General features: G+C 33.9%; 2 protein-coding genes across 2 annotated transcripts; both read left to right on the forward strand.

The window, feature by feature from the left end:
• Nucleotides 1–22,775: 22,775 nt before the first annotated feature.
• On the forward strand, nucleotides 22,776–27,374 carry LOC131054175 (uncharacterized). Its single transcript, XM_057988637.2, has one exon. The coding sequence runs from the start codon at nucleotides 22,776–22,778 to the stop codon at nucleotides 27,372–27,374; it is 4,599 nt and encodes a 1,532-aa protein (XP_057844620.2).
• A 27,229-nt stretch (nucleotides 27,375–54,603) lies between these two features.
• On the forward strand, nucleotides 54,604–59,202 carry LOC131052225 (uncharacterized). Its single transcript, XM_057986841.2, has one exon. The coding sequence runs from the start codon at nucleotides 54,604–54,606 to the stop codon at nucleotides 59,200–59,202; it is 4,599 nt and encodes a 1,532-aa protein (XP_057842824.2).
• The last annotated feature ends 8,456 nt before the right edge of the window (nucleotides 59,203–67,658 follow it).

A 67,658-nucleotide genomic window follows, 5' to 3' on the forward strand; every position in this document is an offset into this window, starting at 1 on the left:
CATGGATTCAACTGAATTCAACACATTAATAATACCATTTAGCTATCATAATTGGAAACTAAAAGTACAACTTGTGCTAAAGAATAAAGTGTTGTATAGGATTACAATGGGCATTGAGAAAGAACATACTAGTGGGGAAGAGAAATAAAACAAATTTAATAAATGTGACCAAGCCTTTGGATTCGTGTGTCTTATTATATCTCATAAACTCCTCTTTCAAGTAGAATCCTTGATTCAACCCAATGAAGTGCATATTATTTTAGAGAAATTCTTCTAGAAAGAGAATGAAATGAAAGGTTACAAGTTATAGAATAATCTCATAGGTTTTCTCTCTAATTCCTTTGACACCATAGAGGACTTCACCAAATTTAAGTAATGAAGGTTACTATTAAAATAATATGGAATAAGGAAAAATGAGAATTAGTTAGTTCTTTCTATACTATACCATGTTTGCTTTTGCCTTCTACTCCATCTAAAGGGCTCTGGGGAAAGTTTGAAAGATACATTCTCTAGATAAATTAATTGTAATCTTGAATACAGAGTAATATAACTTAATACAAATGACCACATTGAATTCTAGGAAACTATAAGTACTCATTACTAGGAATGTGACATAACAAGATTCATATAACAAATAGGAGAAGCAAAAACAAATTAAAGGATTAAGAGATCAAGAAAGAATAAAAAATTATGATACTACAAAAAAAAATCAAAACTTCTTCTCAACAAGGGAAACATAAGAAAGAAAAAGTGGAATTTTTTTATTAGAAGAAAATTTTGCATGAAGAGCACAAACATTTGAAGAAGTAGATTGATCACCCCAAACACCTTCTTAAGAAGAATAGTATAAGGGTCCCTAAATATATCAAATAATCCTCATCAACTCAAAAATATACCAAGACAAAGAAACTATATAAAGATAAAACTAAGAAAAAGGCTCTAGTTAATACTGAATCATCATCAAATTCATCTTGGATCGTTGAATTAGGTTCCTAACATCACATGGGAACTTCCCATGTTGTGTTTTCTTCCTAAGAGACTCATACTATGTATGTCATCACTTTTGGTAATGAAACTTCAATACTAGTTATAGGGAGAGGGATTGTTATAGATAAAGGTAGAATATACACTTTTTTTTTTCGTGTTCTTTTTTAAAGGAAAGCATATAAAGATGGGAGATGAAAAAATTCCTATACAAATTTATTATCCAATATAATACATAAAATGGGGGAATTATAAAATCCTTATATTATGGGTTAGAAGTGGTTGAGCCTAGAGTTAAAATACTGAACTAGAATAAGGCCATGTTATAACAAACTCTTACTTCTAAGAAGAAAAGAAATCTCTCTCTCTCTCTCTCTCTCTCTCTCTCTCTCTCTCTCTCTCTCTCTCTCTCTCTCTATCAACCTACTTATATAACTTACTCTTCCTCATCCTCGCATTAAATACATAAACTAAACATTTGAGTACACGTGGTATTTACATATATACATTTACATATACTTAATTATATTTTATGCGGGTAAGTGCACAAAGATCAAGGACCAAAAAAGTGACAAAATTTCTTTTGGCCTCCATCAAACATTATGGCGCACACAAAATAAGGCACATGCCAAATACAGCGTATGCCTTATTTGGCATGCACCAAATAGCTATAACAATTTTTTTTTTTTTTAAATGGACATTCAACCTTCATTTTTCTATAAACCCCACATTTTGAGCTCTGATTTTGGCTTTCCAGACTATGCACGCAAAATAGAAATATTGTTTTTGCTTCTAGAGTTGTTAGATCTTCATCAACATGATTATATGTTTGCGGTAAGTAATTGTTCTATTATATGTCATTCTACAATTCATTTTTTATATATATTATACATTGATGTCTATACTTATGATTGTATCAGTTGGAGCTACAAAGAATTCTAGATAGGAGGTCTAGTGAACACATTCGAAAGAGGCCATCATCACATACATATCCATCCCCGTGATAGTCGAAGGTAGCTTGTGATCTATTTCCTCATGATAGTGGGAAATCAGTAGACTAGAGGCCTTTGTTGTATGCCTATGTGGAATTTTTGAGGATATATTTTGTATTTTGTATATGTGACATATATGTCCATATGGTTACTTGTTCCCTTGCATCATTGTATTGGATATATATGTTATACTCTTATTGAAATTGACCATTGTATGACGTTATAAACTTTTCTAGTTGATGCAAATCATATTGCAACTATTATACATAATCACAAAAATATATTTGATTGCTGAAATGAATATTCTGTAATTATATCAACATTTTTCTGTGAGAGATATTATATATTCAATCAGTTTTGTCTACAATTGTTATTACATTCCTAATTGAACTCAATTTTTTTTCACAATTCAACTTCATAATTTGGTAGCTAGTAAATATTTATAGTTTAATGCCTAGAATTTCAATTTTGTCATAGTTCATGGAGACAAATAGTAGTACCATTATCATAGTTACATTTTTTGTTTCCCTATCTAGTCTTTTCAATGTACTTGCAGTTAGTTTATTAGGGTTAGACTAAGTTATAATGTTTGATTTTGCAGTATTTAACAAATATGCTTAAGAAACAAATAACTCTTTTAATTGAAAAAAAATTCTTTCTTTCTAGTACAAGCAAGATTTCAACTCTTACATTAAATTTGGACCCTCTAAACTACATTCAAAATTAAAATTACTTTTATTTTATACCCATTTACTCAAAAAACATGTCACCACTTTCACCTTATATTATTAAAAAATATCACTAATTTCACCTTATATTACTAAAATGTATCATCACTTTCACATTACCATCCCAGAAATAAAGATTGAAAACACAGTTCAAGAAGGTGCCTTTCATTTGAACAATACAATATAAATTTTGTTTCATTCCAACATGACACGAAATACCTGACAAAATTCCTCCTAAAGTAATTAAAAAGCAGACTAATTGTTGATGCTTATAGGGTTACAAAGAAGAATGTCAGGTCTCATACTCATCCCACACATGTAGATTGTGTTTTTATGAACTCAAGTGGTTGAATGAGCTATTTATATTAGAAGAGTGTTTAGAAATGTCATATTTGTCTATTTCCACTTTCATTATCAAACTTGTGGTTTGATCACTCCATTTGATATCTATTGTCCTAAAATGAAGACTAATTTGTTTACAAACAACATTTTTTTATATATTTCATAAAAATTAACTCTATTTGATTGTCACATATGTTTAATAAGGGGCATGACACAAACGCGTAGGTTCAGATGGATCGTATGCATGTTCCATGGACTCCAAGATATGCAACGTGAAAGTTTGACAATTTTTTATACTTTGAGCACTAAAGGGAAAGCATTTCTAGGGCGTGGCTCGTAAGGATCGAGCAAGTTGTCGTGCTAAAAAGGGGCATAAGTAGCATTAAATATACCACTAGGATGCGCTTGTGCTAACGGTTTGTTCCCGGGATGAGTGGATCAAAACTCAGGGTATCTTGTCGCCTTTCATTGAATGCATCTGACACTTTTTGTTGCAAGCGAAAAAGAGGCGGCATAGGCAAATGGAATTGAGTGATCCAAAATTAAGATAGGTGATTTTAGGAGGTGATGACATATCCCGATAGATTCAAAGGACTCATTCACACATGTCACGGGCTTCGAGAGATGCAACGTCAGAGTTTGATAGGTTTTCGCACTTTGATGACCACTCAAAGGAAAGTGTTACTAGGGTGTGTCTCGGAAGGATCGGTTGAGTTGATGAGAAGAAAGGGGCATGGCCAGCATAAATGCAGCCACTGAGACAAGTTTGAGCTGACAGTTCATGCCAAAGAAGAGCGGACTAAAAGTTAGGGTTTGTTGTCACCTTTCATTGAATGCATCTGAAACTTTTTGTTGCAAGCAAAAAAGAGGCGGCATAGGAAAATGGAATTGAGTAATAGAAAAATGAGATAGGTTTTTGTAGTCAACCATGACACAACCCTATAGGTTGAGATGACTCATTTGCATGTGTCAAGAGCTCCAAGAGACGAAACATCAAAGTTTGATAGTTTTGCACATTTTGAGCACTCAACAAAAAGGGTCACTACGGTGTGTCTTGCAATGATTAAGTGACTTGGCGAAAAAAATAGGGGCATGGGTACCATAACCTCGGCCATCAATAGAAGTTGTATTTGATTGTTCATGCCCAAGATGAGTGGATAAAAAATTAGGGTATGTTGTCGTCTTTCATTGATTGCATTTGACACTTTTTGTTGCAAACAAAAAAGTGGTGGCATAGACAAATATAATTGAGTAATCCAAAATTGAGATAGGTTTTTTTAAGTGGTCATGACATGACCTCATAGGTTTAGAGGACTCATTGAAAGGTGCCACAGGCTCCAAGATATGCAACGCCAAACTTTGACAGTTTTTTAAACTTTGAGCACTCAGGGGAAAGCGTCGCTACCGTGTGGCTTGAAAGGATGGAGCAAGTTGGCAAGTGAAACCAGGGAATGGCTAGCATAAACCTGACCACCCAGATGCTCTCGCGCTAATGGTTCATACCCAAGATGAGTGTATCAAAAGTTAGGGTATATTATTGCCTTTCATTGAATGCATTTTACACTTTTTGTTGCAGGTGAAAAAGTGACGCCATAGGAGAATGGAATTGAGTGAGCCAAAACAAAGAGAGGGTTTTGTAAGTGGTCATGACACAACCCCGTGATTTCAGATGACCCATTCGTAGGTTCCACAGGCTCTAAGATATGCAATGTCAAACTTTGATAATTTTGCACACTTTGAGCACTCAAGGGAAATTATCGCTACAGTGTGGCTCAAAAGGATCACCGAGTTGGCGAGCCAAACAAGGGCATGTATAGCATAAAACAAGACACTTGGATGCATTCACACCAAACGTTTGTTCTCAAGAATTGCATTTCGAAAGTTAGGGTATATTGTATCCTTTACTTGAATGCATTTTACACTTTTTGTTGCAAGCGAAAAAGTGATGCCATAGAAAAATGGAATAGTGAGCCAAAAATGTCAAAGGTTTTTGTAAATGGTTGTGACACAATTTTGTGGGTTCAGGCGGCTTGTTTTCAAGTTATAAGGGCTCAAAGATACGAAACGTCAAAGTTTGACAGTTTTGCATACTTTGAGCACTCAAGGGGAAGCGTCGCTACGGTGTGGCTCTGAAGGATCGGGCAAGTTGGTGAGTTAAACAAGGGCATGGCTATAGTAAACCCAGCCACCTGGATGTTCTCCTTCTGACAGTTTGTGCACAGGGTGACCAGATTGAAAGTTAGGGTATGTTAGCGCCTTTCATTGAAAGTTAGGGTATATTGTCACCTTTCATTTAATCCATTTTACACTTTTTTTTGCAAGGAAAAAAGTGATGCCATAGGAAAATGGAATTGAGTGAACCAAAACTGAGATAGTTTTTTGTAAGTGGCTATGTCATGACCTCGTGGCTTCATATGTCTCATTCGTAGGTGTCGTGGGCTTTGATATACGCAACGTCAAAGTTTCACAGTTTTGCCTACCCAATCAGCATCAGTATAAACTTTTAAATCAAAATCATTTCTCTTTTGATATACTAAGCCATAATCTCCACTGCCTCTCAGGTATCTGAAAATTCTCTTGATTGTTGTCATATGGGTTTCCTTGGGATCTGCAGAGAATCTTGCAACAATACCTACTGCATGTGCTATATCCGGTCTACTGTGCACAAAATATTGTAACTTTCCAATCATGGATCGGTAAAGTGTCTCATCAACAGATGCAAATTCATCATTCTTTGATAGCTTACAGCTAGTAGTCATAGGAGTATTTACTGGTTTTGAATCCTCCATTCCAAATTTCTTCAAGATTTCTTTTATGTATCAGAGCACCCATTGGCCCTTTATACATAATTGTGAAGGTTAAGGATATCCCTTGCCGTGGTGCCCTAATTGATCCCTCTTGCATGGTTAATGTCATAACTGAAGAGTATCTTTTCACTTTAGGATTGCATAAACCACTATATATGATGTTTCTAATGTGGTTGTCAAGTTATTTGATTGCTTATCTTGTCCTACCATTGGCTCTATTACCCTTCATGTTGAAGTTTATACTAAATACATACATGTTGACTTTGTTACCATACCTTCTTCTGAGAAGTTCCGTTTGAAGATGGGTTATCCTTGGCTATCTTACATGAAGGATATTGCTTCTCCAATCCACAAGTTTCTAAAATTTCCTCACAATGGAGAAATCATAATCATGAACCATAGCTTATTTCGTCCATCTAAAAGAAGCCTCATTTTTCCTATTGATTTCTTTTGGCCTGAAGATTTTCAATCTCTTCCATCAAGGAGGGATGCTCTTTTTCAACCTTATCAAAAATGAAAGAACGATATGATTTTATCCTTAAGTCAACCTAGATCCCCAACACTTGACATTCCTATTACTCTTCAAGATAAGGTTCTTCCCCTCACAGATAGAACTAATCTCCCTCCTAAGGAAGATTGTCCACCTATACCTATGGATGTGACTTTACCTTCTCTTAAGGAGAACAACAATATTCTTCCTAAGGTTAGACCTATACCTCCTCCTCTTGATGGACCTGGTCTCCTTCCTACACCTAATATTCCTCCTTTCTATGGCTTTGTTCCACCTCCTTCCTCTTATCGAGAGATGAGGCTTGCTTCTCCCATTGTGAAACCAAAAAAACCTCAACCTCAACCTTCCACTTTCAAGGAGAAAAACATTCCTACGTTTTCAAGTGTTCCTCCTTGTCCTCAGTATTCCAATAAGACTTGACGGAATCGTTGTGTGAGAGAATGCAAACAAAGACGTCGTGTTTGATCTCGTGAAGCTATCCCTCAAAATACTCAATCTCCTTAGACTCCATCAGCTGACTTGATTCCCTTTTCTCCTAAGAAAGATGTTCAACCTACATCTCCTAATCATAAGTAGCACAAACCATGTGATGGTTTTACACCTATTTGTGTTCTAGCTCCTCTTTCTCTACACTTTGATGAAGAAATGGGTGAAAATTTTATTTATAATGGAAATACAAATCCCAATACTTCAGATAGTGAGTAGGAGTATGTTGATGTGGACAAGTATTTATCAGATGAATTTTCACAAACCCTAATCCTAGCTCCTAGAATCAAACAAATTGACTTACCACTTGAGCATAGTCCTTGTTTGGATCTTGTGATCTAGCTCCATCTGTTGTGCTCGATGTCGTTCCTCTGGCATGTTTCTCGCCTTCCTGAAATAGTGATTTACAAGATTGGGTGGCAGATGTTGTGCTAGATTAGCAATATTGGCACTGCAAATATTCCCCCTATCCTTTCTTTCTCTATTGTAACCATTCTTATTTATGTATCCATGTTCTTCTATTCTTCCCTTAATGTCTACTTGGAGACGATGCAAAGCATTGAGATCTTTTCTTTGTCTCTTTCATGTTGACTCAAAAGATATCCTCTCTTCCCTTTCTTCTAAGGCAGTGTCCTTCTTTGGGGAATGATGATTATTATATGCATATACATACATGATATAGATGAGTTATCATATAGCACACTGACCCTGAGGAAAGCGACAATACCTCATGTTTTGTGTTCATTATCCTTGAGTTTATTCCTCGATCGGGGGCTAAATCCTTGCGATAATGTGCTCCCTCCTTCTCTCTCTCTTGGGTGTATCCCGACTTAAAGAAATCGTTCCCGATAAGGCATGCGCGATCGCTTTAACGTCGGGGCATACACTCCCCTCATATTTTCCTTCTTGTGATACTTAGAATTAATGAGTGAACCTTTTCTTTCTTTCTAATCTTTGGTATCCTTGCTTTCATGACTCATAGTGAAGTGAACTTTTCTACTTGCAGTCATGGTTCTCCCCTTCTCAATATTCCCTTTTACTTTGTCAATCAAAGTCGTAACATCCTAAGTCCACTAGGGGCTTGGTGCATCTTGCCTCCTTGACATGGAAAAAGTTTTTCAATCTTGTTTCCTTGAACTTTACCGCTAGCATTGGTGTCCGCTTATACTCCTACTAAAGTGGGGGCTAAATGTAGTGTCATAAACTTGTGACCCTACAAATTTTTGATTGCATTAGGGTCCTCATGAACGCAAGATTGAATCCATTAGCCTGATCCGAGAGGGGAGATTGCTCAGCCCTCATAATAGCTTCTTTCTCAGCTCATTTTGGTTTTATTTAGATTATTGATTAGTCATCCCAAACATGTGTCCTTTCTTTATTGGACTTGTTTTTATTTTGAAAGGTTGTGTTTGTTAATGCAATATTATTTTATGGATTATGCAAATAGATATAAACATAAATTTTAGCTTAGTTAGGTGTCCCACTTATGGATATTTAACTCACCATCCCTTAAAATTTTGGGGGAAGATAACTAACCTCCACTCCCTATTAGTGGGAGGGGAGTCGACTTCTGAGTGTATTTTCATCATTCTGGCTAGATTTTCTTTCCTTCTTCCTATATGTGCATCTCATTCTTGAATTGATTCAAATGTTTATTTATCCAATTTTATGTTCTCTTTTACATTGAATTATTTATTTTCAATATGGTAGGTAGGACATGCATTTCTTTACCTTATGTAGCTCAATTTGATACTAGCATATAAGTGGAGTTTCTAACAAATTCTACATGGTATCTAAGGTAGATCTATAATTAATTTTTTATTATTATTTTTATGGGTTATCTTTTTTGAAAATATTGGTGAATGTGTATTAGTAGAGGTTGTGGATCTTCTAGTGAGGGAAAAGAGGTTGCAAATTTTTTTGGTGTATTTGCATGTATGTAATATCTAAGAGGTTGATCTTTTAATGGTACCATCTTTCACTAAAATATTTGAAGACCATGATTTAGATCTTTATTTATAGGGTGAACTCACAATGTTGGTTTCCACTTTTTCGTACATCTCGAGTTTTGGTGAAATGATACATTTTTAAAAAAATATAACGATTTAAGCTTTAAGAGGTCCTGTTTGAAGTAATTAATTGAAGAGAGTTAGATCAAAGTCTCTTAGATCAAAATTTCTTGGATAGAACCTCTCTACTTCTAAATCATACTTGCAATAGAGGCTCCTTTCCATCTGTAAAATGCTGATAAAAAACCAATTTTACATTACCTTTTTGGGGGCTCAAATGAATTCCTTTGGAAGTTTATTTTTTAAGTATTTAGCCATTATTATAATCTTTCCAAATAGTATAATTTTTAATATATTTAATTTCATTAATATAGTTTTATTTTATTTCATTAATATCAATTGGATATATGTCAAAATTACAGTTAACTCGACTTCAAATCTTAATAAAATATGAAATATTGAAGATAATGTTACAAAACCAATTGTAAACACAAGATATGGGTGTTTAAAAAACCAAATTCAAAAGAATCACGTTCATATCTTTTATAGGAAAAAAGTTGCACTATACAAAGTGAGTGTCACTCTTTAAAAATATTGTTTTTTGAAAAAAAGGTTAGTTTTCGAGGGAGATAGAATAATGGAAGAAAATGGATTTCAAATATTATTAAAAAGTAATTTCTACAATCTGCATACTAAATCACACAAATCACTAGTTCACATCATCTACAAATTCCTTACGTTTTAGAAGTAATAGGTGTTTGAATCTAAAGTTTTTTTCTAAAAATGAATATTGTAGTGTCAAAGTTGGCAAAATAGTGTAACCCACTATTGTGGGTTCACCATTTATAAACATTCCTTTTATTCTTATTAAGCCATGTAATATCTATTTTAGGTGGCATTTTTTTCATCTCTATTTGCTAATGTAATCCTTTTTTGATATTTAGAACCTAGTGTATAGATCTCTCTTGAATACTAGAGAAAAACAACATCAAAGGTGTGAAAATCTTTGTTCAATCATTTATTGTAGACCCATGGACCAATACTTTTTGTTCAAAGGTATAGAAATCAATAGTAGGGCACATGAATCAAAAATAGTCATAAAAAATCAATATATTATGAGAATCAATATCCTTAATAATTTTAAGAATAGCACATTGTCAAATTAAAACCAATATTTTAATCATTGGTCTCATGGTAGGGTCACATGAGGGAGAAAACCTTTTGATCTTATTAATTAGGGATTAAATTCACCCCACTTTTTGTTTGGCTATAAAATTTATTTTTGAAGGTATGTAAATTACTGTTTTCAAAAATATTAAGTATAATTTAGGCAACATAGGGAAATTTTTTAAATTGTCATAACTTTTGATTGGCAACTTGAAATTGAGCGCCATTTTTTTGAAAGTTGATTTTCTCGTATGCTTGATCTATTAGGAACATTACCTCTCTAAAATTAAAAAGTCAATTTTTTTGTTCCTTAGGATTTATCTAAGCAATAAACATATAAATTGCAAAATTTTGGGGTGATCCAATATTGAATATGGGGGACATTGTATGTTATCTTGAACACTTCCTACTTTCCTTCCATTTAATAATTTTTTATTTTTCTTGTAATAATTTAATTTCTAGCATGGATTCAACTGAATTCAACACATTAATAATACCATTTAGCTATCATAATTGGAAACTAAAAGTACAACTTGTGCTAAAGAAAAAAGTGTTGTATAGGATTACAATGGGCACTGAGAAAGAACATACTTGTGGGGAAGAGAAATAAAAAAAATTTAGTAAATGTGACCAAGCCTTTGGATTCGTGTGTCTTATTATATCTCATAAACTCCTCTTTCAAGTAGAATCCTTGATTCAACCCAATGAAGTGCATATTATTCTAGAGAAATTCTTCTAGAAAGAGAATGAAATGAAAGGTTACAAGTTATAGAATAATCTCATAGGTTTTCTCTCTAATTCCTTTGACACCATAGAGGACTTCACCAAATTTAAGTAATGAAGGTTACTATTAAAATAATATGGAATAAAGAAAAATGAGAATTAGTCAGTTCTTTCTATTCTATACCATGTTTTCTTTTGGCTTCAACTCCATCTAAAGGGCTCTGGGGAAAGTTTGAAAGATACATTCTCTAGATAAATTAATTGTAATCTTGAATACAGAGTAATATAACTTAATACAAATGACCACATTGAATTCTAGGAAACTATAAGTACTCATTACTAGGAATGTGACATAACAAGATTCATATAACAAATAGGAGAAGCAAAAACAAATTAAAGGATGAAGAGATCAAGAAAGAATAAAAAATTATGATACTACAAAAAAAAATCAAAACTTCTTCTCAACAAGGGAAACATAAGAAAGAAAAAGTGGAATTTTTTTATTAGAAGAAAATTTTGCATGAAGAGCACAAACATTTGAAGAAGTAGATTGATCACCCCAAACACCTTCTTAAGAAGAATAGTATAAGGGTCCCTAAATATATCAAATAATCCTCATCAACTCAAGAATATACCAAGACAAAGAAACTATATAAAGCTAAAACTAAGAAAAAGGCTCTAGTTAATACTGAATCGTCATCAAATTCATCTTGGATCATTGAATTAGGTTCCTAACATCACATGGGAACTTCCCATGTTGTGTTTACTTCCTAAGAGACTCATACTATGTATGTCATCACTTTTGGTAATGAAACTTCAATACTAGTTATAGGGAGAGGGTTTGTTATAGATAAAGGTAGAATATACACTTTTTTTTTTCATGTTCTTTTTTAATGGAAAGCATATAAAGATGGGAGATGAAAAAATTCCTATACAAATTTATTATCCCATATAATACGTGAAATGGGGGAACTATAAAATCCTTATATTATGGGTGAGAAGTGGTTGAGCCTAGAGTTAAAATACTGAACTAGAATAAGGCCATGTTATAACAAACTCTTACTTGTAAGAAGAAAAGAAATCTCTCTCTCTCTCTCTCTCTCTCTCTCTCTCTCTCTCTCTCTCTCTCTCTCAACCTACTTATATAACTTACTCTTCCTCATCCTCACATTAAATACATAAACTAAACATTTGAGTAGACATGGTATTTACATATATACATTTACATACACTTAATTATATTTTATGCGGGTAAGTGCACAAAGGTCGGGGACCAAAAAAGTGACAAAATTTCTTTTGGCCTCCATCAAACATTATGGTGCACACAAAATAAGGCACATGCCAAATATGGCACACGCCTTATTTGGCATGCACCAAATAGCTATAACAATATTATTTTATTTTAAATGGACATTCAAACTTCATTTTTCTATAAACCCCACATTTTGAGCTCTGATTTTGTCTTTCTAGGCTGTGCATGCAAAATAAAAATATTGTTTTCACTTCTAGATTTGTTAGATCTTCATCAACATGATTAAATGTTTGCGGTAAGTAATTGTTCTATTATATGTCATTCTACAATTCATTTGTTATATTTATTATACATTGATGTCTATACTTATGATTGTATCAGTTGGAGCTACAAAGAATTCTATATAGGAGGTCTAGTGAACACATTCGAAAGAGGCCATCATCACATACATATCCATCCTCGTGATAGTCGAAGGTAGCTTGTGATCTATTTCCTTATGATAGTGGGAAATCAGTAGACTAGAGGCCTTTGTTGTATGCCTATGTGTAATTTTTGAGGATATATTTTGTATTTTGTATATGTGACATATATGTCCATATGGTTACTTGTTCCCTTGCATCATTGTATTGGATATATATGTTATACTCTTATTGAAGTTGACCATTGTGTGACTTTATGACCTTTTTTAGTTGATGCAAATCATATTGCAACTATTATACATAATCACAAAAATATATTTGATTGTTGAAATGAATATTCTCTAATTATATCAACATTTTTCTATGTGAGATATTATATATTCAATCGGTTTTGTCTACAATTGTTATTACATTCCTAATTGAACTCAATTTTTTTTCACAATTCAACTTCATAATTTGGTAGCTAGTAAATATTTATAGTTTAATGCCTAAAATTTCAATTTTGTCATAGTTCATGGAGACAAATAGTAGTACCATTATCATAGTTACTTTTTTTGTTTCCCTATCTAGTCTTTTGAATGTACTTGCAGTTAGTTTATTAGTGTTAGACTAAGTTATAAAGTTTGATTTTGCAGTATTTAACAGATATGCTTAAGAAACAAATGACTCTTTTAATTGAAAAAAAATTCTTTCTTTCTAGTACAAGCAGGATTTCAACTCTTACATTAAATTTGGACCCTCTAAACTACATTCAAAATTAAAATTACTTTTATTTTATACCCACTTACTCAAAAAACATGTCACCACTTTCACCTTATATTATTAAAAAATATCACTAATTTCACCTTATATTACTAAAATGTATCATCACTTTCACATTACCATCCCAGAAATAAAGATTGAAAACACAGTTCAAGAAGGTGCCTTTCATTTGAACAATACAATATAAATTTTGTTTCATTCCAACATGACACGAAATACCTTACAAAATTTCTCCTAAAGTAATTAAAAAGCAGACTAATTGTTGATGCTTATAGGGTTACAAAGAAGAATGTCAGGTCTCATACTTATCCCACACATGTAGATTGTGTTTTTATGAACTCGAGTGGTTGAATGAGCTATTTATATTAGAAGAGTGTTTAGAAATGTCATATTTGTCTATTTCCACTTTCATTATCAAACTTGTGGTTTGATCACTCCATTTGATATCTATTGTCCTAAAATGAAGACTAATTTGTTTACAAACAACATTTTTTTATATATTTCATAAAAATTAACTCTATTTGATTGTCACATATGTTTAATAAGGGGCATGACACAAATGCGTAGGTTCAGATGGATCGTATGCACATTCCATGGACTCCAAGATATGCAACGTGAAAGTTTGACAATTTTTTATACTTTGAGCACTCAAGGGAAAGCGTTTCTACGGCGTGGCTCGTAAGGATCGAGCATGTTGTCGTGCTAAAAAAGGGGCATAAGTAGCGTAAAATATACCACTAGGATGCACTTGTCAAAGTTTGATAGTTTTTCGCACTTTGATGAGCACTCAAGGGAAAGTGTTACTAGGGTGTGTCTCGGAAGGATCGGTTGACTTGATGAGAAAAAAAGGGGCATGGCCAGCATAAATGGAGCCACTGAGACAAGTTTGAGCTAACAGTTCATGTTGAAGATGAGCAGACTGAAAGTTAGGGTTTGTTGTCACATTTTAATGAATGCGTATGAAACTTTTTACTGCAAGCGAAAAAGAGGCGGCATAGGAAAATGGAATTGAGTAATAGAAAAATGAGATAGGTTTTTGTAGTCAACCATGACACAACCCTATAGGTTTAGATGACTCATTTGCATGTGTCAGGAGCTCCAAGAGACGAAACATCAAATTTTGATAGTTTTGCACATTTTGAGCACTCAACGGAAAGGGTCACTACGGTGTGTCTTGCAATGATTAAGTGACTTGGCAAAAAAAATAGGGGCATGGATACCATCACCTCGGCCATCAATAGAAGTTGGATTTGATTGTTCATGCCCAAGATGAGTGGATAAAAAGTTAGGGTATGTGGTCGTCTTTCATTGAATGCATTTGACACTTTTTGTTGCAAACAAAAAAGTGGTGGCATAGAAAAATATAATTGAGTAATCCAAAATTGAGATAGGTTTTTTTAAGTGGTCACGACATGACCTCATAGGTTTAGAGGACTCATTGAAAGGTGCCACAGGCTCCAAGATATGCAACGCCAAACTTTGACAATTATTTAAACTTTGAGCACTCAGGGGAAAGCGTCGCTACGGTGTGGCTTGAAAGGATGGAGCAAGTTGGCAAGTGAAACCAGGGAATGGCTAGCATAAACCCGACCACCCAGATGCTCTCGCGCTAATGGTTCATACCCAAGATGAGTGTATCAAAAGTTAGGGTATATTATCGCCTTTCATTGAATGCATTTTACACTTTTTGTTGCAGGTGAAAAAGTGACGCCATAGGAGAATGGAATTGAGTGAGCCAAAACAAAGAGAGGGTTTTTTAACTGGTCATGACATAACCCCGTGATTTCAGATGACCCATTCGTAGGTTCCACAGGCTCTAAGATATGCAATGTCAAACTTTGATAATTTTGCACACTTTTAGCACTAAAGGGAAATTATCACTACAGTGTGGCTCAAAAGGATCGTCGAGTTGGCGAGCCAAACAAGGGCATGTATAGCATAAAACAAGACACTTGGATGCGTTCACACCAATGATTTGTTCTCAAGAATTGCATTTCGAAAGTTAGGGTATATTGTATCCTTTACTTGAATGCATTTTACACTTTTTGTTGCAAGCGAAAAAGTGATGCCATAGAAAAATGGAATAGTGAGCCAAAAATGTCAAAGGTTTTTGTACATGGTTGTGACACAATTTTGTGGGTTCAGGCGGCTTGTTTTCAAGTTATAAGGGCTCAAAGATACGAAATTTCAAAGTTTGACAGTTTTGCATACTTTGAGCACTCAAGGGGAAGCGTTGCTACGGTGTGGCTCTGAAGGATCGGGCAAGTTGGCGAGTGAAACAAGGGCATGGCTATAGTAAACCCAGCCACCTGGACGTTCTCTTTCTGATGGTTTGTGCCCAGGATGACCAGATTGAAAGTTAGGGTATGTTAGCACCTTTCATTGAAAGTTAGGGTGTATTGTCACCTTTCATTTAATTCATTTTACACTTTTTGTTGCAGGGAATAAAGTGATGCCATAGGAAAATGGAATTGAGTGAACTAAAACTCAGATATTTTTTTGTAAGTGGCTATGTCATGACCTCGTGGGTTCATATGTCTCATTCGTAGGTGTCATGGGCTTTGATATACACAACGTCAAAGTTTCACAGTTTTGCCTACCCAATCAGCATCAGTATAAACTTTTAGATCAAAATCATTTCTCTTTTGATATACTAAGCCATAATCTCCACTGCCTCTCAGGTATCTGAAAATTCTCTTGATTGTTGTCATATGGGTTTCTTTGGGATCTGCAAAGAATCTTGCAACAATACCTACTGCATGTGCTAAATCCGGTCTACTGTGCACAAAATATTGTAACTTTCCAATCATGGATCGGTAAAGTGTCTCATCAACAGATGCAGATTCATCATTCTTTGATAGCTTACAGCTAGTAGTCATAGGAGTATTTACTGGTTTTGAATCCTCCATTCCAAATTTCTTCAAGATTTCTTTTATGTATCAAAGTACCCATTGGCCCTTTATACATAATTGTGAAGGTTAAGGATATCCCTTGCCATGGTGCCCTAATTGATCCCTCTTGCATGGTTAATGTCATAACTAAAGAGTATCTTTTCACTTTACGATTGCATAAACCACTATATATGATGTTTCTAATGTGGTTGTGAAGTTATTTGATTGCTTATCTTGTCCTACCATTGGCTCTATTACCCTTCATGTTGAAGTTTATACTAAATACATACATGTTAACTTTGTTACCATACCTTCTTCTGAGAAGTTCCGTTTGAAGATGGGTTATCCTTGGCTATCTTACATGAAGGATATTGCTTCTCCAATCCACAAGTTTCTAAAATTTCCTCACAATGCAGAAATCATAATCATGAACCATAGCTTATTTCGTTCATCTGAAAGAAGCCTCGTTGTTCCTATTGATTTCTTTTGGCCTGAACAATTTCAATCTCTTCCATCAAGGAGGGATGCTCTTTTTCAACCTTATCAAAAATGGAAGAACGATATGATTTTATCCTTAAGTCAACCTAGATCCCCAACACTTGACATTCCTATTACTCTTCAAGATAAGGTTCTTCCCCTCACAGACAGAACTAATCTCCCTCCTAAGGAAGATTGTCCACCTATACCTATGGATGTGACTTTACCTTCTCTTAAGGAGAACAACAATATTCTTCCTAAGGTTAGACCTATACCTCCTCCTCTTGATGGACCTGGTCTCCTTCCTACACCTAATATTCCTCCTTTCTATGGCTTTGTTCCACCTCCTTCCTCTTATCGAGAGATGAGGCTTGCTTCTCCCATTATGAAACCAAAAAAACCTCAACCTCAACCTTCCACTTTCAAGGAGAGAAACGTTCCTACTTTTACAAGTGTTCCTCCTCCTCCTCAGTATTCCAATAAGACTTGACGGAATCGTTGTGCGAGAGAATGCAAACAAAGACGTCGTGTTTGATCTCGTGAAGCTATCCCTCAAAATACTCAATCTCCTTAGACTCCATTAGCTGATTTGATTCCCTTTTCTCCTAAGAAAGATGTTCAACCTACATCTCCTAATCATAAGTAGCACAAACCATGTGATGGTTTTACACCTATTTGTGTTCTAGCTCCTCTTTCTCTACACTTTGATGAAGAAATGGGTGAGAATTTTATTTATAATGGAAATACAAATCCTAATACTTCAGATAGTGAGTAGGAGTATGTTGATGTGGACAAGCATTTATCAGATGAATTTTCACAAACCCTAATCCTAGCTCCTCGAATCAAACAAAGTGACTTACCACTTGAGCATAGTCCTTGTTTGGATCTTGTGATCTAGCTCCATCTGTTGTGCTCGATGTCGTTCCTCTGGCATGTTTCTCGCCTTCCCGAAATAGTGATCAACAAGATTGGGTGGCAGATGTTGTGCTAGATTAGCAATATTGGCACTACAAATATTCCCCCTGTCCTTTCTTTCTCTATTGTAACCATTCTTATTTATGTACCCATGTTCTTCTATTATTCCCTTAATGTCTACTTGGAGACAATGCAAAGCATTGAGATCTTTTCTTTGTCTCTTTCATGTTGACTCAAAAGATATCCTCTCTTCCCTTTTTTCTAAGGTAGTGTCCTTCTTTGGGGAATGACGATTATTATATGCATATACATACATGATATAAATGAGTTATCATACAACACACTGACCCCGAGGAAAGCGACAATACCTCATGTTTTGTGTTCATTATCCTTGAGTTTATTCCTTGATTGGGGGCTAAATCCTTGCGATAATGTGCTCCCTCCTTCTCTCTCTCTTGGGTGTATCTCAACTTTAAGAAATCGTTCCCGATAAGGTACACGCGATCGCTTTAATGTGGGGGCATACACTCCGCTCATATTTTCCTTCTTGTGATACTTAGAATTAATTAGTGAACTTTTTCTTTCTTTCTAATCTTTGGTATCCTTGCTTTCATGACTCATAGTGAAGTGAACTTTTCTACTTGCAGTCATGGTTCTCCCCTTCTCGATATTCCCTTTTACTTTTTCAATCAAAGTCGTAACATCCTAAGTCCACTAGGGGCTTGGTGCATCTTGCCTCCTTGACATGGAAAAAGTTTTTCAATCTTGTTTCCTTGAACTTTACCGCTAGCATTGGTGTACGCTTATACTCCTACTAAAGTGGGGGCTAAATGTAGTGTCATAAACTTGTGACCCTACAAATTTTTGATTGCATTAGGGTCCTCATGCACACAAGATTGAATCCTTTAGCCTGATCGGAGAGGGGAGATCGCTCAGCCCTCATAACAGCTTCTTTCTTGGCCTCTTCATCACCCCGTCCACACTCTTCCCTGGAGGAAGGGGTAGGATAGGGGTGTGGCGCCACTCTCCCCCCTTGGATAGGGATGTGGCACCCTTGTCCTTGCCCTATTTTGGGGAAGGACCCTTCCTAGGGTTGCATTGTTGGTTGTGCATTGGGCGGGAAACTACCCCGATGTCGGCCTGTGACAAAAATCAAATCCACTAACATGTATTTAAGGGGCACTCGTCCTCTCATTTTCATAAGTTGGATAGGTCGAAGCTGGATAGATTCAAGGTGCACAAGCGATCAAGCATTCTTTTCTATTATTGAGCATTCTAAAGTCTCCCTTCAAGGCTAGGTGTTGCATTCAAGTCAAGGATTCAACCATTGAAGAGGATATTGATTCCAACATTCAATTTCCACACAAGAATTTATATCAGCATTTCTATCACAACCTCCCTTGAGGTGATTTACAATTCAGTCTTTCATTTACAGCTACTTGCAATTACTTTCTTTCATTACCTCGTTAATTTCAAAACTGGGGTTTTACCTAAAGGCAAACCCCCAATCCAAACCCGTTTCCCTCTCTTTTATGCATGTAGGTTGTAGGGGTTTGATTTCTTTTATCTTGTACAAATGAACGTGGTGGGAGGATGAGAGCGTTGTGATGAAAATGGTGGTCATTTTGTGAATGTTGTCGACGTTTAGTTGAACTTATGAACATTTGAATTAGTCTTGATGGTTAGTTATATATCAATGTCAAAGTAGGAAAATATTAAATAGATGAATTGTTCGTAGAGATGACAAGACAATTGTAATATTCAGTTATTTATTCATTGATTTGACCATGGCTCTTACTCACCGTGTCACACAAGGATTTAAGAGCTGCCTTAGTTTATATAGGAGGCTATATAATTTTCAACTTGTATTTGATTAGGTCACTATATAGTCCATCTGGAATGTCCAATAGAAACCTGAAGAGTGGGTGTGTGTGAGAAGAGTCAAGACGTCTTTGCCAGTGTAATTTAGTTGAACAGAAGACCTTCACTATCACTTGACTTGCTATTATTCCCAACGCTGCCTTGCACCACATTGAAAAGAAACAAAGTTGACCTCAAAAGACGGTTAAAAAAAGAAGTAGTGGTCAACAATTGTGATCATCAACGATTTAGTCATGGCCACTCCTTTGTTAGTCTATATATGAGACGCCGATTAGAAAATCCTTTAAAAAGTAAACGTGAAAGTTGCTGGCATTCCATACAGCTCCGAGTGCATTTAATATTTCCGTCCCTTTCTGATATTTCTTTCTAACCTCCATTTATTTCGGTCAAAGCAGTGGCGACTCTTTCAATGCATGTGCTTGACTTAGCTCTATACTATCACAAAGTTACTTTGTTATCTGGATTAAACCTTTCAACTATGAGGGACCCCCACCTTCCTAGTTGAAAAAAAAATTTAAAATTAGGGATTTTTTTAAAGAGCTTATATGTTAATCAAAATATGAAACATAGACACTTGTTTATTTCTTTAAAATGTTATATGGTTTTTAAGAGAGTCAAGTATTGTAATTATGCATTTGTTACAAGGCTTCAGGTTGTTATTAGCATTATTATTTTCTTAAATAGGTTCAAAATTCACTAATCTATAGAGTGTTACTCCTTTAAACAATTTCTAGTGCATGAGGATGGCTTCACTCGCAAAGTGATTTAAGAAATTTGTTACCAAATTCCTTCAACAAATATTCATTGAATTACCATTAGATGTAGTTCTTCCCATAAAAATGTCACAGAGGCCCCTTAGTCACTCTATCTGAGGACGCACATGCGTTTCTAAGACGAAAACACGGTGCACCGACATCTTGTATGAACAGAGTCAAAGAGTTCGTACAAAGAGCAAACTGTGATGGGAAATGTGCCCAAATAACAGAAACTAAGCAAATATTGATATGATAACAAAATATGATTATTATTGAAATAATAAAAAGAAAAAAGGGAAGAAATTTAGTCTCACGGTCTGGCCACGCTTGAAGTCTTGACCAATCTCCCCAAAGCTACTCGGCAACCAGCACACAAGAGGAACAAGGACGAAAAGGTTGTGGTTGTGTTTTTAGAGGCCTGCCACAGCTAGACCCCCTCTTTGGTGTTTCCACCTCCATGGATAACCAAGATAGATAGATGAAAAGATAGTTAAGATTATAGATAAAAGATACAACAACAATATGTCAACGAATATTCTATGGAGATAACAAAAGATAGAGGAAGAAGAAGACTCCCCTTCCACATGCAAAGCAAGAAGCCTGTTGGATGATGAAGAAGAAGAAGTCGGTCTTCCTCAAAGAATGACAATGGCAGCAATATGTGAGAGCCAAGGACACAGTCAAAGAGAGCTTCGAAATGAGACAATGAACAAGCATGAATCCAATTTCATTCTAGGGAGAGAGCTAGAGAGGCAACTACACAGACCAAATGAGCTTCAAAAGCAAAGATTAACATGTTGGGATGAAAACGAAAGTCAATGATTGTGGAGAGGTGTTATAGGCATCTTCTAGGCATAGGTGTAATGCTCAAATGACCACATTCAAATTGGTAGATTCGTGAGATGCTAGTGCGACATGCGGACGTCTCCACAATGCGCTAGTTTCTATGAGTCAAATAGTCGACAGGGTTAGAAAGGGGCAAGGCGAAGGCTAATGGGTCAAGTGAGATGGACAAATGGACAAGGAGATGAAGAAGATCTCCAATCAGTATAAAGCGGAGGCTCTTATGTAGCATAGAATTACATGGGGTGCAATTTGCGACACTACATAACAATAAATATTTCAAGGCTGAGACAGCATAAGTAGCTCAAGGGTATTTTAAAAAATAGTAACAAGGTTTTAGGTAATGTAATACTAGATACAAATGAAATCAATCGTATTAGACAATTGAAGGACTATCTTACTAGGTAGGTTGATCCAAGCATAGTAACAACTCTTTAGGGACATCATTTAAGTACAAAGTCAAGAAAAACTAAGAGAGTTGGAGAATTAGTTCTCAATCAATCACAAATTAGGATGCTTCTAGAGTTACTAGGAACCCAAATTCACCTTTGAATTTGGGTTCCTAGTAACTCTAGAAGCATCCTAATTTGTGATTGATTGAGAACAAATAATTTTCGGAAGGGTTGATTGTAATGTCCCCTCTTCAAACTTAAACTCTGTCCAAACAAAGGTTAAATAATTCAGATAAAATATGGAATTACATTTAAATTTTATTTTTTATAATATCAAGGGGCATGAAGACTTAATAGAGGGAAAAGATATTCAAGAGGGATGAAGCAAGGACAATTCTCTTGACATTTTAGCAGTGTCAAGTTGCCTAGTGATTAGCAAGATGGATTTGGATTTCAAATAGTGGCGGCTGCAATATCTGGATCATTAGGAGAAGATGAAGAAAGAGGCAGAGCTTCTGTTTTATGAAACTCCATGTCATGGTTATTTTTAATGATGCTCTCCTTCTGGCATCTCCAATTTAATGAATATATTATAAAATTTTGCTGGAGGAGTCATATTTAAATTATATATATTTATATTTTGGGAAAATTATGTAAAAACTCTCTCTCTCAGTCGAAATGCACTATTCCTGATCGCTCCATTTGCTTCCATACGTTACATATTTTTTGACTTCCATACTGCATTTCCATGCATTTCTGATTGTCAATACGTGCTGCAGATGTAGAAAACGCCTCTCGGCATCATAATAATAAGAAATAATTAATAATTGCAAACAGAAATTAATTATAAGTCTTATAATTTCAAATTGCTTGCTAGAATTTTAATTTTTGTAAAAGTTTGCGTGACGAATCAGTTTTCAATGGAAGGGACGCAACCCTTCTCTCAAGACCTGCAATTGCTAATTATATAGATCCTCAATTTCTTTGTTGACAAGCATCCATCTATCTAACTTGTTGGTGAAGTGATTATAATTTGCAGACTTCCATTCTTGGCAGAACATTTTTTTCCAAAGAATTTTGGAGCGCAGTATCACATTTAGGTATGTGTTTCAAAATTCCATCAATTGTGGCTTCATATATACAATCAAAATTATAAAAATTATATAGGTAACATTTTACTACATGTTAAATGTAACACAGACAACTTCTCGACAAGTAGCTGTTGAAATTTTGTGCAATATTTACAATTAAAATATTAGTCGATAATTGTTTACAAACTCTATTAATTCATATCATTTGTCTTGAAAATCACAAGTGCTTTGATTGGGTTTGTAGGAGTTAGAGAAATATGACCAGGGGAAAGGGAATGAAGTCAAAGAGCAGTAACAAGCAGGTAAAATCTCAACTTTCGAGCAAATTAAACAAGTGCAAAAGTTAACATGGTAACTAATAAAGGCGATTGTACAACAAATTTGCAGGGTTTTAGCCAACACACACCGATAACAGTAAATGCAAAAGATGGCACAGAAGCGAGCAAAAGTGATGAGGTGACAAATTTGAAAAGACTGAATGAACATTTACTGACTACAATTACCAATGATAGAAAAGAAATAGACGGGTTGAAAAACAAATTGAGATTGTGTGATGATGCCAATAACAAATTGCTTGAAACGGTGACGTCAGATAAAAACAAGTGGATTTCTTGTGAAAAGGATATGAAAGGTACAATTTCAGAGTTAGAATATAAGCTCAAAGAAGCCAGAAATTTGAGTGAGAATCATGAAATGTTGTTCAGTCAATTGGGACGAGAAAAAAGTCTGTTGGAAAATAGGTTGAAAGAAAGTAGTGATGTAATTCAGGAATTACAAGGGCTTAAAAGTGAGCTTGATCAAACAAAACAATTGAGTGAGAATCTTGGAAAATTGTGTGCTCAATTAGGGCAGGAAAAAAATGAGCTGGAAAATAATTTGAAAAAATCCAATGATGTGATTAAGGAATTACAAAATAAAGTGACCGAGGATAGGAGCTTGTGGGATGCTTCCAAAACAAAATTGGAAGGAACAATTGTGGAGGTAGAAAATAAGCTTGATTCTGTGGTGCAGGAAAGAAATGTATTGAGTCAGAAACATAAGGACTTATGCGGTAGCTACAGAAATGAAAAAAAAGGGTGGAAAAAATGCAATGGTGGTGCTAATATGAAATTAAAAGCAAAGATGACTGAGAATCAGGGATTGTGGGATTCATATAGGGTGAATTTGGAAGGAAAAGTCGCGGAGCTGCAGAATGAGATGACAAATTCGAAAAGCCTGAATGAACGTTTACTGACTACAATTACCAATGATAGAAAAGAAATAGATGGGTTGAAAAACAAATTGATAATGTGTGATGATGCCAATAACAAATTGCTTGAAACAATCACTTCAGATAAAAACAAGTGGACTTCTTATGAGAAAAAGATGAAAAGTACAATTTCAGAGTTAGGGCAGGGAAAAAACGAGCTGGAAAATGATTTGAAAAAATCCAATGATGTGATTAGGGAGTTACAAGATAAAATGACTGAAGATAGGAGCTTGTGGGATGCTTCCAAGACAAAACTGGAAGCGACAATTGTGGAGGTACAAACTAAGCTTGACACTGTAGTGAAGGAAAGAAATGAATTGAGCCAGAAACATGAGGACTTGTACACTAGCTACAGAAATGACAAAAATGAATTGAAAAAATGCAATGATGGTGCTATGAAATTAAAAGCAAAGATGGCTGAGGATAAGGGATTGTGGGATTCATGTAGGGCGAATTTGAAAGGAAAAGTTGCACGGCTGCAAAATGAGATCCTTGACGAAAGAAAATCTAGCCAGAAACACCAAGAATTGTTGACTAAATTGAGGCAAGAAAAAATTGAGATGGAAAATAAGTTCATAAAAATCAATGATACTACTAAGAAATTGAATGCAAAGATTACTGAAGATAAGCTGTTGTGGGATTCTTGTCAGGAGAAGTTGGAAAAACAGGTTTCAGAGCTACAAAATGAGCTTAATGAAGCAAGGGTATTCAGCCAAGGACGTGAAGAACTGTGCAGTGAGCTGAGACGAGCAAAAACTGATTTGGAAGAAAAAGTTTTACAGCTCGAAGGTGATCTTAATGAAGCAAGAATTTTGATTAAGAAACATGAAGAATTGCGCTCTGAATTAATGAAAGAAAAGAACGAAATGCAAAATAAGGTAACAGAATGCAATGATGAGACTGAAGAATTGAAGGCAAAATTGGCTGAACGTGGGTTCTTGTGGGATTCTTCTAAGACAGAGTTGGAAGCCACTGTTGCAGGGCTGCAAAATGAGCTCAAAGAAACAAGATTGTTGAGCCTGAAACATGAAGAAGCATGCATTCAACTAAGGCATGAGAAAACAAAATTGGAAGACGAGTTGAAAGACTTGGATGATACGAATGAGGAATTACATGCCAAAATGACTGAAAACGGTTGGCTTTGGGATACTTGTAAGGCGAATTTAGAAGGTACAGTAATAAAGCTGCAGAAAAAGCTTAATGAAACAAAGATTCTGGCCCACAATAATCAAGTCTTATACAATGAAATAAGTAGAGAAAAAAGTGAGATGGAAACTAATTTTCATCAATCCATCAATGAAGCTAAACAATTAAAGGATAAAATAGCTGAAGAAGGGCACTTGTGGGATATATCTAAGCGAGAATTTGAAGTTACATTTGCAAAACTGCAAAATGAGCTTAATGAAGCGAGAATGTTAAGCCAGAAGCATGAAGATTCGTGGTCTCAGTCAGAACAGGAAAAAACTGAGTTGGAAAATAATTTTAATCAATCTATTAATGAAATTCAGCAATTAAAGGAAAAATTGGCTGAAGATAGGCACAAGTGGGATAGTTATAAGAGAGAATTTGAAATTACAATTGCAAAACTGCAAAATGAGCTCAACGAAGCGAGGATGCTAAGCCAGAAGCATGAAGATTTGTGGTCTCAATCAGAACAAGAAAAAAATGATTTGGAAAAGACTCTTATAGGGCTACAAAATGAAGTTGATGAAACAAAGATTTTGACAGTGAAAGACCAAGAGCTGTGTAAGGTGCTCAGAGAAGAAAACAATCGGATAGGAAATAAGTTGAAACAATGCAATGACAGTATTGGGAAATTAAATACAAAAGTTAAAGAAGACCAGCTATTGTGGGTTTGTAATAAGGAGGATTTGGAAAGCAGAGTTGCAGTTGTGCAGTATGAGAAAGAGACATTGATCCAGGAATATAAAGCTCTGTGGGCCCATTTAAGAGATGAAAAATATGAGTTGGAAGAAAAACTGAAAGAATGCAACGATAGGAATAAGGAATTGCATGCACAGATGAGAGAAGATTGCCGCTTGTGGGAAGCTTGTAAGGCAAAATTTGAAAACTCTGCTGCAAGGCTACAAAATAATTTTAATAAATCCATTAATGAAATTAAACAATTAAAGGAAAAATTGGCTGAAGATAAGCACATGTGGAATACTTCTAAGGGAGAATTTGAAGTTACAATTGCAAAACTGCAAAATGAGCTTAATGAAGCGAGAATGTTAAGCCATAAGCATGAGGATTTGTGCTCCCAATCAGAACATGAAAAATATGAGTTGGAAAAGACTTTTATACGGCTACAAAATAAGCTTGATGAAACAAACATTTTGAGAGAGAAAGACCAAGAATTGTGTAATGTGCTAAGAGAAGAGAATAATTGGTTAGGAAATAAGTTGAAAGACTGCAATGATAGGATTGCGGAATTAAATAAAAAAATTGAAGAAGACGAGAGGTTGTGGGTTACTAATAAGTCTGATTTGGAAAGAAAAGTTGCAGGTCTGCAGTCTGAGAAAGGGGTATTGAGCAAGGAATATAAACTTCTGTGGGCCCATTTAACAGATGAAAAAGATGAGTTGGAAAACAAACTGAGAGAATGCAAAGATAGGAATATGGAATTGCATGCACAGATGAGAGAAGATTGCCGCTTGTGGGAAGCTTGTAAGGCAAACTTCGAAGACTCTGTTGCAGGTTTACAAAATAAGCTCGATTTGATGACTAATGAAGGAATGATTTTGAGCCAAGAATATGTAGAACTGTGCATTGAATGCGAATTTTTGAAGGCACAGCTGGGAGATTATAATGATATACTAAGCTCTATGGAAGATGAAACAAGGAGTCTAATCTCTCTCTCAGAGAGCAATGCAAACACAGTGGAGGCCTTGCAAACTCAAGTGCGAATGATCACCCATGAACATACACATTTGAGCATGAAATATGAAGAACTTACAAATGAAAATGAATCTCAGAAATTGAAATTGGAAAATTATAATCATAGGCTTGATTCAGTGAAAAATGAGAGGAACTCACTTAGATCTACGTCAGAAAGTAGGGAGGAGGCTTTGCTCCAAGAAAATGGTTCATTGAAACAACAAGTCCATGAGCTTCAAAGCAAGTTGGGTATGTGGGCTAATGATTACAAACAAGTTCCCACTGATGATATGCTCGATTCAGAAACAGAGGAGAGGCAATTACTCACATCTCTATCAGAAACCAGTGATAAAGTGATGGAAGATCCGGTTATAGAGAACAGAACAGTGAAACGAGAAGCCCTTCAACTTTATCAAGAAAACCAACAATTACAAAAGGACATATCTAGTAAAAAGTCATTAATTCAAACAAAAGATGGAAATATTACAGAATTGAATGCAAAAAAGATTAAACTTAAGAATGCTGTCGAAGTGTTGGAAGAGATTGGAAGAAAAAATACCCAAGTACTGAAAGAATATGGAGGTATAAGGGAAGAGCAAGTGACGAGAAAGGAAAGTGAGGAGAAAAGGAAGGAGGGCAGTGGGAGGGTTTCACATCGAAACCAAACAGCCTTTATTGGTAATTTGATGTCTTGCATTCTTCTAGATATTGAGAAGTCTGACGTAAGCAGATGCTTGTCAACTGCCACAAAAAATATCATTCTTCCTTCTGATGCACTACTTTGTGGATGTCCTTATGGCTGGTTTGGTGGGATAGTATAAGTAGCCACCCTTTCTCCAAATTCTGTGAGAAATGTAATACTCTGGACGGGCAATGCCTCCAATTATTGAATTCATTTGGGCATTTTTTTAATTCTGATTGATGTATACTCAAACAATTCCTTCACTGCATTAAATTGTACTACTCTAAAATTCATTTTATAATTCATTTTTGAGATATCATATTTATTTATTATGGATGGACAATTTTTAAATTCTCATTGATGTATACTCTAATAAATGTTCCTGTAGTGTGCAAATTGACAAAGATATACATATAACACGAAACCACTTTCAGATAATTTAAAGTTCTAAATCTAATATAAAATCTTATATATTCATTGTCCTCGGTCAATTTTATAATCATAAATTTGATAAGAGAGATTAGATTTTCACGGTCTATAGAAATTATTGATTTATTTCCAAATTCCAATATGTCCAACTTCAAAATTTAAAATGATCCATGATGAGCTAACTTAATTGAGAAATCTCTAAAATTATATTGTAGGGTTTTGAATAATAAGACAACCTCTAATCCATTATTATTATATCAATGAGACCATAATCTTGTAGGAAAGCTATAATGTCCTTGCCTCATTGTAATGGCATAGAATCAACTTGACATTAACATATGCATTATGTACAGATGTTATACAATTGTTTTATATATCTTTAATAATCTTTTTTAAATAATTATATCAAATTCTAAAAATTTAATCAAAAGATAAAATCGTCACTTTGTAATGTCTCAAGGGGCCTCCAAAACAAATAATTTTCTAGAGGTGTTGAAACCAAATTGAGATCAATTCTAAACATGATTATAAATGTATTAGTTTATCGAATTCCCTCATAGATAGGAGACTAATATATGCTTTTAACTATTATATATCTCACCGTTATATTAGTGCCCTAGATTCTTAAGTGAGTGGTATTGGCCTATTGAAATAGTCATGTATTGCTCAAATTCATTTTATGTCAACATATTTGAGCTCCATTTATAATTCATTATGACAAATATTGTACTTTAAATTTATATTTGCATTAAAAAAAGTTAGACCTAACAAAAAAAATGAATAGTGTTGTTTAGAATACCTTCAGTAGTTTACCAGTTGATTATTGTCTTCTAAATATTAAACCCTTTGGAACATTTATAATATGTTATGTTTTCAATAAAAAAACTACTCATCCTTTAAAGTTTACCATAACTATGAAATGGGAGTGGTTGAACCAAGTGATTTGAGTTAGATAAGTATTAAAATAGTTGATGTTGAAAAAATCAAAATATTATATATGAATTCCACGCTAATTGGATTATATTTAATTTGCTATGTTAATTCAGTATTTTAAAGATCTCACTAAATTACCACATATTTTGTATATTGGTTATTAAATTCTATTTTGATATATGCTATAATATTTTTCTTTCAATATTAATAACAAATTCACTATAAATAATTAATAGCTTAAAAAGAAAAAAGCCCTACATTTTAGTAATAGAACTTATTCTAGAAACGTCATTATTATCTTTTTTACTCATTTACTTTATAAAATCATAATTAGCATGCTGAAGAATAAAACAAATATAATAATAATTGATAAATAAAATGTACACCAACAAAATATAACACTTAAACTAGATATTTAAATATGACAAGATAGATATCTCAGACATGTTCTACCTAGATTAGAATCAAATACATTATCATTACTTCAATCTTGTAGTATAAGTTATATTTTTTAATTTTTTCCTAAGGCTATATAAGCCTTTAAAAAATCTTCTATGATAGCCTTCTTTTTTGTGGCTTCCAATTATGGAATCATTTGTTAAATTTTTTTCTTCAATTATATTGAAATAAAGGAGAGGTTAAAATTTATTCAAAGCTAAAGAATAACAAAGCAAGGGCATCAAACAGCCCTAGGCCGCCTATAATAAGTTTCTAATTTATTTTGTCATCTTCATAACTTGTAATTAATAGATGGATTGCTAGCATTTTTACTCAATCTATAGTAAAAAATTATTTAAAATGTAATCTCCTAGACCCAAATTTTTTTATACTAAACTTTGTACATATATATGACCTTTAAAAATTTATCACTCCTAATTCCACTCTTTATAGTTCTTAATTAATTTTTTATTTTGGTTTTATTTAGATTATTGATTAGTCATCCCAAACATGTGTCCTTTCATTATTGGACTTGTTTTTATTTTGAAAGGTTGTGTTTGTTAATGCAATATTATTTTATGGATTATGCAAATAGATATAAACATAAATTTTAGCTTAGTTAGGTGTCCCACTTATGGATATTTAACTCACCATCCCTTAAAATTTTGGGGGAAGATAACTAACCTCCACTCCCTATTAGTGGGAGGGGAGTCGACTTCTAAGTGTATTTTCATCATTCTGGCTAGATTTTCTTTCCTTCTTCCTATATGTGCATCTCATTCTTGAATTAATTCAAATGTTTATTTATCCAATTTTATGTTCTCTTTTACATTGAATTATTTATTTTCAATATGGTAGGTAGGACATGCATTTCTTTACCTTATGTAGCTCAATTTGATACTAGCATATAAGTGGAGTTTCTAACAAATTATACATAGTATCTAAGGTAGATCTATAATTAATTATTTGTTTATTATTTTTATGGGTTATTTTTTTGGAAAATATTGGTGAATGTGTATTAGTAGAGGCTGTGGATCTTCTAGTGAGGGAAAAGAGGTTGCAAATTTTTTTTGGTGTATTTGCATGTATGTAATATCTAAGAGGTTGATCTTTTAGTGGTGCCATCTTTCACTAAAATATTTGAAGACCATGATTTAGATCTTTATTTATAGGGTGAACTCACAATGTTGGTTTCCACTTTTCCGTACATCTCGAGTTTTGGTGAAATGATACATTTTTAAAAAAATATAACGATTTAAGCTTTAAGAGGTCTTGTTTGAAGTACTTAATTGAAGAGAGTTAGATCAAAGTCTCTTAGATCAAAATTTCTTGGATAGAACCTCTCTACTTCTAAATCATACTTGCAATAGAGTCTCCTTTCCATCTGTAAAATGCTGATAAAAAACCAATTTTACATTACCTTTTGGGGGGTCAAATGAATTTATTTAGAAGTTTATTTTTTAAGAATTTAGCCATTATTATAATCTTTCCAAATAGTATAATTTTTAATATATTTAATTTCATTAATATAGTTTTATTTTATTTCATTAATATCAAATGGATATATGTCAAAATTACAGTTAACTCGAATTCAAATCTTAATAAAATATGAAATATTGAAGATAATGTTACAAAATCAATTGAAAACACAAGATATGGATGTTTAAAAAACCAAATTCAAAATAATCACGTTCATATCTTTTATAGGAAAAAAGTTGCGCTATATAAAGTGAGTGTCACTCTTTAAAAATGTTGTTTTTTGAAAAAAAGGTTAGTTTTCGAGGGAGATAGAATAATGGAAGAAAATGGATTTCAAATATTATCAAAAAGTAATTTCTACAATCTACATACTAAATCACACAAATCACTAGTTCACATCATCTAAAAATTCCTTACGTTTTAGAAGTAATAGGTGTTTGAATCTAAAGTTTTTTTCTAAAAATGAATATTGTAGTGTCAAAGTTGGCAAAATAGTGTAACCCACTATTGTGGGTTCACCATTTATAAACATTCCTTTAATTCTTATTAAGCCATGTAATATCTATTTTAGGTGGCATTTTTTTCATCTCTATTTGCTCATGTATTCCTTTTTTGATATTTAGAACCTAGTGTATAGATCTCTCTTGGATACTAGAGAAAAACAACATCAAAGGTGTGAAAATCTTTGTTCAATCATTTATTGTAGATCCATGGACCAATATTTTTTGATAAAAGGTATAGAAATCAATAGTAGGGCACATGAATCAAAAATAGTCACAAAAAATCAATAGATTATGAGAATCAATATCCCTAATAATTTTAAGAATAGCACATTGTCAAATTAAAACCAATAGTTTAATCCTTGGTCTCATGGTAGGGTCACATGAGGGAGAAAACCCTTTGATCTTATTAATTAGGGATTAAATTCCCCCCACTTTTTGTTTGCCTATAAAATTGATTTTTGAAGGTATGTAAATTACTGTTTTCAAAAATATTAAGTATAATTTAGGCAACATAGGGAAATTTTTTAAATTGTCATAACTTTTGATTGGCAACTTGAAATTGAGCGCCATTTTTTTGAAAGTTGATTTTCTCGTATGCTTGATCTATTAGGAACATTACCTCTCTAAAATTAAAAAGTCAATTTTTTTGTTCCTTAGGATTTATCTAAGCAATAAACATATAAATTGCAAAATTTTGGGGTGATCCAATATTGAATATGGGGGACATTGTATGTTATCTTGAACACTTCCTACTTTCCTTCCATTTAATAATTTTTTATTTTTCTTGTAATAATTTAATTTCTAGCATGGATTCAACTGAATTCAACACATTAATAATACCATTTAGCTATCATAATTGGAAACTAAAAGTACAACTTGTGCTAAAGAATAAAGTGTTGTATAGGATTACAATGGGCATTGAGAAAGAACATACTAGTGGGGAAGAGAAATAAAACAAATTTAATAAATGTGACCAAGCCTTTGGATTCGTGTGTCTTATTATATCTCATAAACTCCTCTTTCAAGTAGAATCCTTGATTCAACCCAATGAAGTGCATATTATTTTAGAGAAATTCTTCTAGAAAGAGAATGAAATGAAAGGTTACAAGTTATAGAATAATCTCATAGGTTTTCTCTCTAATTCCTTTGACACCATAGAGGACTTCACCAAATTTAAGTAATGAAGGTTACTATTAAAATAATATGGAATAAGGAAAAATGAGAATTAGTTAGTTCTTTCTATACTATACCATGTTTGCTTTTGCCTTCTACTCCATCTAAAGGGCTCTGGGGAAAGTTTGAAAGATACATTCTCTAGATAAATTAATTGTAATCTTGAATACAGAGTAATATAACTTAATACAAATGACCACATTGAATTCTAGGAAACTATAAGTACTCATTACTAGGAATGTGACATAACAAGATTCATATAACAAATAGGAGAAGCAAAAACAAATTAAAGGATTAAGAGATCAAGAAAGAATAAAAAATTATGATACTACAAAAAAAAATCAAAACTTCTTCTCAACAAGGGAAACATAAGAAAGAAAAAGTGGAATTTTTTTATTAGAAGAAAATTTTGCATGAAGAGCACAAACATTTGAAGAAGTAGATTGATCACCCCAAACACCTTCTTAAGAAGAATAGTATAAGGGTCCCTAAATATATCAAATAATCCTCATCAACTCAAAAATATACCAAGACAAAGAAACTATATAAAGATAAAACTAAGAAAAAGGCTCTAGTTAATACTGAATCATCATCAAATTCATCTTGGATCGTTGAATTAGGTTCCTAACATCACATGGGAACTTCCCATGTTGTGTTTTCTTCCTAAGAGACTCATACTATGTATGTCATCACTTTTGGTAATGAAACTTCAATACTAGTTATAGGGAGAGGGATTGTTATAGATAAAGGTAGAATATACACTTTTTTTTTTCGTGTTCTTTTTTAAAGGAAAGCATATAAAGATGGGAGATGAAAAAATTCCTATACAAATTTATTATCCAATATAATACATAAAATGGGGGAATTATAAAATCCTTATATTATGGGTTAGAAGTGGTTGAGCCTAGAGTTAAAATACTGAACTAGAATAAGGCCATGTTATAACAAACTCTTACTTCTAAGAAGAAAAGAAATCTCTCTCTCTCTCTCTCTCTCTCTCTCTCTCTCTCTCTCTCTCTCTCTCTCTCTCTCTCTCTCTATCAACCTACTTATATAACTTACTCTTCCTCATCCTCGCATTAAATACATAAACTAAACATTTGAGTACACGTGGTATTTACATATATACATTTACATATACTTAATTATATTTTATGCGGGTAAGTGCACAAAGATCAAGGACCAAAAAAGTGACAAAATTTCTTTTGGCCTCCATCAAACATTATGGCGCACACAAAATAAGGCACATGCCAAATACAGCGTATGCCTTATTTGGCATGCACCAAATAGCTATAACAATTTTTTTTTTTTTTAAATGGACATTCAACCTTCATTTTTCTATAAACCCCACATTTTGAGCTCTGATTTTGGCTTTCCAGACTATGCACGCAAAATAGAAATATTGTTTTTGCTTCTAGAGTTGTTAGATCTTCATCAACATGATTATATGTTTGCGGTAAGTAATTGTTCTATTATATGTCATTCTACAATTCATTTTTTATATATATTATACATTGATGTCTATACTTATGATTGTATCAGTTGGAGCTACAAAGAATTCTAGATAGGAGGTCTAGTGAACACATTCGAAAGAGGCCATCATCACATACATATCCATCCCCGTGATAGTCGAAGGTAGCTTGTGATCTATTTCCTCATGATAGTGGGAAATCAGTAGACTAGAGGCCTTTGTTGTATGCCTATGTGGAATTTTTGAGGATATATTTTGTATTTTGTATATGTGACATATATGTCCATATGGTTACTTGTTCCCTTGCATCATTGTATTGGATATATATGTTATACTCTTATTGAAATTGACCATTGTATGACGTTATAAACTTTTCTAGTTGATGCAAATCATATTGCAACTATTATACATAATCACAAAAATATATTTGATTGCTGAAATGAATATTCTGTAATTATATCAACATTTTTCTGTGAGAGATATTATATATTCAATCAGTTTTGTCTACAATTGTTATTACATTCCTAATTGAACTCAATTTTTTTTCACAATTCAACTTCATAATTTGGTAGCTAGTAAATATTTATAGTTTAATGCCTAGAATTTCAATTTTGTCATAGTTCATGGAGACAAATAGTAGTACCATTATCATAGTTACATTTTTTGTTTCCCTATCTAGTCTTTTCAATGTACTTGCAGTTAGTTTATTAGGGTTAGACTAAGTTATAATGTTTGATTTTGCAGTATTTAACAAATATGCTTAAGAAACAAATAACTCTTTTAATTGAAAAAAAATTCTTTCTTTCTAGTACAAGCAAGATTTCAACTCTTACATTAAATTTGGACCCTCTAAACTACATTCAAAATTAAAATTACTTTTATTTTATACCCATTTACTCAAAAAACATGTCACCACTTTCACCTTATATTATTAAAAAATATCACTAATTTCACCTTATATTACTAAAATGTATCATCACTTTCACATTACCATCCCAGAAATAAAGATTGAAAACACAGTTCAAGAAGGTGCCTTTCATTTGAACAATACAATATAAATTTTGTTTCATTCCAACATGACACGAAATACCTGACAAAATTCCTCCTAAAGTAATTAAAAAGCAGACTAATTGTTGATGCTTATAGGGTTACAAAGAAGAATGTCAGGTCTCATACTCATCCCACACATGTAGATTGTGTTTTTATGAACTCGAGTGGTTGAATGAGCTATTTATATTAGAAGAGTGTTTAGAAATGTCATATTTGTCTATTTCCACTTTCATTATCAAACTTGTGGTTTGATCACTCCATTTGATATCTATTGTCCTAAAATGAAGACTAATTTGTTTACAAACAACATTTTTTTATATATTTCATAAAAATTAACTCTATTTGATTGTCACATATGTTTAATAAGGGGCATGACACAAACGCGTAGGTTCAGATGGATCGTATGCATGTTCCATGGACTCCAAGATATGCAACGTGAAAGTTTGACAATTTTTTATACTTTGAGCACTAAAGGGAAAGCATTTCTAGGGCGTGGCTCGTAAGGATCGAGCAAGTTGTCGTGCTAAAAAGGGGCATAAGTAGCATTAAATATACCACTAGGATGCGCTTGTGCTAACGGTTTGTTCCCGGGATGAGTGGATCAAAACTCAGGGTATCTTGTCGCCTTTCATTGAATGCATCTGACACTTTTTGTTGCAAGCGAAAAAGAGGCGGCATAGGCAAATGGAATTGAGTGATCCAAAATTAAGATAGGTGATTTTAGGAGGTGATGACATATCCCGATAGATTCAAAGGACTCATTCACACATGTCACGGGCTTCGAGAGATGCAACGTCAGAGTTTGATAGGTTTTCGCACTTTGATGACCACTCAAAGGAAAGTGTTACTAGGGTGTGTCTCGGAAGGATCGGTTGAGTTGATGAGAAGAAAGGGGCATGGCCAGCATAAATGCAGCCACTGAGACAAGTTTGAGCTGACAGTTCATGCCAAAGAAGAGCGGACTAAAAGTTAGGGTTTGTTGTCACCTTTCATTGAATGCATCTGAAACTTTTTGTTGCAAGCAAAAAAGAGGCGGCATAGGAAAATGGAATTGAGTAATAGAAAAATGAGATAGGTTTTTGTAGTCAACCATGACACAACCCTATAGGTTGAGATGACTCATTTGCATGTGTCAAGAGCTCCAAGAGACGAAACATCAAAGTTTGATAGTTTTGCACATTTTGAGCACTCAACAAAAAGGGTCACTACGGTGTGTCTTGCAATGATTAAGTGACTTGGCGAAAAAAATAGGGGCATGGGTACCATAACCTCGGCCATCAATAGAAGTTGTATTTGATTGTTCATGCCCAAGATGAGTGGATAAAAAATTAGGGTATGTTGTCGTCTTTCATTGATTGCATTTGACACTTTTTGTTGCAAACAAAAAAGTGGTGGCATAGACAAATATAATTGAGTAATCCAAAATTGAGATAGGTTTTTTTAAGTGGTCATGACATGACCTCATAGGTTTAGAGGACTCATTGAAAGGTGCCACAGGCTCCAAGATATGCAACGCCAAACTTTGACAGTTTTTTAAACTTTGAGCACTCAGGGGAAAGCGTCGCTACCGTGTGGCTTGAAAGGATGGAGCAAGTTGGCAAGTGAAACCAGGGAATGGCTAGCATAAACCTGACCACCCAGATGCTCTCGCGCTAATGGTTCATACCCAAGATGAGTGTATCAAAAGTTAGGGTATATTATTGCCTTTCATTGAATGCATTTTACACTTTTTGTTGCAGGTGAAAAAGTGACGCCATAGGAGAATGGAATTGAGTGAGCCAAAACAAAGAGAGGGTTTTGTAAGTGGTCATGACACAACCCCGTGATTTCAGATGACCCATTCGTAGGTTCCACAGGCTCTAAGATATGCAATGTCAAACTTTGATAATTTTGCACACTTTGAGCACTCAAGGGAAATTATCGCTACAGTGTGGCTCAAAAGGATCACCGAGTTGGCGAGCCAAACAAGGGCATGTATAGCATAAAACAAGACACTTGGATGCATTCACACCAAACGTTTGTTCTCAAGAATTGCATTTCGAAAGTTAGGGTATATCGTATCCTTTACTTGAATGCATTTTACACTTTTTGTTGCAAGCGAAAAAGTGATGCCATAGAAAAATGGAATAGTGAGCCAAAAATGTCAAAGGTTTTTGTAAATGGTTGTGACACAATTTTGTGGGTTCAGGCGGCTTGTTTTCAAGTTATAAGGGCTCAAAGATACGAAACGTCAAAGTTTGACAGTTTTGCATACTTTGAGCACTCAAGGGGAAGCGTCGCTACGGTGTGGCTCTGAAGGATCGGGCAAGTTGGTGAGTTAAACAAGGGCATGGCTATAGTAAACCCAGCCACCTGGATGTTCTCCTTCTGACAGTTTGTGCACAGGGTGACCAGATTGAAAGTTAGGGTATGTTAGCGCCTTTCATTGAAAGTTAGGGTATATTGTCACCTTTCATTTAATCCATTTTACACTTTTTTTTGCAAGGAAAAAAGTGATGCCATAGGAAAATGGAATTGAGTGAACCAAAACTGAGATAGTTTTTCGTAAGTGGCTATGTCATGACCTCGTGGGTTCATATGTCTCATTCGTAGGTGTCGTGGGCTTTGATATACGCAACGTCAAAGTTTCACAGTTTTGCCTACCCAATCAGCATCAGTATAAACTTTTAAATCAAAATCATTTCTCTTTTGATATACTAAGCCATAATCTCCACTGCCTCTCAGGTATCTGAAAATTCTCTTGATTGTTGTCATATGGGTTTCCTTGGGATCTGCAGAGAATCTTGCAACAATACCTACTGCATGTGCTATATCCGGTCTACTGTGCACAAAATATTGTAACTTTCCAATCATGGATCGGTAAAGTGTCTCATCAACAGATGCAAATTCATCATTCTTTGATAGCTTACAGCTAGTAGTCATAGGAGTATTTACTGGTTTTGAATCCTCCATTCCAAATTTCTTCAAGATTTCTTTTATGTATCAGAGCACCCATTGGCCCTTTATACATAATTGTGAAGGTTAAGGATATCCCTTGCCGTGGTGCCCTAATTGATCCCTCTTGCATGGTTAATGTCATAACTGAAGAGTATCTTTTCACTTTAGGATTGCATAAACCACTATATATGATGTTTCTAATGTGGTTGTGAAGTTATTTGATTGCTTATCTTGTCCTACCATTGGCTCTATTACCCTTCATGTTGAAGTTTATACTAAATACATACATGTTGACTTTGTTACCATACCTTCTTCTGAGAAGTTCCGTTTGAAGATGGGTTATCCTTGGCTATCTTACATGAAGGATATTGCTTCTCCAATCCACAAGTTTCTAAAATTTCCTCACAATGGAGAAATCATAATCATGAACCATAGCTTATTTCGTCCATCTAAAAGAAGCCTCATTTTTCCTATTGATTTCTTTTGGCCTGAAGATTTTCAATCTCTTCCATCAAGGAGGGATGCTCTTTTTCAACCTTATCAAAAATGAAAGAACGATATGATTTTATCCTTAAGTCAACCTAGATCCCCAACACTTGACATTCCTATTACTCTTCAAGATAAGGTTCTTCCCCTCACAGATAGAACTAATCTCCCTCCTAAGGAAGATTGTCCACCTATACCTATGGATGTGACTTTACCTTCTCTTAAGGAGAACAACAATATTCTTCCTAAGGTTAGACCTATACCTCCTCCTCTTGATGGACCTGGTCTCCTTCCTACACCTAATATTCCTCCTTTCTATGGCTTTGTTCCACCTCCTTCCTCTTATCGAGAGATGAGGCTTGCTTCTCCCATTGTGAAACCAAAAAAACCTCAACCTCAACCTTCCACTTTCAAGGAGAAAAACATTCCTACGTTTTCAAGTGTTCCTCCTTGTCCTCAGTATTCCAATAAGACTTGACGGAATCGTTGTGTGAGAGAATGCAAACAAAGACGTCGTGTTTGATCTCGTGAAGCTATCCCTCAAAATACTCAATCTCCTTAGACTCCATCAGCTGACTTGATTCCCTTTTCTCCTAAGAAAGATGTTCAACCTACATCTCCTAATCATAAGTAGCACAAACCATGTGATGGTTTTACACCTATTTGTGTTCTAGCTCCTCTTTCTCTACACTTTGATGAAGAAATGGGTGAAAATTTTATTTATAATGGAAATACAAATCCCAATACTTCAGATAGTGAGTAGGAGTATGTTGATGTGGACAAGTATTTATCAGATGAATTTTCACAAACCCTAATCCTAGCTCCTAGAATCAAACAAATTGACTTACCACTTGAGCATAGTCCTTGTTTGGATCTTGTGATCTAGCTCCATCTGTTGTGCTCGATGTCGTTCCTCTGGCATGTTTCTCGCCTTCCTGAAATAGTGATTTACAAGATTGGGTGGCAGATGTTGTGCTAGATTAGCAATATTGGCACTGCAAATATTCCCCCTATCCTTTCTTTCTCTATTGTAACCATTCTTATTTATGTATCCATGTTCTTCTATTCTTCCCTTAATGTCTACTTGGAGACGATGCAAAGCATTGAGATCTTTTCTTTGTCTCTTTCATGTTGACTCAAAAGATATCCTCTCTTCCCTTTCTTCTAAGGCAGTGTCCTTCTTTGGGGAATGATGATTATTATATGCATATACATACATGATATAGATGAGTTATCATATAGCACACTGACCCTGAGGAAAGCGACAATACCTCATGTTTTGTGTTCATTATCCTTGAGTTTATTCCTCGATCGGGGGCTAAATCCTTGCGATAATGTGCTCCCTCCTTCTCTCTCTCTTGGGTGTATCCCGACTTAAAGAAATCGTTCCCGATAAGGCATGCGCGATCGCTTTAACGTCGGGGCATACACTCCCCTCATATTTTCCTTCTTGTGATACTTAGAATTAATGAGTGAACCTTTTCTTTCTTTCTAATCTTTGGTATCCTTGCTTTCATGACTCATAGTGAAGTGAACTTTTCTACTTGCAGTCATGGTTCTCCCCTTCTCAATATTCCCTTTTACTTTGTCAATCAAAGTCGTAACATCCTAAGTCCACTAGGGGCTTGGTGCATCTTGCCTCCTTGACATGGAAAAAGTTTTTCAATCTTGTTTCCTTGAACTTTACCGCTAGCATTGGTGTCCGCTTATACTCCTACTAAAGTGGGGGCTAAATGTAGTGTCATAAACTTGTGACCCTACAAATTTTTGATTGCATTAGGGTCCTCATGAACGCAAGATTGAATCCATTAGCCTGATCCGAGAGGGGAGATTGCTCAGCCCTCATAATAGCTTCTTTCTCAGCTCATTTTGGTTTTATTTAGATTATTGATTAGTCATCCCAAACATGTGTCCTTTCTTTATTGGACTTGTTTTTATTTTGAAAGGTTGTGTTTGTTAATGCAATATTATTTTATGGATTATGCAAATAGATATAAACATAAATTTTAGCTTAGTTAGGTGTCCCACTTATGGATATTTAACTCACCATCCCTTAAAATTTTGGGGGAAGATAACTAACCTCCACTCCCTATTAGTGGGAGGGGAGTCGACTTCTGAGTGTATTTTCATCATTCTGGCTAGATTTTCTTTCCTTCTTCCTATATGTGCATCTCATTCTTGAATTGATTCAAATGTTTATTTATCCAATTTTATGTTCTCTTTTACATTGAATTATTTATTTTCAATATGGTAGGTAGGACATGCATTTCTTTACCTTATGTAGCTCAATTTGATACTAGCATATAAGTGGAGTTTCTAACAAATTCTACATGGTATCTAAGGTAGATCTATAATTAATTTTTTATTATTATTTTTATGGGTTATCTTTTTTGAAAATATTGGTGAATGTGTATTAGTAGAGGTTGTGGATCTTCTAGTGAGGGAAAAGAGGTTGCAAATTTTTTTGGTGTATTTGCATGTATGTAATATCTAAGAGGTTGATCTTTTAATGGTACCATCTTTCACTAAAATATTTGAAGACCATGATTTAGATCTTTATTTATAGGGTGAACTCACAATGTTGGTTTCCACTTTTTCGTACATCTCGAGTTTTGGTGAAATGATACATTTTTAAAAAAATATAACGATTTAAGCTTTAAGAGGTCCTGTTTGAAGTAATTAATTGAAGAGAGTTAGATCAAAGTCTCTTAGATCAAAATTTCTTGGATAGAACCTCTCTACTTCTAAATCATACTTGCAATAGAGGCTCCTTTCCATCTGTAAAATGCTGATAAAAAACCAATTTTACATTACCTTTTTGGGGGCTCAAATGAATTCCTTTGGAAGTTTATTTTTTAAGTATTTAGCCATTATTATAATCTTTCCAAATAGTATAATTTTTAATATATTTAATTTCATTAATATAGTTTTATTTTATTTCATTAATATCAATTGGATATATGTCAAAATTACAGTTAACTCGACTTCAAATCTTAATAAAATATGAAATATTGAAGATAATGTTACAAAACCAATTGTAAACACAAGATATGGGTGTTTAAAAAACCAAATTCAAAAGAATCACGTTCATATCTTTTATAGGAAAAAAGTTGCACTATACAAAGTGAGTGTCACTCTTTAAAAATATTGTTTTTTGAAAAAAAGGTTAGTTTTCGAGGGAGATAGAATAATGGAAGAAAATGGATTTCAAATATTATTAAAAAGTAATTTCTACAATCTGCATACTAAATCACACAAATCACTAGTTCACATCATCTACAAATTCCTTACGTTTTAGAAGTAATAGGTGTTTGAATCTAAAGTTTTTTTCTAAAAATGAATATTGTAGTGTCAAAGTTGGCAAAATAGTGTAACCCACTATTGTGGGTTCACCATTTATAAACATTCCTTTTATTCTTATTAAGCCATGTAATATCTATTTTAGGTGGCATTTTTTTCATCTCTATTTGCTAATGTAATCCTTTTTTGATATTTAGAACCTAGTGTATAGATCTCTCTTGAATACTAGAGAAAAACAACATCAAAGGTGTGAAAATCTTTGTTCAATCATTTATTGTAGACCCATGGACCAATACTTTTTGTTCAAAGGTATAGAAATCAATAGTAGGGCACATGAATCAAAAATAGTCATAAAAAATCAATATATTATGAGAATCAATATCCTTAATAATTTTAAGAATAGCACATTGTCAAATTAAAACCAATATTTTAATCATTGGTCTCATGGTAGGGTCACATGAGGGAGAAAACCTTTTGATCTTATTAATTAGGGATTAAATTCACCCCACTTTTTGTTTGGCTATAAAATTTATTTTTGAAGGTATGTAAATTACTGTTTTCAAAAATATTAAGTATAATTTAGGCAACATAGGGAAATTTTTTAAATTGTCATAACTTTTGATTGGCAACTTGAAATTGAGCGCCATTTTTTTGAAAGTTGATTTTCTCGTATGCTTGATCTATTAGGAACATTACCTCTCTAAAATTAAAAAGTCAATTTTTTTGTTCCTTAGGATTTATCTAAGCAATAAACATATAAATTGCAAAATTTTGGGGTGATCCAATATTGAATATGGGGGACATTGTATGTTATCTTGAACACTTCCTACTTTCCTTCCATTTAATAATTTTTTATTTTTCTTGTAATAATTTAATTTCTAGCATGGATTCAACTGAATTCAACACATTAATAATACCATTTAGCTATCATAATTGGAAACTAAAAGTACAACTTGTGCTAAAGAAAAAAGTGTTGTATAGGATTACAATGGGCACTGAGAAAGAACATACTTGTGGGGAAGAGAAATAAAAAAAATTTAGTAAATGTGACCAAGCCTTTGGATTCGTGTGTCTTATTATATCTCATAAACTCCTCTTTCAAGTAGAATCCTTGATTCAACCCAATGAAGTGCATATTATTCTAGAGAAATTCTTCTAGAAAGAGAATGAAATGAAAGGTTACAAGTTATAGAATAATCTCATAGGTTTTCTCTCTAATTCCTTTGACACCATAGAGGACTTCACCAAATTTAAGTAATGAAGGTTACTATTAAAATAATATGGAATAAAGAAAAATGAGAATTAGTCAGTTCTTTCTATTCTATACCATGTTTTCTTTTGGCTTCAACTCCATCTAAAGGGCTCTGGGGAAAGTTTGAAAGATACATTCTCTAGATAAATTAATTGTAATCTTGAATACAGAGTAATATAACTTAATACAAATGACCACATTGAATTCTAGGAAACTATAAGTACTCATTACTAGGAATGTGACATAACAAGATTCATATAACAAATAGGAGAAGCAAAAACAAATTAAAGGATGAAGAGATCAAGAAAGAATAAAAAATTATGATACTACAAAAAAAAATCAAAACTTCTTCTCAACAAGGGAAACATAAGAAAGAAAAAGTGGAATTTTTTTATTAGAAGAAAATTTTGCATGAAGAGCACAAACATTTGAAGAAGTAGATTGATCACCCCAAACACCTTCTTAAGAAGAATAGTATAAGGGTCCCTAAATATATCAAATAATCCTCATCAACTCAAGAATATACCAAGACAAAGAAACTATATAAAGCTAAAACTAAGAAAAAGGCTCTAGTTAATACTGAATCGTCATCAAATTCATCTTGGATCATTGAATTAGGTTCCTAACATCACATGGGAACTTCCCATGTTGTGTTTACTTCCTAAGAGACTCATACTATGTATGTCATCACTTTTGGTAATGAAACTTCAATACTAGTTATAGGGAGAGGGTTTGTTATAGATAAAGGTAGAATATACACTTTTTTTTTTCATGTTCTTTTTTAATGGAAAGCATATAAAGATGGGAGATGAAAAAATTCCTATACAAATTTATTATCCCATATAATACGTGAAATGGGGGAACTATAAAATCCTTATATTATGGGTGAGAAGTGGTTGAGCCTAGAGTTAAAATACTGAACTAGAATAAGGCCATGTTATAACAAACTCTTACTTGTAAGAAGAAAAGAAATCTCTCTCTCTCTCTCTCTCTCTCTCTCTCTCTCTCTCTCTCTCTCTCTCTCAACCTACTTATATAACTTACTCTTCCTCATCCTCACATTAAATACATAAACTAAACATTTGAGTAGACATGGTATTTACATATATACATTTACATACACTTAATTATATTTTATGCGGGTAAGTGCACAAAGGTCGGGGACCAAAAAAGTGACAAAATTTCTTTTGGCCTCCATCAAACATTATGGTGCACACAAAATAAGGCACATGCCAAATATGGCACACGCCTTATTTGGCATGCACCAAATAGCTATAACAATATTATTTTATTTTAAATGGACATTCAAACTTCATTTTTCTATAAACCCCACATTTTGAGCTCTGATTTTGTCTTTCTAGGCTGTGCATGCAAAATAAAAATATTGTTTTCACTTCTAGATTTGTTAGATCTTCATCAACATGATTAAATGTTTGCGGTAAGTAATTGTTCTATTATATGTCATTCTACAATTCATTTGTTATATTTATTATACATTGATGTCTATACTTATGATTGTATCAGTTGGAGCTACAAAGAATTCTATATAGGAGGTCTAGTGAACACATTCGAAAGAGGCCATCATCACATACATATCCATCCTCGTGATAGTCGAAGGTAGCTTGTGATCTATTTCCTTATGATAGTGGGAAATCAGTAGACTAGAGGCCTTTGTTGTATGCCTATGTGTAATTTTTGAGGATATATTTTGTATTTTGTATATGTGACATATATGTCCATATGGTTACTTGTTCCCTTGCATCATTGTATTGGATATATATGTTATACTCTTATTGAAGTTGACCATTGTGTGACTTTATGACCTTTTTTAGTTGATGCAAATCATATTGCAACTATTATACATAATCACAAAAATATATTTGATTGTTGAAATGAATATTCTCTAATTATATCAACATTTTTCTATGTGAGATATTATATATTCAATCGGTTTTGTCTACAATTGTTATTACATTCCTAATTGAACTCAATTTTTTTTCACAATTCAACTTCATAATTTGGTAGCTAGTAAATATTTATAGTTTAATGCCTAAAATTTCAATTTTGTCATAGTTCATGGAGACAAATAGTAGTACCATTATCATAGTTACTTTTTTTGTTTCCCTATCTAGTCTTTTGAATGTACTTGCAGTTAGTTTATTAGTGTTAGACTAAGTTATAAAGTTTGATTTTGCAGTATTTAACAGATATGCTTAAGAAACAAATGACTCTTTTAATTGAAAAAAAATTATTTCTTTCTAGTACAAGCAGGATTTCAACTCTTACATTAAATTTGGACCCTCTAAACTACATTCAAAATTAAAATTACTTTTATTTTATACCCACTTACTCAAAAAACATGTCACCACTTTCACCTTATATTATTAAAAAATATCACTAATTTCACCTTATATTACTAAAATGTATCATCACTTTCACATTACCATCCCAGAAATAAAGATTGAAAACACAGTTCAAGAAGGTGCCTTTCATTTGAACAATACAATATAAATTTTGTTTCATTCCAACATGACACGAAATACCTTACAAAATTTCTCCTAAAGTAATTAAAAAGCAGACTAATTGTTGATGCTTATAGGGTTACAAAGAAGAATGTCAGGTCTCATACTTATCCCACACATGTAGATTGTGTTTTTATGAACTCGAGTGGTTGAATGAGCTATTTATATTAGAAGAGTGTTTAGAAATGTCATATTTGTCTATTTCCACTTTCATTATCAAACTTGTGGTTTGATCACTCCATTTGATATCTATTGTCCTAAAATGAAGACTAATTTGTTTACAAACAACATTTTTTTATATATTTCATAAAAATTAACTCTATTTGATTGTCACATATGTTTAATAAGGGGCATGACACAAATGCGTAGGTTCAGATGGATCGTATGCACATTCCATGGACTCCAAGATATGCAACGTGAAAGTTTGACAATTTTTTATACTTTGAGCACTCAAGGGAAAGCGTTTCTACGGCGTGGCTCGTAAGGATCGAGCATGTTGTCGTGCTAAAAAAGGGGCATAAGTAGCGTAAAATATACCACTAGGATGCACTTGTCAAAGTTTGATAGTTTTTCGCACTTTGATGAGCACTCAAGGGAAAGTGTTACTAGGGTGTGTCTCGGAAGGATCGGTTGACTTGATGAGAAAAAAAGGGGCATGGCCAGCATAAATGGAGCCACTGAGACAAGTTTGAGCTAACAGTTCATGTTGAAGATGAGCAGACTGAAAGTTAGGGTTTGTTGTCACATTTTAATGAATGCGTATGAAACTTTTTACTGCAAGCGAAAAAGAGGCGGCATAGGAAAATGGAATTGAGTAATAGAAAAATGAGATAGGTTTTTGTAGTCAACCATGACACAACCCTATAGGTTTAGATGACTCATTTGCATGTGTCAGGAGCTCCAAGAGACGAAACATCAAATTTTGATAGTTTTGCACATTTTGAGCACTCAACGGAAAGGGTCACTACGGTGTGTCTTGCAATGATTAAGTGACTTGGCAAAAAAAATAGGGGCATGGATACCATCACCTCGGCCATCAATAGAAGTTGGATTTGATTGTTCATGCCCAAGATGAGTGGATAAAAAGTTAGGGTATGTGGTCGTCTTTCATTGAATGCATTTGACACTTTTTGTTGCAAACAAAAAAGTGGTGGCATAGAAAAATATAATTGAGTAATCCAAAATTGAGATAGGTTTTTTTAAGTGGTCACGACATGACCTCATAGGTTTAGAGGACTCATTGAAAGGTGCCACAGGCTCCAAGATATGCAACGCCAAACTTTGACAATTATTTAAACTTTGAGCACTCAGGGGAAAGCGTCGCTACGGTGTGGCTTGAAAGGATGGAGCAAGTTGGCAAGTGAAACCAGGGAATGGCTAGCATAAACCCGACCACCCAGATGCTCTCGCGCTAATGGTTCATACCCAAGATGAGTGTATCAAAAGTTAGGGTATATTATCGCCTTTCATTGAATGCATTTTACACTTTTTGTTGCAGGTGAAAAAGTGACGCCATAGGAGAATGGAATTGAGTGAGCCAAAACAAAGAGAGGGTTTTTTAACTGGTCATGACATAACCCCGTGATTTCAGATGACCCATTCGTAGGTTCCACAGGCTCTAAGATATGCAATGTCAAACTTTGATAATTTTGCACACTTTTAGCACTAAAGGGAAATTATCACTACAGTGTGGCTCAAAAGGATCGTCGAGTTGGCGAGCCAAACAAGGGCATGTATAGCATAAAACAAGACACTTGGATGCGTTCACACCAATGATTTGTTCTCAAGAATTGCATTTCGAAAGTTAGGGTATATTGTATCCTTTACTTGAATGCATTTTACACTTTTTGTTGCAAGCGAAAAAGTGATGCCATAGAAAAATGGAATAGTGAGCCAAAAATGTCAAAGGTTTTTGTACATGGTTGTGACACAATTTTGTGGGTTCAGGCGGCTTGTTTTCAAGTTATAAGGGCTCAAAGATACGAAATTTCAAAGTTTGACAGTTTTGCATACTTTGAGCACTCAAGGGGAAGCGTTGCTACGGTGTGGCTCTGAAGGATCGGGCAAGTTGGCGAGTGAAACAAGGGCATGGCTATAGTAAACCCAGCCACCTGGACGTTCTCTTTCTGATGGTTTGTGCCCAGGATGACCAGATTGAAAGTTAGGGTATGTTAGCACCTTTCATTGAAAGTTAGGGTGTATTGTCACCTTTCATTTAATTCATTTTACACTTTTTGTTGCAGGGAATAAAGTGATGCCATAGGAAAATGGAATTGAGTGAACTAAAACTCAGATATTTTTTTGTAAGTGGCTATGTCATGACCTCGTGGGTTCATATGTCTCATTCGTAGGTGTCATGGGCTTTGATATACACAACGTCAAAGTTTCACAGTTTTGCCTACCCAATCAGCATCAGTATAAACTTTTAGATCAAAATCATTTCTCTTTTGATATACTAAGCCATAATCTCCACTGCCTCTCAGGTATCTGAAAATTCTCTTGATTGTTGTCATATGGGTTTCTTTGGGATCTGCAAAGAATCTTGCAACAATACCTACTGCATGTGCTAAATCCGGTCTACTGTGCACAAAATATTGTAACTTTCCAATCATGGATCGGTAAAGTGTCTCATCAACAGATGCAGATTCATCATTCTTTGATAGCTTACAGCTAGTACTCATAGGAGTATTTACTGGTTTTGAATCCTCCATTCCAAATTTCTTCAAGATTTCTTTTATGTATCAAAGTACCCATTGGCCCTTTATACATAATTGTGAAGGTTAAGGATATCCCTTGCCATGGTGCCCTAATTGATCCCTCTTGCATGGTTAATGTCATAACTGAAGAGTATCTTTTCACTTTACGATTGCATAAACCACTATATATGATGTTTCTAATGTGGTTGTGAAGTTATTTGATTGCTTATCTTGTCCTACCATTGGCTCTATTACCCTTCATGTTGAAGTTTATACTAAATACATACATGTTAACTTTGTTACCATACCTTCTTCTGAGAAGTTCCGTTTGAAGATGGGTTATCCTTGGCTATCTTACATGAAGGATATTGCTTCTCCAATCCACAAGTTTCTAAAATTTCCTCACAATGCAGAAATCATAATCATGAACCATAGCTTATTTCGTTCATCTGAAAGAAGCCTCGTTGTTCCTATTGATTTCTTTTGGCCTGAACAATTTCAATCTCTTCCATCAAGGAGGGATGCTCTTTTTCAACCTTATCAAAAATGGAAGAACGATATGATTTTATCCTTAAGTCAACCTAGATCCCCAACACTTGACATTCCTATTACTCTTCAAGATAAGGTTCTTCCCCTCACAGACAGAACTAATCTCCCTCCTAAGGAAGATTGTCCACCTATACCTATGGATGTGACTTTACCTTCTCTTAAGGAGAACAACAATATTCTTCCTAAGGTTAGACCTATACCTCCTCCTCTTGATGGACCTGGTCTCCTTCCTACACCTAATATTCCTCCTTTCTATGGCTTTGTTCCACCTCCTTCCTCTTATCGAGAGATGAGGCTTGCTTCTCCCATTATGAAACCAAAAAAACCTCAACCTCAACCTTCCACTTTCAAGGAGAGAAACGTTCCTACTTTTACAAGTGTTCCTCCTCCTCCTCAGTATTCCAATAAGACTTGACGGAATCGTTGTGCGAGAGAATGCAAACAAAGACGTCGTGTTTGATCTCGTGAAGCTATCCCTCAAAATACTCAATCTCCTTAGACTCCATTAGCTGATTTGATTCCCTTTTCTCCTAAGAAAGATGTTCAACCTACATCTCCTAATCATAAGTAGCACAAACCATGTGATGGTTTTACACCTATTTGTGTTCTAGCTCCTCTTTCTCTACACTTTGATGAAGAAATGGGTGAGAATTTTATTTATAATGGAAATACAAATCCTAATACTTCAGATAGTGAGTAGGAGTATGTTGATGTGGACAAGCATTTATCAGATGAATTTTCACAAACCCTAATCCTAGCTCCTCGAATCAAACAAAGTGACTTACCACTTGAGCATAGTCCTTGTTTGGATCTTGTGATCTAGCTCCATCTGTTGTGCTCGATGTCGTTCCTCTGGCATGTTTCTCGCCTTCCCGAAATAGTGATCAACAAGATTGGGTGGCAGATGTTGTGCTAGATTAGCAATATTGGCACTACAAATATTCCCCCTGTCCTTTCTTTCTCTATTGTAACCATTCTTATTTATGTACCCATGTTCTTCTATTATTCCCTTAATGTCTACTTGGAGACAATGCAAAGCATTGAGATCTTTTCTTTGTCTCTTTCATGTTGACTCAAAAGATATCCTCTCTTCCCTTTTTTCTAAGGTAGTGTCCTTCTTTGGGGAATGACGATTATTATATGCATATACATACATGATATAAATGAGTTATCATACAACACACTGACCCCGAGGAAAGCGACAATACCTCATGTTTTGTGTTCATTATCCTTGAGTTTATTCCTTGATTGGGGGCTAAATCCTTGCGATAATGTGCTCCCTCCTTCTCTCTCTCTTGGGTGTATCTCAACTTTAAGAAATCGTTCCCGATAAGGTACACGCGATCGCTTTAATGTGGGGGCATACACTCCGCTCATATTTTCCTTCTTGTGATACTTAGAATTAATTAGTGAACTTTTTCTTTCTTTCTAATCTTTGGTATCCTTGCTTTCATGACTCATAGTGAAGTGAACTTTTCTACTTGCAGTCATGGTTCTCCCCTTCTCGATATTCCCTTTTACTTTTTCAATCAAAGTCGTAACATCCTAAGTCCACTAGGGGCTTGGTGCATCTTGCCTCCTTGACATGGAAAAAGTTTTTCAATCTTGTTTCCTTGAACTTTACCGCTAGCATTGGTGTACGCTTATACTCCTACTAAAGTGGGGGCTAAATGTAGTGTCATAAACTTGTGACCCTACAAATTTTTGATTGCATTAGGGTCCTCATGCACACAAGATTGAATCCTTTAGCCTGATCGGAGAGGGGAGATCGCTCAGCCCTCATAACAGCTTCTTTCTTGGCCTCTTCATCACCCCGTCCACACTCTTCCCTGGAGGAAGGGGTAGGATAGGGGTGTGGCGCCACTCTCCCCCCTTGGATAGGGATGTGGCACCCTTGTCCTTGCCCTATTTTGGGGAAGGACCCTTCCTAGGGTTGCATTGTTGGTTGTGCATTGGGCGGGAAACTACCCCGATGTCGGCCTGTGACAAAAATCAAATCCACTAACATGTATTTAAGGGGCACTCGTCCTCTCATTTTCATAAGTTGGATAGGTCGAAGCTGGATAGATTCAAGGTGCACAAGCGATCAAGCATTCTTTTCTATTATTGAGCATTCTAAAGTCTCCCTTCAAGGCTAGGTGTTGCATTCAAGTCAAGGATTCAACCATTGAAGAGGATATTGATTCCAACATTCAATTTCCACACAAGAATTTATATCAGCATTTCTATCACAACCTCCCTTGAGGTGATTTACAATTCAGTCTTTCATTTACAGCTACTTGCAATTACTTTCTTTCATTACCTCGTTAATTTCAAAACTGGGGTTTTACCTAAAGGCAAACCCCCAATCCAAACCCGTTTCCCTCTCTTTTATGCATGTAGGTTGTAGGGGTTTGATTTCTTTTATCTTGTACAAATGAACGTGGTGGGAGGATGAGAGCGTTGTGATGAAAATGGTGGTCATTTTGTGAATGTTGTCGACGTTTAGTTGAACTTATGAACATTTGAATTAGTCTTGATGGTTAGTTATATATCAATGTCAAAGTAGGAAAATATTAAATAGATGAATTGTTCGTAGAGATGACAAGACAATTGTAATATTCAGTTATTTATTCATTGATTTGACCATGGCTCTTACTCACCGTGTCACACAAGGATTTAAGAGCTGCCTTAGTTTATATAGGAGGCTATATAATTTTCAACTTGTATTTGATTAGGTCACTATATAGTCCATCTGGAATGTCCAATAGAAACCTGAAGAGTGGGTGTGTGTGAGAAGAGTCAAGACGTCTTTGCCAGTGTAATTTAGTTGAACAGAAGACCTTCACTATCACTTGACTTGCTATTATTCCCAACGCTGCCTTGCACCACATTGAAAAGAAACAAAGTTGACCTCAAAAGACGGTTAAAAAAAGAAGTAGTGGTCAACAATTGTGATCATCAACGATTTAGTCATGGCCACTCCTTTGTTAGTCTATATATGAGACGCCGATTAGAAAATCCTTTAAAAAGTAAACGTGAAAGTTGCTGGCATTCCATACAGCTCCGAGTGCATTTAATATTTCCGTCCCTTTCTGATATTTCTTTCTAACCTCCATTTATTTCGGTCAAAGCAGTGGCGACTCTTTCAATGCATGTGCTTGACTTAGCTCTATACTATCACAAAGTTACTTTGTTATCTGGATTAAACCTTTCAACTATGAGGGACCCCCACCTTCCTAGTTGAAAAAAAAATTTAAAATTAGGGATTTTTTTAAAGAGCTTATATGTTAATCAAAATATGAAACATAGACACTTGTTTATTTCTTTAAAATGTTATATGGTTTTTAAGAGAGTCAAGTATTGTAATTATGCATTTGTTACAAGGCTTCAGGTTGTTATTAGCATTATTATTTTCTTAAATAGGTTCAAAATTCACTAATCTATAGAGTGTTACTCCTTTAAACAATTTCTAGTGCATGAGGATGGCTTCACTCGCAAAGTGATTTAAGAAATTTGTTACCAAATTCCTTCAACAAATATTCATTGAATTACCATTAGATGTAGTTCTTCCCATAAAAATGTCACAGAGGCCCCTTAGTCACTCTATCTGAGGACGCACATGCGTTTCTAAGACGAAAACACGGTGCACCGACATCTTGTATGAACAGAGTCAAAGAGTTCGTACAAAGAGCAAACTGTGATGGGAAATGTGCCCAAATAACAGAAACTAAGCAAATATTGATATGATAACAAAATATGATTATTATTGAAATAATAAAAAGAAAAAAGGGAAGAAATGTAGTCTCACGGTCTGGCCACGCTTGAAGTCTTGACCAATCTCCCCAAAGCTACTCGGCAACCAGCACACAAGAGGAACAAGGACGAAAAGGTTGTGGTTGTGTTTTTAGAGGCCTGCCACAGCTAGACCCCCTCTTTGGTGTTTCCACCTCCATGGATAACCAAGATAGATAGATGAAAAGATAGTTAAGATTATAGATAAAAGATACAACAACAATATGTCAACGAATATTCTATGGAGATAACAAAAGATAGAGGAAGAAGAAGACTCCCCTTCCACATGCAAAGCAAGAAGCCTGTTGGATGATGAAGAAGAAGAAGTCGGTCTTCCTCAAAGAATGACAATGGCAGCAATATGTGAGAGCCAAGGACACAGTCAAAGAGAGCTTCGAAATGAGACAATGAACAAGCATGAATCCAATTTCATTCTAGGGAGAGAGCTAGAGAGGCAACTACACAGACCAAATGAGCTTCAAAAGCAAAGATTAACATGTTGGGATGAAAACGAAAGTCAATGATTGTGGAGAGGTGTTATAGGCATCTTCTAGGCATAGGTGTAATGCTCAAATGACCACATTCAAATTGGTAGATTCGTGAGATGCTAGTGCGACATGCGGACGTCTCCACAATGCGCTAGTTTCTATGAGTCAAATAGTCGACAGGGTTAGAAAGGGGCAAGGCGAAGGCTAATGGGTCAAGTGAGATGGACAAATGGACAAGGAGATGAAGAAGATCTCCAATCAGTATAAAGCGGAGGCTCTTATGTAGCATAGAATTACATGGGGTGCAATTTGCGACACTACATAACAATAAATATTTCAAGGCTGAGACAGCATAAGTAGCTCAAGGGTATTTTAAAAAATAGTAACAAGGTTTTAGGTAATGTAATACTAGATACAAATGAAATCAATCGTATTAGACAATTGAAGGACTATCTTACTAGGTAGGTTGATCCAAGCATAGTAACAACTCTTTAGGGACATCATTTAAGTACAAAGTCAAGAAAAACTAAGAGAGTTGGAGAATTAGTTCTCAATCAATCACAAATTAGGATGCTTCTAGAGTTACTAGGAACCCAAATTCACCTTTGAATTTGGGTTCCTAGTAACTCTAGAAGCATCCTAATTTGTGATTGATTGAGAACAAATAATTTTCGGAAGGGTTGATTGTAATGTCCCCTCTTCAAACTTAAACTCTGTCCAAACAAAGGTTAAATAATTCAGATAAAATATGGAATTACATTTAAATTTTATTTTTTATAATATCAAGGGGCATGAAGACTTAATAGAGGGAAAAGATATTCAAGAGGGATGAAGCAAGGACAATTCTCTTGACATTTTAGCAGTGTCAAGTTGCCTAGTGATTAGCAAGATGGATTTGGATTTCAAATAGTGGCGGCTGCAATATCTGGATCATTAGGAGAAGATGAAGAAAGAGGCAGAGCTTCTGTTTTATGAAACTCCATGTCATGGTTATTTTTAATGATGCTCTCCTTCTGGCATCTCCAATTTAATGAATATATTATAAAATTTTGCTGGAGGAGTCATATTTAAATTATATATATTTATATTTTGGGAAAATTATGTAAAAACTCTCTCTCTCAGTCGAAATGCACTATTCCTGATCGCTCCATTTGCTTCCATACGTTACATATTTTTTGACTTCCATACTGCATTTCCATGCATTTCTGATTGTCAATACGTGCTGCAGATGTAGAAAACGCCTCTCGGCATCATAATAATAAGAAATAATTAATAATTGCAAACAGAAATTAATTATAAGTCTTATAATTTCAAATTGCTTGCTAGAATTTTAATTTTTGTAAAAGTTTGCGTGACGAATCAGTTTTCAATGGAAGGGACGCAACCCTTCTCTCAAGACCTGCAATTGCTAATTATATAGATCCTCAATTTCTTTGTTGACAAGCATCCATCTATCTAACTTGTTGGTGAAGTGATTATAATTTGCAGACTTCCATTCTTGGCAGAACATTTTTTTCCAAAGAATTTTGGAGCGCAGTATCACATTTAGGTATGTGTTTCAAAATTCCATCAATTGTGGCTTCATATATACAATCAAAATTATAAAAATTATATAGGTAACATTTTACTACATGTTAAATGTAACACAGACAACTTCTCGACAAGTAGCTGTTGAAATTTTGTGCAATATTTACAATTAAAATATTAGTCGATAATTGTTTACAAACTCTATTAATTCATATCATTTGTCTTGAAAATCACAAGTGCTTTGATTGGGTTTGTAGGAGTTAGAGAAATATGACCAGGGGAAAGGGAATGAAGTCAAAGAGCAGTAACAAGCAGGTAAAATCTCAACTTTCGAGCAAATTAAACAAGTGCAAAAGTTAACATGGTAACTAATAAAGGCGATTGTACAACAAATTTGCAGGGTTTTAGCCAACACACACCGATAACAGTAAATGCAAAAGATGGCACAGAAGCGAGCAAAAGTGATGAGGTGACAAATTTGAAAAGACTGAATGAACATTTACTGACTACAATTACCAATGATAGAAAAGAAATAGACGGGTTGAAAAACAAATTGAGATTGTGTGATGATGCCAATAACAAATTGCTTGAAACGGTGACGTCAGATAAAAACAAGTGGATTTCTTGTGAAAAGGATATGAAAGGTACAATTTCAGAGTTAGAATATAAGCTCAAAGAAGCCAGAAATTTGAGTGAGAATCATGAAATGTTGTTCAGTCAATTGGGACGAGAAAAAAGTCTGTTGGAAAATAGGTTGAAAGAAAGTAGTGATGTAATTCAGGAATTACAAGGGCTTAAAAGTGAGCTTGATCAAACAAAACAATTGAGTGAGAATCTTGGAAAATTGTGTGCTCAATTAGGGCAGGAAAAAAATGAGCTGGAAAATAATTTGAAAAAATCCAATGATGTGATTAAGGAATTACAAAATAAAGTGACCGAGGATAGGAGCTTGTGGGATGCTTCCAAAACAAAATTGGAAGGAACAATTGTGGAGGTAGAAAATAAGCTTGATTCTGTGGTGCAGGAAAGAAATGTATTGAGTCAGAAACATAAGGACTTATGCGGTAGCTACAGAAATGAAAAAAAAGGGTGGAAAAAATGCAATGGTGGTGCTAATATGAAATTAAAAGCAAAGATGACTGAGAATCAGGGATTGTGGGATTCATATAGGGTGAATTTGGAAGGAAAAGTCGCGGAGCTGCAGAATGAGATGACAAATTCGAAAAGCCTGAATGAACGTTTACTGACTACAATTACCAATGATAGAAAAGAAATAGATGGGTTGAAAAACAAATTGATAATGTGTGATGATGCCAATAACAAATTGCTTGAAACAATCACTTCAGATAAAAACAAGTGGACTTCTTATGAGAAAAAGATGAAAAGTACAATTTCAGAGTTAGGGCAGGGAAAAAACGAGCTGGAAAATGATTTGAAAAAATCCAATGATGTGATTAGGGAGTTACAAGATAAAATGACTGAAGATAGGAGCTTGTGGGATGCTTCCAAGACAAAACTGGAAGCGACAATTGTGGAGGTACAAACTAAGCTTGACACTGTAGTGAAGGAAAGAAATGAATTGAGCCAGAAACATGAGGACTTGTACACTAGCTACAGAAATGACAAAAATGAATTGAAAAAATGCAATGATGGTGCTATGAAATTAAAAGCAAAGATGGCTGAGGATAAGGGATTGTGGGATTCATGTAGGGCGAATTTGAAAGGAAAAGTTGCACGGCTGCAAAATGAGATCCTTGACGAAAGAAAATCTAGCCAGAAACACCAAGAATTGTTGACTAAATTGAGGCAAGAAAAAATTGAGATGGAAAATAAGTTCATAAAAATCAATGATACTACTAAGAAATTGAATGCAAAGATTACTGAAGATAAGCTGTTGTGGGATTCTTGTCAGGAGAAGTTGGAAAAACAGGTTTCAGAGCTACAAAATGAGCTTAATGAAGCAAGGGTATTCAGCCAAGGACGTGAAGAACTGTGCAGTGAGCTGAGACGAGCAAAAACTGATTTGGAAGAAAAAGTTTTACAGCTCGAAGGTGATCTTAATGAAGCAAGAATTTTGATTAAGAAACATGAAGAATTGCGCTCTGAATTAATGAAAGAAAAGAACGAAATGCAAAATAAGGTAACAGAATGCAATGATGAGACTGAAGAATTGAAGGCAAAATTGGCTGAACGTGGGTTCTTGTGGGATTCTTCTAAGACAGAGTTGGAAGCCACTGTTGCAGGGCTGCAAAATGAGCTCAAAGAAACAAGATTGTTGAGCCTGAAACATGAAGAAGCATGCATTCAACTAAGGCATGAGAAAACAAAATTGGAAGACGAGTTGAAAGACTTGGATGATACGAATGAGGAATTACATGCCAAAATGACTGAAAACGGTTGGCTTTGGGATACTTGTAAGGCGAATTTAGAAGGTACAGTAATAAAGCTGCAGAAAAAGCTTAATGAAACAAAGATTCTGGCCCACAATAATCAAGTCTTATACAATGAAATAAGTAGAGAAAAAAGTGAGATGGAAACTAATTTTCATCAATCCATCAATGAAGCTAAACAATTAAAGGATAAAATAGCTGAAGAAGGGCACTTGTGGGATATATCTAAGCGAGAATTTGAAGTTACATTTGCAAAACTGCAAAATGAGCTTAATGAAGCGAGAATGTTAAGCCAGAAGCATGAAGATTCGTGGTCTCAGTCAGAACAGGAAAAAACTGAGTTGGAAAATAATTTTAATCAATCTATTAATGAAATTCAGCAATTAAAGGAAAAATTGGCTGAAGATAGGCACAAGTGGGATAGTTATAAGAGAGAATTTGAAATTACAATTGCAAAACTGCAAAATGAGCTCAACGAAGCGAGGATGCTAAGCCAGAAGCATGAAGATTTGTGGTCTCAATCAGAACAAGAAAAAAATGATTTGGAAAAGACTCTTATAGGGCTACAAAATGAAGTTGATGAAACAAAGATTTTGACAGTGAAAGACCAAGAGCTGTGTAAGGTGCTCAGAGAAGAAAACAATCGGATAGGAAATAAGTTGAAACAATGCAATGACAGTATTGGGAAATTAAATACAAAAGTTAAAGAAGACCAGCTATTGTGGGTTTGTAATAAGGAGGATTTGGAAAGCAGAGTTGCAGTTGTGCAGTATGAGAAAGAGACATTGATCCAGGAATATAAAGCTCTGTGGGCCCATTTAAGAGATGAAAAATATGAGTTGGAAGAAAAACTGAAAGAATGCAACGATAGGAATAAGGAATTGCATGCACAGATGAGAGAAGATTGCCGCTTGTGGGAAGCTTGTAAGGCAAAATTTGAAAACTCTGCTGCAAGGCTACAAAATAATTTTAATAAATCCATTAATGAAATTAAACAATTAAAGGAAAAATTGGCTGAAGATAAGCACATGTGGAATACTTCTAAGGGAGAATTTGAAGTTACAATTGCAAAACTGCAAAATGAGCTTAATGAAGCGAGAATGTTAAGCCATAAGCATGAGGATTTGTGCTCCCAATCAGAACATGAAAAATATGAGTTGGAAAAGACTTTTATACGGCTACAAAATAAGCTTGATGAAACAAACATTTTGAGAGAGAAAGACCAAGAATTGTGTAATGTGCTAAGAGAAGAGAATAATTGGTTAGGAAATAAGTTGAAAGACTGCAATGATAGGATTGCGGAATTAAATAAAAAAATTGAAGAAGACGAGAGGTTGTGGGTTACTAATAAGTCTGATTTGGAAAGAAAAGTTGCAGGTCTGCAGTCTGAGAAAGGGGTATTGAGCAAGGAATATAAACTTCTGTGGGCCCATTTAACAGATGAAAAAGATGAGTTGGAAAACAAACTGAGAGAATGCAAAGATAGGAATATGGAATTGCATGCACAGATGAGAGAAGATTGCCGCTTGTGGGAAGCTTGTAAGGCAAACTTCGAAGACTCTGTTGCAGGTTTACAAAATAAGCTCGATTTGATGACTAATGAAGGAATGATTTTGAGCCAAGAATATGTAGAACTGTGCATTGAATGCGAATTTTTGAAGGCACAGCTGGGAGATTATAATGATATACTAAGCTCTATGGAAGATGAAACAAGGAGTCTAATCTCTCTCTCAGAGAGCAATGCAAACACAGTGGAGGCCTTGCAAACTCAAGTGCGAATGATCACCCATGAACATACACATTTGAGCATGAAATATGAAGAACTTACAAATGAAAATGAATCTCAGAAATTGAAATCGGAAAATTATAATCATAGGCTTGATTCAGTGAAAAATGAGAGGAACTCACTTAGATCTACGTCAGAAAGTAGGGAGGAGGCTTTGCTCCAAGAAAATGGTTCATTGAAACAACAAGTCCATGAGCTTCAAAGCAAGTTGGGTATGTGGGCTAATGATTACAAACAAGTTCCCACTGATGATATGCTCGATTCAGAAACAGAGGAGAGGCAATTACTCACATCTCTATCAGAAACCAGTGATAAAGTGATGGAAGATCCGGTTATAGAGAACAGAACAGTGAAACGAGAAGCCCTTCAACTTTATCAAGAAAACCAACAATTACAAAAGGACATATCTAGTAAAAAGTCATTAATTCAAACAAAAGATGGAAATATTACAGAATTGAATGCAAAAAAGATTAAACTTAAGAATGCTGTCGAAGTGTTGGAAGAGATTGGAAGAAAAAATACCCAAGTACTGAAAGAATATGGAGGTATAAGGGAAGAGCAAGTGACGAGAAAGGAAAGTGAGGAGAAAAGGAAGGAGGGCAGTGGGAGGGTTTCACATCGAAATCAAACAGCCTTTATTGGTAATTTGATGTCTTGCATTCTTCTAGATATTGAGAAGTCTGACGTAAGCAGATGCTTGTCAACTGCCACAAAAAATATCATTCTTCCTTCTGATGCACTACTTTGTGGATGTCCTTATGGCTGGTTTGGTGGGATAGTATAAGTAGCCACCCTTTCTCCAAATTCTGTGAGAAATGTAATACTCTGGACGGGCAATGCCTCCAATTATTGAATTCATTTGGGCATTTTTTTAATTCTGATTGATGTATACTCAAACAATTCCTTCACTGCATTAAATTGTACTACTCTAAAATTCATTTTATAATTCATTTTTGAGATATCATATTTATTTATTATGGATGGACAATTTTTAAATTCTCATTGATGTATACTCTAATAAATGTTCCTGTAGTGTGCAAATTGACAAAGATATACATATAACACGAAACCACTTTCAGATAATTTAAAGTTCTAAATCTAATATAAAATCTTATATATTCATTGTCCTCGGTCAATTTTATAATCATAAATTTGATAAGAGAGATTAGATTTTCACGGTCTATAGAAATTATTGGTTTATTTCCAAATTCCAATATGTCCAACTTCAAAATTTAAAATGATCCATGATGAGCTAACTTAATTGAGAAATCTCTAAAATTATATTGTAGGGTTTTGAATAATAAGACAACCTCTAATCCATTATTATTATATCAATGAGACCATAATCTTGTAGGAAAGCTATAATGTCCTTGCCTCATTGTAATGGCATAGAATCAACTTGACATTAACATATGCATTATGTACAGATGTTATACAATTGTTTTATATATCTTTAATAATCTTTTTAAAATAATTATATCAAATTCTAAAAATTTAATCAAAAGATAAAATCGTCACTTTGTAATGTCTCAAGGGGCCTCCAAAACAAATAATTTTCTAGAGGTGTTGAAACCAAATTGAGATCAATTCTAAACATGATTATAAATGTATTAGTTTATCGAATTCCCTCATAGATAGGAGACTAATATATGCTTTTAACTATTATATATCTCACCGTTATATTAGTGCCCTAGATTCTTAAGTGAGTGGTATTGGCCTATTGAAATAGTCATGTATTGCTCAAATTCATTTTATGTCAACATATTTGAGCTCCATTTATAATTCATTATGACAAATATTGTACTTTAAATTTATATTTGCATTAAAAAAAGTTAGACCTAACAAAAAAAATGAATAGTGTTGTTTAGAATACCTTCAGTAGTTTACTAGTTGATTATTGTCTTCTAAATATTAAACCCTTTGGAAAATTTATAATATGTTATGTTTTCAATAAAAAAACTATTCATCCTTTAAAGTTTACCATAACTATGAAATGGGAGTGGTTGAACCAAGTGATTTGAGTTAGATAAGTATTAAAATAGTTGATGTTGAAAAAATCAAAATATTATATATGAATTCCACGCTAATTGGATTATATTTAATTTGCTATGTTAATTCAGTATTTTAAAGATCTCACTAAATTACCACATATTTTGTATATTGGTTATTAAATTCTATTTTTGATATATGCTATAATATTTTTCTTTCAATATTAATAACAAAATCACTATAAATAATTAAATAGCTTAAAAAGAAAAAAGCCCTACATTTTAGTAATAGAACTTATTCTAGAAACCTCATTATTATCTTTTTTACTCATTTACTTTATAAAATCATAATTAGCATGCTGAAGAATAAAACAAATATAATAATAATTGATAAATAAAATGTACACCAACAAAATATAACACTTAAACTAGATATTTAAATATGACAAGATAGATATCTCAGACATGTTCTACCTAGATTAGAATCAAATACATTATCATTACTTCAATCTTGCAGTATAAGTTATATTTTTTAATTTTTTCCTAAGGCTATATAAGCCTTTAAAAAATCTTCTATGATAGCCTTCTTTTTTGTGGCTTCCAATTATGGAATCATTTGTTAAATTTTTTTCTTCAATTATATTGAAATAAAGGAGAGGTTAAAATTTATTCAAAGCTAAAGAATAACAAAGCAAGGGCGTCAAACAGCCCTAGGCCGCCTATAATAAGTTTCTAATTTATTTTGTCATCTTCATAACTTGTAATTAATAGATGGATTGCTAGCATTTTTACTCAATCTATAGTAAAAAATTATTTAAAATGTAATCTCCTAGACCCAAATTTTTTTATACTAAACTTTGTACATATATATGACCTTTAAAAATTTATCACTCCTAATTCCACTCTTTATAGTTCTTAATTAATTTTTTATTTTGGTTTTATTTAGATTATTGATTAGTCATCCCAAACATGTGTCCTTTCATTATTGGACTTGTTTTTATTTTGAAAGGTTGTGTTTGTTAATGCAATATTATTTTATGGATTATGCAAATAGATATAAACATAAATTTTAGCTTAGTTAGGTGTCCCACTTATGGATATTTAACTCACCATCCCTTAAAATTTTGGGGGAAGATAACTAACCTCCACTCCCTATTAGTGGGAGGGGAGTCGACTTCTGAGTGTATTTTCATCATTCTGGCTAGATTTTCTTTCCTTCTTCCTATATGTGCATCTCATTCTTGAATTAATTCAAATGTTTATTTATCCAATTTTATGTTCTCTTTTACATTGAATTATTTATTTTCAATATGGTAGGTAGGACATGCATTTCTTTACCTTATGTAGCTCAATTTGATACTAGCATATAAGTGGAGTTTCTAACAAATTATACATAGTATCTAAGGTAGATCTATAATTAATTATTTGTTTATTATTTTTATGGGTTATTTTTTTGGAAAATATTGGTGAATGTGTATTAGTAGAGGCTGTGGATCTTCTAGTGAGGGAAAAGAGGTTGCAAATTTTTTTTGGTGTATTTGCATGTATGTAATATCTAAGAGGTTGATCTTTTAGTGGTGCCATCTTTCACTAAAATATTTGAAGACCATGTTTTAGATCTTTATTTATAGGGTGAACTCACAATGTTGGTTTCCACTTTTCCGTACATCTCGAGTTTTGGTGAAATGATACATTTTTAAAAAAATATAACGATTTAAGCTTTAAGAGGTCTTGTTTGAAGTACTTAATTGAAGAGAGTTAGATCAAAGTCTCTTAGATCAAAATTTCTTGGATAGAACCTCTCTACTTCTAAATCATACTTGCAATAGAGTCTCCTTTCCATCTGTAAAATGCTGATAAAAAACCAATTTTACATTACCTTTTGGGGGGTCAAATGAATTTATTTAGAAGTTTATTTTTTAAGAATTTAGCCATTATTATAATCTTTCCAAATAGTATAATTTTTAATATATTTAATTTCATTAATATAGTTTTATTTTATTTCATTAATATCAAATGGATATATGTCAAAATTACAGTTAACTCGAATTCAAATCTTAATAAAATATGAAATATTGAAGATAATGTTACAAAATCAATTGAAAACACAAGATATGGATGTTTAAAAAACCAAATTCAAAATAATCACGTTCATATCTTTTATAGGAAAAAAGTTGCGCTATATAAAGTGAGTGTCACTCTTTAAAAATGTTGTTTTTTGAAAAAAAGGTTAGTTTTCGAGGGAGATAGAATAATGGAAGAAAATGGATTTCAAATATTATCAAAAGGTAATTTCTACAATCTACATACTAAATCACAAAAAATCACTAGTTCACATCATCTAAAAATTCCTTACGTTTTAGAAGTAATAGGTGTTTGAATCTAAAAGTTTTTTTCTAAAAATGAATATTGTAGTGTCAAAGTTGGCAAAATAGTGTAACCCACTATTGTGGGTTCACCATTTATAAACATTCCTTTAATTCTTATTAAGCCATGTAATATCTATTTTAGGTGGCATTTTTTTCATCTCTATTTGCTCATGTATTCCTTTTTTGATATTTAGAACCTAGTGTATAGATCTCTCTTGGATACTAGAGAAAAACAACATCAAAGGTGTGAAAATCTTTGTTCAATCATTTATTGTAGATCCATGGACCAATATTTTTTGATAAAAGGTATAGAAATCAATAGTAGGGCACATGAATCAAAAATAGTCACAAAAAATCAATAGATTATGAGAATCAATATCCCTAATAATTTTAAGAATACCACATTGTCAAATTAAAACCAATAGTTTAATCCTTCGTCTCATGGTAGGGTCACATGAGGGAGAAAACCCTTTGATCTTATTAATTAGGGATTAAATTCCCCCCACTTTTTGTTTGCCTATAAAATTGATTTTTGAAGGTATGTAAATTACTGTTTTCAAAAATATTAAGTATAATTTAGGCAACATAGGGAAATTTTTTAAATTGTCATAACTTTTGATTGGCAACTTGAAATTGAGCGCCATTTTTTTGAAAGTTGATTTTCTCGTATGCTTGATCTATTAGGAACATTACCTCTCTAAAATTAAAAAGTCAATTTTTTTGTTCCTTAGGATTTATCTAAGCAATAAACATATAAATTGCAAAATTTTGGGGTGATCCAATATTGAATATGGGGGACATTGTATGTTATCTTGAACACTTCCTACTTTCCTTCCATTTAATAATTTTTTATTTTTCTTGTAATAATTTAATTTCTAGCATGGATTCAACTGAATTCAACACATTAATAATACCATTTAGCTATCATAATTGGAAACTAAAAGTACAACTTGTGCTAAAGAATAAAGTGTTGTATAGGATTACAATGGGCATTGAGAAAGAACATACTAGTGGGGAAGAGAAATAAAACAAATTTAATAAATGTGACCAAGCCTTTGGATTCGTGTGTCTTATTATATCTCATAAACTCCTCTTTCATGTAGAATCCTTGATTCAACCCAATGAAGTGCATATTATTTTAGAGAAATTCTTCTAGAAAGAGAATGAAATGAAAGGTTACAAGTTATAGAATAATCTCATAGGTTTTCTCTCTAATTCCTTTGACACCATAGAGGACTTCACCAAATTTAAGTAATGAAGGTTACTATTAAAATAATATGGAATAAGGAAAAATGAGAATTAGTTAGTTCTTTCTATACTATACCATGTTTGCTTTTGCCTTCTACTCCATCTAAAGGGCTCTGGGGAAAGTTTGAAAGATACATTCTCTAGATAAATTAATTGTAATCTTGAATACAGAGTAATATAACTTAATACAAATGACCACATTGAATTCTAGGAAACTATAAGTACTCATTACTAGGAATGTGACATAACAAGATTCATATAACAAATAGGAGAAGCAAAAAACAAATTAAAGGATTAAGAGATCAAGAAAGAATAAAAAATTATGATACTACAAAAAAAAATCAAAACTTCTTCTCATCAAGGGAAACATAAGAAAGAAAAAGTGGAATTTTTTATTAGAAGAAAATTTTGCATGAAGAGCACAAACATTTGAAGAAGTAGATTGATCACCCCAAACACCTTCTTAAGAAGAATAGTATAAGGGTCCCTAAATATATCAAATAATCCTCATCAACTCAAAAATATACCAAGACAAAGAAACTATATAAAGATAAAACTAAGAAAAAGGCTCTAGTAATACTGAATCATCATCAAATTCATCTTGGATCGTTGAATTAGGTTCCTAACATCACATGGGAACTTCCCATGTTGTGTTTTCTTCCTAAGAGACTCATACTATGTATGTCATCACTTTTGGTAATGAAACTTCAATACTAGTTATAGGGAGAGGGATTGTTATAGATAAAGGTAGAATATACACTTTTTTTTTTCGTGTTCTTTTTTAAAGGAAAGCATATAAAGATGGGAGATGAAAAAATTCCTATACAAATTTATTATCCAATATAATACATAAAATGGGGGGAATTATAAAATCCTTATATTATGGGTTAGAAGTGGTTGAGCCTAGAGTTAAAATACTGAACTAGAATAAGGCCATGTTATAACAAACTCTTACTTCTAAGAAGAAAAGAAATCTCTCTCTCTCTCTCTCTCTCTTTCTCTCTCTCTCTCTCTCTCTCTCTCCTCTCTCTCTCTCTCTCTCACTCTCTCTCTCTCTCTCTCTCTCTTCTCTCTCTCTCTCTCTCTCTCTACTCTCTCTCTCTCTCCTCTCTCCTCTCTCTCTCCTCATCTCTCTCTCTCTCTCTCTCTCTCTCTCTCTCTCTCTCTCTCTCTCTCTCTCCTCTCTCTCTCTCTATCAACCTACTTATATAACTTACTCTTCCTCATCCTCGCATTAAATACATAAACTAAACATTTGAGTACACGTGGTATTTACATATATACATTTACATATACTTAATTATATTTTATGCGGGTAAGTGCACAAAGATCAAGGACCAAAAAGTGACAAAATTTCTTTTGGCCTCCATCAAACATTATGGCGCACACAAAATAAGGCACATGCCAAATACAGCGTATGCCTTATTTGGCATGCACCAAACTAGCTATAACAATTATTATTTTTTTTAATGGACATTCAACCTTCATTTTCTATAAACCCCCACATTTTGAGCTCTGATTTTGGCTTTCCAGACTATGCACGCAAAATAGAAATATTGTTTTTGCTTCTAGAGTTGTTAGATCTTCATCACATGATTATATGTTTGCGGTAAGTAATTGTTCTATTATATGTCATTCTACAATTCATTTTTTATATATATTATACATTGATGTCTATACTTATGATTGTATCAGTTGGAGCTACAACAGAATTCTAGATAGGAGGTCTAGTGAACACATTCGAAGAGGCCAATCATCACATACCATATCCATCCCCGTGATAGTCGAAGGTAGCTTGTGATCTATTTCCTCATGATAGTGGGAAATCAGTAGACTAGAGGCCTTTGTTGTATGCCTATGTGGAATTTTTGAGGATATATTTTGTATTTTGTATATGTGACATATATGTCCCATATGGTTACTTGTTCCCTTGCATCATTGTATTGGATATATATGTTATACTCTTATTGAAATTGACCATTGTGTGACTTTATAAACTTTTCTAGTTGATGCAAATCATATTGCAACTATTATACATAATCACAAAAATATATTTGATTGCTGAAATGAATATTCTGTAATTATATCAACATTTTTCTGTGAGAGATATTATATATTCAATCAGTTTTGTCTACAATTGTTATTACATTCCTAATTGAACTCAATTTTTTTTCACAATTCAACTTCATAATTTGGTAGCTAGTAAATATTTATTAGTTTAATGCCTAGAATTTCAATTTTGTCATAGTTCATGGAGACAAATAGTAGTACCATTATCATAGTTACATTTTTTGTTTCCCTATCTAGTCTTTTCAATGTACTTGCAGTTAGTTTATTAGGGTTAGACTAAGTTATAATGTTTGATTTTGCAGTATTTAACAAATATGCTTAAGAAACAAATAACTCTTTTAATTGAAAAAAATTTCTTTCTTTCTAGTACAAGCAAGATTTCAACTCTTACATTAATTTGGACCCTCTAAACTACATTCAAAATTTAAATTACTTTTATTTTATACCCATTTACTCAAAAAACATGTCACCACTTTCACCTTATATTATTAAAAAATATCACTAATTTCACCTTATATTACTAAAATGTATCATCACTTTCACATTACCATCCCAGAATAAAGATTGAAAACACAGTTCAAGAAGGTGCCTTTCATTTGAACAATACAATATAAATTTTGTTTCATTCCAACATGACACGAAATACCTGACAAAATTCCTCCTAAAGTAATTAAAAAGCAGACTAATTGTTGATGCTTATAGGGTTACAAAGAAGAATGTCAGGTCTCATACTCATCCCCACACATGTAGATTGTGTTTTTATGAACTCGAGTGGTTGAATGAGCTATTTATATTAGAAGAGTGTTTAGAAATGTCATATTTGTCTATTTCCACTTTCATTATCAAACTTGTGGTTTGATCACTCCATTTGATATCTATTGTCCTAAAATGAAGACTAATTTGTTTACAAACAACATTTTTTTATATATTTCATAAAAATTAACTCTATTTGATTGTCACATATGTTTAACTAAGGGGCATGACACAAACGCGTAGGTTTCAGATGGATCGTATGCATGTTCCATGGACTCCAAGATATGCAACGTGAAAGTTTGACAATTTTTTATACTTTGAGCACTAAAGGGAAAGCATTTCTAGGCGCGTGGCTCGTAAGGATCGAGCAAGTTGTCGTGCTAAAAAGGGGCATAAGTAGCATTAAATATACCACTAGATGCGCTTGTGCTAACGGTTTGTTCCCGGGATGAGTGGATCAAAACTCAGGGTATCTTGTCGCCTTTCATTGAATGCATCTGACACTTTTTGTTGCAAGCGAAAAAGAGGCGGCATAGGCAAATGGAATTGAGTGATCCAAAAATAAGATAGGTGATTTTAAGGAGGTGATGACATATCCCGATAGATTCAAAGGACTCATTCACACATGTCACGGGCTTCGAGAGATGCAACGTCAGAGTTTCATAGGTTTTCGCACTTTGATGACCACTCAAAGGAAAGTGTTACTAGGGTGTGTCTCGGAAGGATCGGTTGAGTTGATGAGAAGAAAGGGCATGGCCAGCATAAATGCAGCCACTGAGACAAGTTTGAGCTGACAGTTCATGCCAAAGAAG

This window comes from Cryptomeria japonica, unplaced genomic scaffold (assembly GCF_030272615.1).
Source record: "Cryptomeria japonica unplaced genomic scaffold, Sugi_1.0 HiC_scaffold_124, whole genome shotgun sequence".
NCBI lineage: Eukaryota > Viridiplantae > Streptophyta > Pinopsida > Cupressales > Cupressaceae > Cryptomeria > Cryptomeria japonica.

Bases quoted from the DNA above. Each gene is read 5' to 3' on its own strand.
- LOC131052225 (XM_057986841.2), top strand. From the start codon at position 54,604: ATGGTAACTAATAAAGGCGATTGTACAACAAATTTGCAGGGTTTTAGC.
- LOC131054175 (XM_057988637.2), top strand. From the start codon at position 22,776: ATGGTAACTAATAAAGGCGATTGTACAACAAATTTGCAGGGTTTTAGC.